Source organism: Ranitomeya variabilis, chromosome 2 (assembly GCF_051348905.1).
Source record: "Ranitomeya variabilis isolate aRanVar5 chromosome 2, aRanVar5.hap1, whole genome shotgun sequence".
Classification (NCBI taxonomy): domain Eukaryota; kingdom Metazoa; phylum Chordata; class Amphibia; order Anura; family Dendrobatidae; genus Ranitomeya; species Ranitomeya variabilis.
The window spans coordinates 808424915-808497003 of NC_135233.1; positions in this window are offsets into that span (position 1 = coordinate 808424915).

A 72089-nucleotide genomic window follows, 5' to 3' on the forward strand; every position below is an offset into this window, starting at 1 on the left:
GGTGTTGGCAGGTCACCCGGGAATTTTTGGCACCAGAGATCTGGTGGCCAGGTCCTTTTGGTGGCCTTCCTTGTCAAGGGATGTGCGGTCATTTGTGCAGTCCTGTGGGACTTGTGCTCGAGCTAAGCCTTGCTGTTCTCGTGCCAGCGGTTTGCTCTTGCCCTTGCCTGTCCCGAAGAGACCTTGGACACATATCTCCATGGATTTCATTTCTGATCTTCCGCTATCTCAGGGCATGTCCGTTATCTGGGTGATATGTGATCGCTTCTCCAAGATGGTCCATTTGGTTCCTTTGCCTAAGCTGCCTTCCTCTTCCGATCTGGTTCCTGTGTTTTTCCAGAACGTGGTTCGTTTGCACGGCATCCCTGAGAATATTGTGTCAGACAGAGGATCCCAGTTCGTTTCCAGGTTCTGGCGATCCTTTTGTAGTAGGATGGGCATTGATTTGTCGTTTTCGTCTGCTTTCCATCCTCAGACTAATGGACAGACGGAGCGAACCAATCAGACTTTGGAGGCTTATTTGAGGTGTTTTGTCTCTGCTGATCAGGACGATTGGGTGACATTCTTGCCATTGGCTGAGTTTGCCCTTAATAATCGGGCTAGTTCCGCCACCTTGGTTTCGCCTTTTTTCTGCAACTCTGGTTTCCATCCTCGCTTTTCTTCGGGTCATGTGGAGCCTTCTGACTGTCCTGGGGTGGATTCTGTGGTGGATAGGTTGCAGCAGATCTGGAATCATGTGGTGGACAACTTGAAGTTGTCACAGGAGAAGGCTCAGCGCTTTGCCAACCGCCGTCGCGGTGTGGGTCCCCGACTACGCGTTGGGGATTTGGTATGGCTTTCTTCCCGCTTTGTTCCTATGAAGGTCTCCTCTCCCAAATTTAAACCTCGTTTTATTGGGCCTTACAAGATATTGGAAATCCTTAATCCTGTATCTTTTCGTCTGGATCTTCCTGTGTCGTTTGCTATTCACAATGTATTTCATAGGTCCTTGTTGCGGCGGTACATTGTGCCTGTAGTTCCTTCTGCTGAGCCTCCTGCTCCGGTGTTGGTTGAGGGCGAGTTGGAGTACGTGGTGGAGAAGATCTTGGATTCTCGCCTCTCCAGGCGGAGGCTTCAGTACCTGGTCAAGTGGAAGGGCTATGGTCAGGAGGATAATTCCTGGGTGGTCGCCTCTGATGTTCATGCGGCCGATTTAGTTCGTGCCTTTCATGCCGCTCATCCTGATCGCCCTGGTGGTCGTGGTGAGGGTTCGGTGACCCCTCACTAAGGGGGGGGTACTGTTGTGAATTTGCTTTTTGCTCCCTCTAGTGGTTACTAGTTTTTTGACTCTGGTTTTTCTGTCATTCCTTTTATCCGCACCTGGGTCGTTAGTTAGGGGTGTTGCTATATAAGCTCCCTGGACCTTCAGTTCAATGCCTCGCAACGTAGTTATCAGAGCTAGTCTGCTGTGCTCTTGTCTACTGATCCTGGTTCCAGTTATATCAGCTAAGTCTGCCTTTTGCTTTTTGCTATTTGTTTTGGTTTTGTATTTTTGTCCAGCTTGTTCCTAATCTATATCCTGACCTTTGCTGGAAGCTCTAGGGGGGCTGGTGTTCTCCCCCCGGACCGTTAGACGGTTCGGGGGTTCTTGAATTTCCAGTGTGGATTTTGATAGGGTTTTTGTTGACCATATAAGTTACCTTTCTTTATTCTGCTATCAGTAAGCGGGCCTCTCTGTGCTAAACCTGGTTCATTTCTGTGTTTGTCATTTCCTCTTACCTCACCGTCATTATTTGTGGGGGGCTTCTATCCAGCTTTGGGGTCCCCTTCTCTGGAGGCAAGAAAGGTCTTTGTTTTCCTCTACTAGGGGTAGCTAGATTCTCCGGCTGGCGCGTGTCATCTAGAATCAACGTAGGAATGATCCCCGGCTACTTCTAGTGTTGGCGTTAGGAGTAGATATATGGTCAACCCAGTTACCACTGCCCTATGAGCTGGATTTTTGTATTCTGCAGACTTCCACGTTCCTCTGAGACCCTCGCCATTGGGGTCATAACATATGTATGTGCCTTCTTCTTGCTTCACCGTTAATATTTGTTGGGGGCTTCTATATCTTTGGGGATTATTTCTCTGGAGGCAAGCGAGGTCTTTCTTTCTCTTTAGGGGTAGCTAGTTCCTCAGGCTGGCTCGAGACATCTAAGAATTTTTTAGGCACGTTCATCGGCTACCTCTAGTTGTTTTGGATAGGTTCAGATTTGCGATCAGTCCAGTTATCATCTCCCTAGAGCTCGTCCTTAGTTTAATCACTTGCTGATCTATTTGTGATCCTCCGCCACTTGGGATCATAACAGTACAGCCGGCCAGTAAAGTGTTAATTGCATGGCAGAAGCAGGAGAAAAGAAGCCTTGAGAAATTTTTTTTTTTTGTTGCCGTGTGTCTAGCTGCTGTTGCTGCTTCTCTCCTCCTCTTAATCTTGGTGTGGCTCTGAGTTCAGCTGCTGACATGGATGTCCAGAGCTTGGCTTCCAGTCTGGATCATCTTGCTGCTAGGGTTCAAAGTATTCAGGATTTTGTTGTTCACAGTCCTATGTCAGAGCCTAGAATACCTATTCCGGAGTTGTTTTCTGGAGATAGATCTAGGTTCCTGAATTTTAGGAACAATTGTAAGTTGTTTCTTTCTTTGAAACCTCATTCCTCTGGTGATGCCGTTCAGCAAGTTAAGATTATCATTTCCTTTTTGCGTGGTGACCCCCAAGATTGGGCCTTCGCATTGGCGCCAGGGGATCCTGCATTGCTTAGTGTAGATGCGTTTTTTCTAGCCCTTGGATTGCTCTATGAGGAACCTAATCTTGAGAACCAGGCTGAAAAAACGTTATTGGCCCTCTCGCAGGGGCAAGATGAAGCAGAGATGTACTGCCAGAAATTTCGGAAATGGTCGGTGCTTACTCAGTGGAATGAGTGTGCCCTGACTGCAAATTTCAGAGAAGGTCTTTCTGAAGCCATTAAGAATGTCATGGTGGGGTTCCCTACGCCTGCAGGTCTGAATGAGTCAATGACTCTGGCCATTCAGATTGATCGGCGTTTGCGGGAGCGCAAACCTGTGCACCATTTGGCGGTGTCTTCTGAACAGACACCTGAATCTATGCAATGTGACAGAATTCTGACCAGAAGTGAACGGCAAAATTATAGATGGCAAAATGGGTTGTGCTTTTACTGTGGTGACTCAGCTCATGTTATCTCAGCATGCTCTAAGCGCAAAAAACGGTTGATAAATCTGTCACCATTGGTACTTTACAGCCTAAGTTCATTTTGTCTGTTACCCTGATTTGTTCCCTGTCATCTTACCCGGTTAATGCTTTTGTAGATTCAGGTGCCGCCCTGAGTCTGATGGATTGGTCATTTGCCAGGCGCTGTGGTTTTGATTTGGAGCCTTTAAAATTCCCTATTCCACTAAGGGGAATTGATTCTACACCATTGGCTACGAATAGACCTCAGTACTGGACACAAGTGACCATGTGCATGACTCCTGTTCATCGGGAGGTGATTCGCTTTCTTGTGCTGCATAATTTGCATGATGTCGTCGTGTTGGGTCTACCATGGTTGCAGACTCATAATCCAGTCCTGGATTGGAAAGCTATGTCGGTGTCAAGTTGGGGTTGTCAGGGAATTCATGGTGACGCTCCTGTGGTGTCAATTGCTTCGTCTACTCCTTCTGAAGTCCCTTCGTTTTTGTCAGACTACCAGGATGTATTTGAGGAGCCCAAACTCAATTCTCTACCTCCTCATAGGGACTGTGATTGTGCTATAAATTTGATTCCTGGTAGTAAGTTTCCTAAGGGACGACTTTTCAATTTATCTGTGCCGGAGCATGCTGCCATGCGGAGTTATATAAAGGAGTCTATAGAGAAGGGACATATTCGCCCGTCCTCATCCCCTCTTGGTGCAGGATTCTTTTTTGTGGCTAAAAAGGATGGTTCCCTGAGACCTTGTATTGATTATCGCCTTTTGAATAAAATCACGGTCAAATTTCAGTATCCTTTGCCATTGTTAACTGATTTGTTTGCTCGCATTAGGGGGTCTAGTTGGTTCACCAAGATAGATCTTCGTGGTGCGTATAACCTTGTGCGTATAAAACAGGGTGATGAATGGAAAACTGCATTTAATACGCCTGAAGGCCATTTTGAGTACTTGGTGATGCCTTTTGGACTTTCTAATGCTCCTTCAGTCTTTCAGTCCTTTATGCATGACATCTTCCGTAAATATCTGGATAAGTTTATGATTGTGTATCTGGATGATATTCTGTTTTTTTCGGATGATTGGGAGTCTCATGTTAAGCAGGTCAGGATGGTCTTTCAGGTCCTACGTGACAATGCTTTATTTGTGAAGGGCTCAAAATGTCTTTTTGGAGTCCAGAAGATTTCTTTTTTGGGTTTCATTTTTTCTCCTTCTACTATTGAGATGGACCCAGTCAAGGTTCAGGCTATTCATGACTGGACGCAGCCTACATCTGTTAAGAGTCTTCAGAAGTTCTTGGGTTTTGCTAATTTTTACCGTCGCTTCATAGCTAATTTTTCTGGCGTTGTTAAGCCTTTGACGGATTTGACCAAGAAGGGTTCTGATGTGACTAATTGGTCTTCTGCGGCTGTGGAGGCCTTTCGGGAGCTGAAGCGTCGGTTTTCTTCGGCTCCGGTCTTATGTCAGCCAGATGTCTCACTTCCCTTCCAGGTGGAGATTGATGCTTCCGAGATTGGAGCGGGGGCTGTTTTGTCGCAGAGAAGCCCCGATGGCTCTGTGATGAAGCCATGTGCTTTCTTTTCAAGAAAGTTTTCGCCTGCCGAGCGGAATTATGATGTCGGTAATCGGGAGCTGTTGGCTATGAAGTGGGCATTTGAGGAGTGGCGACATTGGCTCGAGGGAGCTAAACATCGTGTGGTGGTCTTGACTGACCACAAGAATTTGATTTATCTCGAGTCGGCCAAGCGGCTGAATCCCAGACAGGCTCGTTGGTCGTTGTTTTTCTCTCATTTTGATTTCATGGTCTCGTACCTGCCGGGTTCGAAGAATGTGAAAGCTGATGCTCTTTCTAGGAGTTTTGTGCCTGACTCTCCTGGAGATTCAGAGCCGGCTGGTATCCTTAGAGAAGGGGTGATTTTGTCTGCCATCTCCCCAGATTTGCGACGTGTGCTGCAAGAGTTTCAGGTGGATAGACCTGACCGCTGTCCACCGGAGAGACTGTTTGTCCCGGATAGATGGACCAACAGAGTCATCTCCGAGGTTCATTCTTCGGTGTTGGCGGGCCATCCTGGAATATTTGGTACCAGAGACTTGGTGGCCAGGTCTTTTTGGTGGCCTTCCTTGTCAAGGGATGTGCGTTCCTTTGTGCAGTCTTGTGGAATTTGTGCTCGGGCGAAGCCTTGCTGTTCTCGTGCCAGTGGTTTGCTGTTACCTTTGCCTGTCTCAAAGAGGCCTTGGACGCACATTTCCATGGATTTTATTTCAGATCTCCCTGTCTCTCAGAGAATGTCTGTCATCTGGGTGGTGTGTGATCGTTTTTCTAAGATGGTCCATTTGGTGCCCTTGCCTAAGTTGCCTTCCTACTCCGAGTTGGTTCCACTGTTTTTTCAAAATGTGGTTCGTTTGCACGGGATTCCTGAGAACATTGTTTCTGACAGAGGATCCCAGTTTGTGTCTAGATTTTGGTGGACCTTTTGTGCTAAGTTGGGCATTGAATTGTCTTTTTCGTCGGCCTTCCATCCTCAGACGAATGGCCAAACCGAGCGAACTAATCAGACCTTGGAGACTTATTTAAGATGTTTCGTTTCTGCTGACCAGGACGACTGGGTTACTTTTCTACCCTTGGCCGAGTTTGCCCTTAATAATCGGGCTAGTTTTGCTACTTTGGTTTCTCCTTTTTTTTGTAATTCGGGGTTTCATCCTCGTTTTTCCTCGGGTCAGGTGGAGCCTTCTGACTGTCCTGGAGTGGATGTTGTGGTGGATAGGTTGCATCAGATTTGGAATCATGTGGTGGACAATTTGAAGTTGTCACAAGAGAAGGCTCAGCTCTTTGCCAACCGCCGTCGCTGTGTGGGTCCCCGACTTCGCGTTGGGGACTTGGTGTGGTTGTCTTCTCGCTTCGTTCCTATGAAGGTCTCCCCTCCTAAGTTCAAGCCTCGGTTTATCGGTCCTTATAAGATTCTGGAAGTCCTTGGCCCTGTGTCATTCCGTCTGGACCTCTCGGCATCATTTGCTATTCATAATGTTACATATAGTTACATAGTTATTAAGGTTGAAGGAAGACTGTAAGTCCATCTAGTTCAACCCATAGCCTAACCTAACATGCCCTAACATGTTGATCCAGGGGAAGGCAAAAAAAACCCATGTGGCAAAGAGTAACTCCACCATGGGGAAAAAAAATTCCTTCCCGACTCCACATACGGCAATCAGACTAGTTCCCTGGATCAACGCCTTATCAAGCAATCTAGTGTATATACCCTGTAACATTATACTTTTCCAGAAAGGTATCCAGTCCCCTCTTAAATTTAATTAATGAATCACTCATTACAACATCATACGGCAGAGAGTTCCATAGTCTCACTGCTCTTACAGTAAAGAATCCGCGTCTGTTATTATGCTTAAACCTTCTTTCCTCCAGACGTAGAGGATGCCCCCTTGTCCCTGTCTCAGGTCTATGATTAAAAAGATCATCAGAAAGGTCTTTGTACTGTCCCCTCATATATTTATACATTAACATAAGATCACCCCTTAGTCTTCGTTTTTCCAAACTAAATAGCCCCAAGTGTAATAACCTATCTTGGTATTGCAGACCCCTCAGTCCTCTAATAACCTTGGTCGCTCTTCTCTGCACCCTCTCCAGTTCAGCTATGTCTTTCTTATACACCGGAGACCAGAACTGTGCACAGTATTCTAAGTGTGGTCGAACTAGTGACTTGTATAGAGGTAAAATTATGTTCTCCTCATGAGCATCTATGCCTCTTTTAATACATCCCATTATTTTATTTGCCTTTGTAGCAGCTGCCTGACACTGGCCACTGAATATGAGTTTGTCATCCACCCATACACCCAGGTCTTTTTCATTGACGGTTTTGCCCAGAGTTTTAGAATTAAGCACATAGTTATACATCTTATTACTTCTACCCAAGTGCATGACCTTACATTTATCCCCATTAAAGCTCATTTGCCATTTATCAGCCCAAGCTTCTAGTTTACATAAATCATCCTGTAATATAAAATTGTCCTCCCCTGTATTGATTACCCTGCAGAGTTTAGTGTCATCTGCAAATATTGAAATTCTTCTCTGAATGCCCCCTACAAGGTCATTAATAAATATGTTAAAAAGAAGAGGGCCCAATACTGACCCCTGTGGTACCCCACTGCTAACCGTGACCCAGTCCGAGTGTGCTCCATTAATAACCACCCTTTGTTTCCTATCCCTGAGCCAGCTCTCAACCCACTTACACATATTTTCCCCTATCCCCATTACTCTCATTTTATGTAACAACCTTTTGTGTGGCACCGTATCAAAAGCTTTGGAAAAGTCCATATATACTACGTCCACTGGGTTCCCATGGTCCAGTCCGGAACTTACCTCTTCATAGAAGCTGATCAAATTAGTCTGACATGAACGGTCCCTAGTAAACCCGTGCTGATACTGGGTCATGAGGTTATTCCTCTTCAGATACTCCAGCATAGCATCCCTTAGAATGCCCTCCAGGATTTTACCCACAGTAGAGGTTAAACTTACTGGCCTATAATTACCGAGTTCAGTTTTTGCCCCTTTTTTGAATATTGGCACCACATTTGCTATACGCCAGTCCTGTGGTACAGACCCTGTTATTATGGAGTCTTTAAAGATTAAAAATAATGGTCTATCAATGACTGTACTTAGTTCCTGCAGTACTCGGGGGTGTATCCCATCCGGGCCCGGAGATTTGTCAATTTTAGTTATTTTTAGACGCCGCTGTACTTCCTGCTGGGTTAAGCAGGTGACATTTAATGGGGAATTATTATCACTAGTCATATTGGCTGCCATGGGATTTTCTTTTGTAAATACTGATGAAAAAAAGTCATTTAGCATATTGGCTTTTTCCTCATCCTCATCCACCATTTCACCCAGACTATTTTTAAGGGGGCCAACACTGTCATTTTTTAGTTTCTTACTATTTATATAGTTAAAGAATATTTTGGGATTATTTTTACTCTCTCTGGCAATGAGTCTCTCTGTCTCAATCTTTGCTGCCTTGATTTGCTTTTTACAGAATGTATTTAATTTTCTGTATTTATTTAATGCCTCCTCACTACTTACTTCCTTTAATTCTCTAAATGCTTTCTTTTTGTCCCTTATTGCGCCCCTTACAGCTCTATTTAGCCATATTGGTTTCCTCCTATTTCTAGTATGTTTATTCCCATACGGTATATACTGTGCACAGGTCCTATCCAGGATGCCAATAAACGTCTCCCATTTTCTTTGTGTATTTTTGTGTCTCAGGATATCGTCCCAGTTAATTGCACCAAGATCCTCTCTCATCCGTTGGAAATTTGCCCTCCTGAAGTTTAGTGTCCTTGTCACCCCCCTTCTACCCATCTTATTAAAGGTTACATGAAAACTTATTATTTTGTGATCACTATTCCCCAAGTGACTCCCAACCCTTATATTTGATATGCGGTCTGGCCTGTTGGTTAATATTAGGTCTAGCAGTGCCCCCCTTCTTGTTGGGTCCTGAACCAGTTGTGAAAGGTAATTGTCTCTCATAGTTGTCAAAAACCGATTACCTTTGCTGGAACTGCAGGTTTCTGTTCCCCAATCTATTTCAGGGTAGTTGAAGTCCCCCATAATAATGACTTCTCCTTGAGTCGCAGCTTCATCTATTTGCTTTACGAGGATATTCTCCATTGCTTCCATTAGTTTTGGAGATTTATAACAAACCCCTATCAGTAATTTATTATTTTTTCCCCCTCCCCTTATCTCCACCCACAGAGACTCTACATTTTCATTAGATTCACCTATATTATCACGCAGGATGGGTTTTAAGGTCGATTTTACATACAGACACACCCCACCCCCTCGCTTATCTGTACGGTCATTTCTGAAAAGGCTATAGCCCTGCAAGTTAACAGCCCAGTCATGGCTCTCATCCAGCCACGTCTCAGATATCCCCACCATGTCATAATTATGCTCCAACAACATTAGTTCTAATTCATCCATTTTGTTGGCGAGGCTTCTGGCATTAGTATACATGCACTTGATGTTACTCTCTGTACCTCTATTCTTTCTTAAATTACTAACTGTTCTAACTCCACCCCCCATGCCTCTGCCACCCCCAACTTCCTTATTTGTGCCCAGGTCTCTATCTGCACTATCTTCCCCTCCTATAAAATGAATACCCTCCCCCCCAATCCCTAGTTTAAACACTCCTCCAACCTTCTAACCATTTTCTCCCCCAGCACAGCTGCACCTTCCCCATTGAGGTGCAGCCCGTCCCTAGCGTAGAGCCTGTAGCCAACTGAGAAGTCGGCCCAGTTCTGCAGGAACCCAAACCCCTCCTTCCTACACCAATTCTTGAGCCACTTATTAACCTCCCTAATCTCCCGTTGCCTCTCTGGCGTGGCACGTGGTACAGGCAGTATTTCGGAAAATACCACGTTGGAGGTCCTTGCTTTCAGCTTGCAGCCTAATTCCCTGAAATCATCTTTAAGGACCTTCCACCTACCTCTAACTTTGTCATTTGTGCCAATGTGCACCATGACCGCTGGGTCCTCACCAGCCCCTCCCAGTAATCTGTCCACCCGATCAGCGATGTGTCGGACTCGAGCGCCAGGTAGGCAGCACACCGTCCGACGATCCCTGTCTTTGTGACAGATTGCCCTATCTGTTCCCCTAATAATTGAGTCCCCCACTACCAGCACCTGTCTGGCCTGCCCTGCTCTCCTTTTTCCCTCCTTACTGGAGCAGTCACTCCTCCGGCTTTCAGAGGACATGCCTGGCTGCAGCAGTGCTACCCCTGCACTGGCACCCCCCTCATCTGCCAACTTAGCAAACTTATTGGGGTGTGCCAGATCAGGACTAGCCTCCCTGGCACTCTTCCCTCTACCCCGCCTTCTATCTGTCACCCAGCTAACTGCCACACTGTCCTGCAGCTCCATCCTACCATCCCCCTCCTCATCTATCCCATTGAGCGTCTGCTCTGTGAGCAGAAGACTCCTCTCCATATTGTCTATGGATCTCAGTGTTGCCAGCTGCACATTTAGATCCAGTATCTGGGTTTCCAAATGCACAATGTGCTCACATCTCGCACAGCAGTATGCACCCTCGACCGGCTGGTCAAGGACTGCATACATGTGGCAAGATGTACACTGGATGGCATTAACAATTGTGGAGCACATTTCCTAATGGGGATTGCACCACACAGAAACGTTAATTAAAAATAAATACAAAGTATTAATTAAACCCAAAAAAAAAAACAAAAATAAAACAGAAGCAATTCCTCCCTTGGAAACTCCCTGATTCCAAAGTCACTGAATCACAAGTCACACACTTACCGCCGTTCACACTTACGCTCAGGTCACACTCAGCTCGCTCACACTCGCTGTGCTGAAGATTTATAGATTTTTTTTTTTTCTCTCTATCTCCCCTCAACAGCAATCCACCTTGCTGTTCAGATGCACTTCCAAAAAGGATGTTCCATCGCTCGTTGTTGCGGAGGTATGTGGTACCTGTGGTTCCTCCGGTTGAGCCTCCTGCCCCGGTGCTGGTTGAGGGAGAATTGGAATACGTGGTGGAGAAGATCTTGGATTCTCGTGTTTCTAGACGGAGGCTCCAGTATTTGGTCAAGTGGAAGGGCTATGGTCAGGAGAATAATTCTTGGGTTGTCGCCTCTGATGTTCATGCGGCCGATTTGGTTCGTGCCTTCCATGTCGCTCATCCTGATCGCCCTGGGGGTTTTCATGAGGGTTCGGTGACCCCTCCTTAAGGGGGGGGTACTGTTGTGAACTCTGTTTTCGGGCTCCCTCTTGTGGTCACTGGTGGTATGGTGTGACTTTTGCTTTGGGCTCCCCCTGGTGGCTTTGTTTGTTATCCTGCTGGTCTCTGGCTATCAGCTGGTTCGTTATCCTCTGGGAGGTTCCTATATAGCTCTGTTTTACTTCCACTTGTGGCCGGCTGTCGATGTAATCAGTGCTACTCAGATTCCTTCTGACTACCTTGCTCCCAGTCCATCCAGGATAAGCTAAGTTTTGTTTGCTCTTTTTTTGATCAGCAGTGTTTATCATGTTTTCTGTTCCAGCTTGCTAAAATGTAATTCCCTCGCTTGCTGGTTGCTCTAGTGGGCTGAGTTTCTCCCCACACACCGTTAGTTGGTGTGTGGGTTCTTGAAATCTCAGGATGGATATTTTGTAAGGGTTTTTTATTGATCGCATAGACCCCTGCTCTATTTTCTGCTTTCTAGTACTAGTGGGCCTCTTTTGCTGAATCTGATTTCATCCCTATGTATGTGCCTTCTTCTTGCTTCACCGTTAATATTTGTTGGGGGCTTCTATATCTTTGGGGATTATTTCTCTGGAGGCAAGCGAGGTCTTTCTTTCTCTTTAGGGGTAGCTAGTTCCTCAGGCTGGCTCGAGACATCTAAGAATTTTTTAGGCACGTTCACCGGCTACCTCTAGTTGTTTTGGATAGGTTCAGATTTGCGATCAGTCCAGTTACCATCTCCCTAGAGCTCGTCCTTAGTTTAATCACTTGCTGATCTATTTGTGATCCTCCGCCACTTGGGATCATAACAGGTGGGGCAGGCAATCGGGGGCGATCGGGAGGAGTCGGCCCTGGCCCCCGCTGATAGCGGCAACGGCCCACTCCTGGCACTGGCCCCTCTGGCATTTGCCAGAAGTGCCCGATGGCCAGTCTGGCCCTGGTCTCATGCTACCACAAGTATGAAAGCACAACCAACATTCAAAAGTGACCAAAACATCAGCCAGAAAGCATTGGTACTGGGATGTGATCTGTGGTCCCCACCTGCAGAACCACTCCTTTATTGAGTGTGTCTTGATAACTGCCAATAATTTCCATCTGTTGTCTATTCCATTTGCACAACAGCATGTGAAATTGATTGTCAAACAGTGTTGCTTCCTAAGTGGACAGTTTGATTTACTTGGAGTTATATTCTGTTGTTTTAGTGTTCCCTTTATTTTTTTGAGCAGTGTATATAGACAGTATATATATTTTCAAGAATATTTGAGGCCATGGATCCATTATATGATCATTTTACAAGCCGGTGAGAAAATATGTCCATACGGATGCCATATGGATGTCACACGGATACTTTGATGAGAAAAAAATTGCATTCTCGCATTGCACACGGATGACATATGGATCACTGTTGGGGAACATTTCTGCGAATCCTGGCCTTGAAAAATGGACCATTTTTATATGTTGTGTGTGACTCCAGCCTAAGGGTTTGTCATAAATAAGTCAGTCGCTTGCGCATGGGTTAATACAGTATATATGTTAGGGGTCGAGTTCCCTCCTCTGCACAGGGGGAATCTCGGTCCATCTCCGCTGCGGTCTCCCATTCTTCTCCTGCCGCAGTGGAGCCTGCTCTGTTCCTATTATTGCCCTGCAATCAAGTCATATGCACCAAAAGAAGACTTTGAATCCAGGTACTGGATGGCCACAGGAAAATCCACTTCACATTATTCATTTTGTACTCCCATACTGTTTTCTTATGTAATAACTGCAAGGCCTGCCCTGCTATCAAGTCATATGCACTCCCACAAGGCTTTGAACCCAGGTACTGGATGGCCACAGGAAAACCCACTTCACACTCTTCAGTTGGTCCTGCCATACAGTTTCCTTATGCATTGAATGCAAGGGCCACTTTGACCCAAATTAGCATGCACCCCAATCCTCCCTTGGAAGAAACAAGGAGGAGGGCCTCAAAAAAAACTGTCCCATTACAAAGGAGTGGGTCTCCAAGACTTGTAATGCCCATATACTAAGTGTATGGGCTGACAAACATTTTCCCATGGGGGGGTACATTTAAAAAAAAAATTGCTGACAGGCATCATAAACACCCTTGGAAAAACTAGAGTGGCTGTAGCAGCACAGAACACGCTAACCCTGGTGATCTAGTGGCAGTGGATGATGAGATGTGGAGGAAGGCCTCATTAAAAAATAGGCCCAATTTAAAGGAGCGGGTCTCCTAGACTTGTAATGCCCATACACTAAGTGCATGGGCTGACAAACATTTCCCCATGGGGGTACATTTAAAAAAATTTTTTTATGGGAATCTTAGACACCCTTGCCAAATAATTGACTGGCTGTAGCAGCATAGAACACGTTCACCCTGGTGTTCTAGTGGCGGTGGATGATGAGTCGTGGAGGAAGGCCTCATTAAAAAATAGGCCCAATTTAAAGGAGAGTGTCTCCTAGACATATTGGTCTGATCCAACAGACACATGCTTTCCATATTTTGGACCATTAATTGTGGAAGAATTGGCAGCTGAATATGACTTGAGATATACAGTATGTATATGTACCATATTATATCATGGACCAGCCTCCCCAATTTGTTTTGGATTTCTTCCCCCTCCCCCTCGATCCTCTTCATCTATTTAAAAAAAAAAAAAAAACATGTTTAGTCTGGGGCAGCTTGCTGAAGGAGACTTCTAGGCTTTTTTTAAATTTTTTTTTTACTTTTTTGTATTTTGCTTAATGACTTAATTAAGGTTCAGTATGCATTACACAGTGTGATAGTCAATCAATATTCTCAAGTGGTTCTGTGTAACCTTACTATAATTTATTATCTATTTCTTTATTATTTTTATTAATTCTATTATATATTTTTTTATTTTTTCCATTTTTTTCATTTTCTGTTTTTTCCTTTTTGTTCTTCTTTCCTTATTTAATAATTTATGTGTTATGAGTTTCTACACTACTTTTTCATACTTTTCACCCTTCTTAATTATTTTTTTTTTTGCCGTGCTGTGCTTCTATGTATTGGAATCACCGCCGATGCATATTAGCCTCTTGTTTGGCATTTTTGATGTACTGTATATGCGCTATTTCTGTGCGATCCCTTCTCCTTTTTATGTTTAGTCCATATATCATTCAGTATATTTATATCTATGTATAATCTTAACATAATCGCTCACACCCACCTCTTTAATGTTGATAAACTTGCAGATATTCAATACCTACAAATATGATGCACAACCAAAAATCTTCAAAAAAGTATATTGTTTATTATTACACAATAATCACAACATTAAAATAAGTACAAGTACAATAAATACATGCATCAAGTTGACAATAAATTTAATCAGTAAGATATAATCAGTACCTCTATTATTTTACTGTGCACAAAGAAACAGACAATAATTAAATATATAGAAAAGGCTAGTATGCACAAACTACTCACATCTCCAATTTCATCATTTAAAATACATATGCTAAATAAATACTTAAGATAAAGTGAGCGCTGTGCATAAATAATAAATTACCCCAAGAAGATAAATAGACAGAATGGTAAGTAATTAATATAAAAATGGGGGATATCAAATACAAAATAGCCTAGTCACTACGATGCACACCGTATCAGTGCATCAGGTATGATTATCCTGCGGTAATACATTGCCATAGTTCTCCCTCGTCAAAGCTGAAGCGAAACGCGCGTCGGGCCGTGCGGGTCTACCATCGGGTATGTACAACTATGGCAATGTATTACCGCAGGATAATCATACCTGATGCACTGATAATAATTACTTACCATTCTGTCTATTTATCTTCTTGGGGTAATTTATTAGTATTTATTTAGCATATATATTTTAAATGATGAAATTGGAGATGTGAGTCGTTTGTGCATACTAGCCTTTTCTATATATTTAATTATTGTCTGTTTTTTTGTGCATAGTAAAATAATAGAGGTACTGATTATATCTTACTGATTAAAATTTATTGCCAACTTGATGCATGTATTTATTGCCCATACCCTTATATGGCACCTTGCACTCTATTGCCACCTGGTAGTCTGTTCCCTTATTTTAATGTTGTGATTTGTTATGACCCCAATGGCGAGGGTCTCAGAGGAACAAGTAAGTCTGCGAAGTACAAAAATCCAGCTCATAGGGCAGTGGTAACTGGGTTGACCATATATCTACTCCTAACGCCAACACTAGAAGTAGCCGGGGAACATGCCTACGTTGGTCGCTAGATGTCTCGCGCCAGCCGGAGGACTAACTACCCCTAGAAGAGGAAAACAAAGACCTCTCTTGCCTCCAGAGAATAGACCCCAAAAGTTGGATACAAGCCCCCCACAAATAATAACGGTGAGGTAAGAGGAAATGACAAACACAGAGATGAACTAGGTTTAGCAAAGAGAGGCCCACTTACTAATAGCAGAATGTAGTAAGATAACTTATATGGTCAACAAAAACCCTATCAAAAATCCACACTGGAAATTCAAGAACCCCCGAACCGTCTAACGGCCCGGGGGGAGAACTCCAGCCTCCCTAGAGCTTCCAGCAAGGTTAGGATACAGATTATGTACAAGCTGGACAAAAATGCAAACAAAAACAAATAGCAAAAAGCAAGAAAGCAGACTTAGCTTAATCTAGCAGGAACCAGGATCAGTAGACAAGAGCACAACAGATTAGCTCTGATTACAACGTTGCCAGGCATTGAACTGAAGGTCCAGGGAGCTTATATAGCAACACCCCTGACCTAACGACCCAGGTGAGCATACAAGGGATGGCAGACATTCCCAGAGTCAAATCACTAGTAACCACTAGAGGGAGCCAAAAAGGTAAATTCACAACAGTACCCCCCCCTTAGTGAGGGGTCACCGAACCCTCACCAAGACCACCAGGGCGATCAGGATGAGCGGTGTGAAAGGCACGAACCAAATCGGCCGCATGCACATCAGAGGCGACCACCCAGGAATTATCCTCCTGACCATAGCCCTTCCACTTGACCAGGTACTGAAGCCTCCGCCTGGAGAGACGAGAATCTAAGATCTTCTCCACCACGTACTCCAACTCGCCCTCAACCAACACCGGAGCAGGAGGCTCAGCAGAAGGGACCACAGGCACAACGTACCGCCGCAACAAGGACCTATGAAATACGTTGTGAATGGCAAACGACACCGGAAGATCCAGGCGAAAGGATACAGGATTAAGGATTTCCAATATCTTGTAAGGACCAATGAAGCGAGGATTAAATTTGGGAGAGGAGACCTTCATAGGAACAAATCGAGAAGACAGCCATACCAAATCCCCAACGCGAAGTCGGGGACCCACACCGCGGCGGCGGTTGGCAAAACGCTGAGCCTTCTCCTGTGACAACTTCAAGTTGTCCACCACATGACTCCAGATCCGCTGCAACCTATCCACCACAGAATCCACCCCAGGACAGTCAGAAGGCTCCACATGTCCCGAGGAAAAACGAGGATGGAAACCAGAGTTGCAGAAAAATGGCGAAACCAAGGTGGCGGAACTAGCCCGATTATTAAGGGCAAATTCAGCCAACGGCAAGAAGGTCACCCAATCATCCTGATCAGAAGAGACAAAACACCTCAAATAAGCCTCCAGAGTCTGATTAGTTTGCTCCGTTTGTCCGTTAGTCTGGGGATGAAAAGCGGACGAAAACGACAAATCAATGCCCATCCTACCACAAAAGGATCGCCAGAACCTGGAAACAAACTGGGATCCTCTGTCCGACACAATATTCTCAGGAATGCCGTGCAAACGAACCACGTTCTGGAAGAACACAGGAACCAGATCAGAAGAGGAGGGCAGCTTAGGCAAAGGAACCAAATGGACCATCTTGGAGAAACGATCACATATCACCCAGATGACAGACATGCCCTGAGACACTGGAAGATCAGAAATGAAATCCATAGAGATGTGTGTCCAAGGTCTCTTCGGGACAGGCAAGGGCAAGAGCAACCCGCAAATGACTCTGCTGGTCCATTTAGCAGGCACAAACAATCTGTCAGATGGACAAGAGTCAGGCCTACCAGCCTGAAATCTCTGCAACACACGCCGCAGATCAGGAGAAATAGCTGACAAGATAACTCCTTCCTTAAGAATAACCACAGGTTCAGCGACTCCAGGAGCATCAGGCACAAAGCTCCTAGACAGAGCATCGGCCTTCACATTCTTAGAACCTGGTAAATACGAGACCACAAAGTCAAAACGGGAGAAAAACAATGACCAGCGGGCCTGTCTAGGATTCAGGCGTTTAGCAGACTCGAGATACATCAGATTTTTGTGATCAGTCAAGACCACCACACGATGCTTAGCACCCTGGAGCCAATGACGCCACTCCTCAAATGCCCACTTCATGGCCAACAACTCCCGATTGCCCACATCATAATTTCGCTCTACCGGCGAAAACTTCCTGGAGAAAAAGGCACAAGGTCTCATAACAGAGCAACCAGGGCCTCTCTGCGACAAAACGGCCCCTGCCCCAATCTCCGAAGCATCCACCTCCACCTGAAAGGGAAGTGAGGTGTCAGGTTGGCACAAAACAGGCGCCGAAGTAAACCGGCGTTTCAACTCCTGGAAAGCCTCCACGGCAGCAGGAGCCCAGTTAGCTACATCAGAGCCTTTCTTGGTCATATCCGTCAATGGTTTAACAACGCTAGAAAAATTTGCGATAAAACGACGGTAGAAGTTAGCAAAACCCAAGAACTTCTGAAGACTCTTAACTGACGAGGGTTGAGTCCAATCATGAATAGCTCGGACCTTGACTGGGTCCATCTCCACAGCAGAAGGGGAAAAAATGAACCCCAAAAAGGGAACCCTCTGTACACCAAAGAGACACTTTGAGCCTTTAACAAACAAAGAATTTTCACGCAAAATCTTAAAAACCATCCTGACGTGCTCCACATGTGAGTCCCAATCATCAGAAAAAACCAGAATATCATCCAGATAAACAATCAAAAATTTATCCAGATACTTCCGGAAAATGTCATGCATGAAGGACTGAAAAACTGAAGGTGCATTAGAGAGCCCAAATGGCATCACCAAGTACTCAAAATGACCTTCGGGCGTATTGAATGCGGTTTTCCATTCATCGCCTTGCTTAATGCGCACAAGGTTGTACGCACCACGAAGGTCTATCTTGGTGAACCACTTGGCACCTTTAATCCGGGCAAACAAGTCTGACAACAGCGGCAAAGGATACTGAAATTTGACAGTGATCTTGTTTAAAAGCCGATAGTCAATACAAGGCCTCAAAGATCCGTCCTTTTTGGCCACAAAAAAGAATCCCGCACCAAGAGGGGAAGAAGAAGGACGGATATGCCCCTTCTCAAGAGACTCCTTGATATATGAACGCATCGCGGTATGTTCAGGTACCGACAAATTAAACAGTCTCCCCTTAGGAAACGTACTGCCAGGAATCAAATCTATTGCACAGTCACATTCCCTATGAGGAGGCAGTGCACTGGACTTAGACTCGCTGAAGACATCCTGATAATCAGACAAATACGCCGGAACTTCCGAAGGCGTAGAAGAAGCAATAGACAAGGGCAGGGAATCTCCATGAATTCCATGGCAGCCCCAACTTGACACCGACATTGCCTTCCAGTCCAAGACTGGATTATGGGTCTGTAACCATGGCAAACCCAAAACAACCAAATCATGCATCTTATGCAGAACAAGAAAACGTATCACCTCCCGATGTTCGGGAGTCATGCACATGGTAACCTGTGTCCAAAACTGCGGTTTATTTTTTGCCAAAGGCGTAGCATCAATACCCCTAAGAGGGATAGGATTTTCTAATGGCTCCAGAACAAAACCGCAGCGCTTGGCAAATGACAGATCCATCAGACTCAGGGCAGCACCTGAGTCTACAAACGCCATGACAGGGTACGATGACAGTGAGCAAATCAAAGTTACAGATAGAATAAATTTAGGTTGCAAATTACCAATGGCGACAGGACTAACAACCCTAGTAAGACGTTTAGAGCATGCTGAGATAACATGTGTAGAATCACCACAGTAGTAACACAAGCCATTCTGGCGTCTATGAATTTTCCGCTCATTTCTAGTCTAGATTCTATCACATTGCATTAAATCAGGTGCCTGTTCAGACAACACCATGAGGGAATTTGCGGTTTTGCGCTCCCGCAACCGCCGGTCGATTTGAATTGCCAGGGCCATGGAATCATTCAGACCTGTGGGAATGGGAAAACCCACCATCACATTCTTAATGGCTTCAGAAAGGCCATTTCTGAAATTTGCAGCCAATGCACACTCGTTCCACTGGGTCAGCACGGACCATTTCCGAAATTTTTGGCAATACACTTCAGCCTCGTCCTGGCCCTGAGACATAGCCAGCAAGGCTTTTTCTGCCTGAATCTCAAGATTGGGTTCCTCATAAAGCAAACCGAGCGCCAGAAAAAACGCATCAATATCAGCCAATGCCGGATCTCCTGGCGCCAGCGAGAAGGCCCAATCCTGAGGGTCGCCCCGTAAAAAAGAAATAACAATTTTCACTTGCTGAGCGGAGTCTCCAGATGAACAGGGTCTCAGGGACAAAAACAATTTACAATTATTCCTGAAATTTCTAAATTTAAATCGGTCTCCGGAAAACAGTTCAGGAATCGGTATCTTAGGTTCTGACATAGGATTTCTGATAACATAATCTTGTATGCCCTGCACACGAGCAGTAAGCTGGTCCACACCTGTAATCAAGGTCTGGACATTCATGTCTGCAGCAAACACAAGCCACTCAGAGGTAAAGGGGAAAAGAAAAAAAAAATGAGAAAGAGAAAAAAAAAAACTCAGAATTTTCTTTCTTATAATCCCGCTTCTGCAATGCATTTAACATTTAATACTGGCCTGGCAAACTGTTATGACCCCAATGGCGAGGGTCTCAGAGGAACAAGTAAGTCTGCGAAGTACAAAAATCCAGCTCATAGGGCAGTGGTAACTGGGTTGACCATATATCTACTCCTAACGCCAACACTAGAAGTAGCCGGGGAACATGCCTACGTTGGTCGCTAGATGTCTCGCGCCAGCCGGAGGACTAACTACCCCTAGAAGAGGAAAACAAAGACCTCTCTTGCCTCCAGAGAATAGACCCCAAAAGTTGGATACAAGCCCCCCACAAATAATAACGGTGAGGTAAGAGGAAATGACAAACACAGAGATGAACTAGGTTTAGCAAAGAGAGGCCCACTTACTAATAGCAGAATGTAGTAAGATAACTTATATGGTCAACAAAAACCCTATCAAAAATCCACACTGGAAATTCAAGAACCCCCGAACCGTCTAACGGCCCGGGGGGAGAACTCCAGCCTCCCTAGAGCTTCCAGCAAGGTTAGGATACAGATTATGTACAAGCTGGACAAAAATGCAAACAAAAACAAATAGCAAAAAGCAAGAAAGCAGACTTAGCTTAATCTAGCAGGAACCAGGATCAGTAGACAAGAGCACAACAGATTAGCTCTGATTACAACGTTGCCAGGCATTGAACTGAAGGTCCAGGGAGCTTATATAGCAACACCCCTGACCTAATGACCCAGGTGAGCATACAAGGGATGGCAGACATTCCCAGAGTCAAATCACTAGTAACCACTAGAGGGAGCCAAAAAGGTAAATTCACAACAGTGATTATTGTGTAATAATAAACTATATACTTTTTTGAAGATTTTTGGTTGTGCATCATATTTGTAGGTATTGAGTATTCTGATAGATACACGACTGTATATATATTTATCTGCTTGGTATATAAACTTGCAGATATACTGCGCATGCGCAAATAAATGCACAATGTGCTTGCATTTTACATTCTGTTTGTTTTCAGTGTTGTTAGGCGACGGCGCACGCGCTTTTTGCTTTTTGTTTCAGGCCTGCGCTGTTAGACTTATTTCACAGTACGACTACGCACGTGCAACGTGGCACTCTCTGCGCATGTGCAGTTGAATTTTCAATTGACTTTATTGACTACTGACAAGATGGCTGCTACTATGTGCTCTCTGTTTGCTTTATTGCCGACTGGCTCTTTCTTCCAGGTGACTAATTTACTTATTGATATTTTTGTATACAATATACCTCACAATCCTGGGACACATCAAGCTACTTTCCCTGATGAAGACGCATTCAGTGCAGCGATACGTGTGGGTTTCTATCCCACACTCTCTCCCCTCTCAGCTTTTGGGCTCCATTCAGGACTTAAGGATTCCTGCATCTTTTGGTCTGAGTATTTGGATTTTTTTCTCCTTTCCTTTTCTTATTATCAGAAAAGGAATTCTAACTCTCATTTCCATTCCTGATATGGTACTGTGAGCAAGCATGTTTTTTTCATATGTTATTTTCACCGTGCTATAGACATTCTTAGCAATATATTGCCATTTATTTTCTTTGTGAGCCATATTATATCATTATGCTGTGAGGGGTTGTTTTGTGAGTTGTCATTGCCTCTATAACAAGGCCTGACTAGAATGTGTATCCTTGGTGGTTTTTAAATTGTTTTAACACTGTCATTGCTGTGCCCTGGTCAAATTGTTTGAATTGTGTAATTTTTGGATAATAAAGTTTATTTTTTTACTAGTTATGGGTGTTCCCATTTTGTGGGCATGTTCTCTTTTTTCCTTTTCTCCCTGTGTAATGCCGGGATGGCACAGCAGGAGAAATAGTGGTGGCTGGGGACTGAGTACCTTGGGAGGGCCACCGCCATCAGGTTGCAGAAAGATTCCATCTCCACGAGCCTAAAAGTCAACATTTCCAGGGCAAGCAGATGAGAAATGTGTGAATTTAGTACTGTGGCCTGTGGGGGGTTGGCTGCATATTTCCGCTTGCGTTCCAATGACTGGGGTATGGACAACTGAAGGCTGAATTGAGACAAGGATATGGACGTGCTTCATGATGGTGCTATTTTAATGTGGGCAACGGCAGGTGCACGCAGGAGGCATCTTCGCATGCACCGTGGACAGGGGATTGGCTTACATGCACAACAGTGGAATAAGCAGTGGTGTCACCCACAGACACTGTTCCTGGAGCCTGGTTTTGGGTCCACAAAGTCAGGTGCTTTGCTGCCATGTGCCTGATCATGCTGGTGGTGGTATGGCAGGTAGTTTTGCTACCCCTGCTGATGCTGGCATGACAGGTGTTGCAAATGGCCTGTTTAGGGTTATCGGCAGAGTCTTTAAAAAGTAACCAGACTCGGGAAGACCTAACAGTTGTACTGGCAACTTCCGTCATGTTGGTCTGATGGGGAACGGTTGCCCACCTTCTGTCTGCAGCCACCACACTGCTTTTTCCTGCCTGAAGGGGTGCTACCCCTACCTCCCCCTGTGTGCAGCTGTCCTTGCTCTGCATGTCCTCCTGCCAGGTTAGATCAGTTGCTATATCATCCACCACCTCATCTTCCACTTCCACACCCTGGTCCTCCTCCTGACTTTCTGGCATTTGTGTCTCATCATCATCCACCTCTTGTAACCGTGGCTGCTCAAATATTTGGCCATCACTACATGGAATCTCATCTTGCCCCGCTTCAAGTGGACCGGGTGAGAGGCCCGAAATCTATAAATGGAAAAGTGCACAGCTCTTCGAATTGTCCGAGTGTGGGATCAGTTGTCTCAAGGCACTCAGCATGGTGGGAGGAAGGAGGATCAGGGTGAGCAATATGGGGTCCAGGTTCACGGCTACTCAGACTTGACGGTGTGGAAGACAGGGTGCAGGTGGCCAAGGAAATGGAAATATTATCCGCTATCCAACCAACAACCTTTTCACACTGCTCTGGCTTCAATACTGCTGTCTTGCTGCGGTCCCCTAGGACTTCGGACACTAAGGTCCAGCAAGAAGATGTGGGTGTATTTTGTGGCCCAATTTCAGCTTGCCCACAGCCTCAACCTGCACTATCATGCCCACTTCCTGGCCCTTGCCTCGCGCCTTGCCCATTGTAAATGGACTAGAATATTTTAAATGATCACTACAAATGGCAAATTGGGAGCGAACTTGTATGCGATACATGTGCGGGAAAACTACACTTTAAACTATCTGGACTGTAGTTAAAAATGTTTTTTTAGTTATCAAATTGGTGTCAATAAGAAGGGAAACAAACAGCAAAAACAGTAGACTATGTAGGCCTAAAATGGCCAAATTTTTAACACAGATAGATGAAGCGTGCCACGGAAATACAACACTGTCAAATATGTGGCCTGCATTTCTTTCAATGCAAAATAGTGCAATTTGAATAACGGCCTAAAATACCCAAACTTGGAGCATGCAAATATATGAGGTCTGTCACAGAATTAACACACTGCCAAATATGTTGGCCTGTATTTTTTTTCAATGCAAAATAGTGCTGTATATAAGTAGAGTATCAGACAGGAAAAAAACTGGAATAACGGCCTAAAATGCCTAAACTTGTAGCACGCAGATATATAAGGCCTGTCACGGAAATACCACACTGCCAAATATGTGGCCTGTGTTTTTTCAATGCAAAATAGTGCTGTACATACAGTTGTATGAAAAAGTTTGGGCACCCCTATTAATCTTAAGCTTAATGTTTTATAAAAATTGTTTTTTTTTGCAACAGCTATTTCAGTTTCATATATCTAATAACTGTTGGACACAGTAATGTTTCTGCCTTGAAATGAGGTTTATTGTACTAACAGAAAATGTGCAATCTGCATTCAAACAAAATTTGACAGGTGCATAAGTATGGGCACCTCACCAGAAAAGTGACATTAATATTTAGTAGATTCTCCTTTTTCAAAAATAACAGCTGTCACGGGGAGACTAGGTGGGTGAGAGCTAATAACCCGGGCCCCTGCAATTTCCCTCAGACTAGGAAAATGCTGACTGACCCTCTACCTGAAGTTTACACTGATGGTGTGCATGTCCAGGCCTCGAACCTCACCCTGCCTCCTGTTACAACCCTAAGCTGAAAACCTCGGCCCTCCACCCAACGATTCTCCAACAACCAGCTCTCCACTCCAGACCGAGATAACAACGCAAGACAGAAGCTATAATCGGCGACGCCCAATGATCCGGAGAACTATATAAAGGCCATGAGCATGGCCCAGCTTCCAATCCGAGGATCAGATAAATTAACCCTGGAACAGCTGGACAAAACCTAGCCGACGCCAATGAGCAAATAGTGGTCAAAAGCGGAATTACCGCTGTCTGTCGAACGACCTGGTCTGAACAGCGTCCGACATGACAGTACCACGCCTTCTATGAGGGACCCCAGGGCCCTCACGGCTTATAGGACCCGGCTTGTCTGGATGGCGACGATGAAAAAACCTGACCAGCCGATCCGCATGAATATCCAAGGCTGGTACCCAGGACCTCTCCTCAGGCCCATAACCACGCCAGTGTACCAAGTACTGTAAAGTACGACGCACTACACGAGAGTCAACCACCTTGGAGACTTCAAACTCCAAATTACCATCCACCAAGACTGGAGGTGGCATAGGTGCCGCGTCCACAGAACCCACCACCTTCTTTAGAAGAGACCTGTGGAACACGTTGTGTATCTTATACACTGTAGGGAGCTCCAATCGGTACGCTACTGGGTTAATGATGGCGGTGACCCTAAATGGACCAATAAACCGTGGACCCAATTTAAGGGATGGTATTTTGAGTCTTATGTTTTTTGTGGATAACCACACCCAGTCATCCACACTCAGGTCCGGACCTGGCACACGCCTACTGTCAGCCACACGTTTGTACCTAGCACCCACACTCAACAGGCGCTGTTTAACTCTCCTCCAGACTGATGATAATTGTGCTCCTACCTGATCCTCCTCCGGAATGCCGGAAGAGCCCCTCTGACTCAAGGTACAAAATTGAGGATGCAGCCCATAAACACAAAAAAACGGAGACTCCCCAGATGACTCCTGGCGGTGATTATTGATGGCAAACTCAGCCAAAGGAGGAAAGGTAGACCACTCCTCCTGGTTATCAGAGACAAAGCAGCGTAAGTACTGTTCCAAATTTTGGTTCATATGCTCAGTCTGACCATTTGACTGAGGATGGAACGCCGAAGAATGAGACAACTTGATCCCCAGCCATGAGCAAAATGCTCTCCAAAATTTTGCCACAAACTGAGACCCCCTATCAGACATGATGTCAGACGGAACCCCATGAAGTCTGATCACCTCCTGCACAAATACCTGAGCCAGAGTCTTAGCGTTAGGCAACGAAGGCAAAGGCACAAAGTACGACATTTTTGAAAAACGATCAACAATCACCAAGATGACCGTGTTCCCAGCTGATGAGGGCAAATCAGTGATGAAATCCATGGAGATTTCCGTCCATGGCTTACTAGGTACTTCAAGAGGAAGTAGTGTGCCAACAGGATGGGAGCGGGGCGTCTTAGCCCTAGCGCACGTGGTACAAGCTGACACATATGAGACCACATCCTGTCAGATCTTGGGCCACCAAAACCGACGTGACACCAACTCCAAGGTACCTCTAACGCCTGGGTGGCCAGCCAGGACAGCATCATGATGCTCCGCCAAAACCTTTAGGCGGAGATGAAGCGGTACAAAAGATTTGTTGATGGGAAGCTCAGATGGTACCTCCTCCTGAGCCTCGGCAATCTCAGCCTCAACCTCGGTAGTGAGAGCCGAAACCACAACACCCTTTTGGAGGATGGGTACTGGATCCTCCCAAGGTTCACCCCCCAGAAAACACCTGGACAGAGCATCCGCCTTAGTGTTTTTAGACCCCGGTCTGTAAGTGACAACAAAATTGAACCACGTGAAAAACAATGCCCAGCGAGCCTGCCTGGGGGACAGACGCTTGGCTGACTCCAAATACAGCAGATTCTTATGATCGGTAATAACAGTTACCTGATGTACCGACCCCTCCAAGAAGTGTCGCCATTCCTCAAAGGCCAACTTGATTGCCAACAACTCCCTGTTGCCGATATCGTAGTTACGTTCGGCGGACGACAGTTTCTTGGAGAAATAGGCGCACGGACACAAACCACTCAAAGATGAGCCTTGAGATAGTACCGCCCCCACACCAACCTCAGACGCATGGACTTCCACAACAAAGGGTTTTGATACGTCTGGCTGCACAAGAATGGGGGCTGAAACAAAACTGTTCTTAAGAAATTCAAATGCGCGCACAGCAGCCTCAGGCCAAACAGAGAAATTGGTACCCTTTTTAGTCATGTCAGTTAGCGGTTTAGCAATGATGGAAAAATCCTTGATAAATTTCCTATAGTAGTTAGAAAACCCAAGGAACCGCTGAAGTGCTTTCAGGTTATCAGGACGTTCCCAATGCAGCACTGCTTGCACCTTAGCGGCGTCCATTTTAAAACCAGAAGCAGACACAATATAATTCAAGAAAGGCAACTCTTGAACAGAAAATACACATTTCTCAAGTTTAGCATACAGCTTATTCTCTCTGAGAAGCTGTAACACCTGCCTGACATGATCTAAATGAGCATCACGGTCGCAAGAATATATGAGGATGTCATCTAGGTACACGATAACGAATTTCCCCAAAACATGCGAGAACACATCATTGATGAAATGTTGGAACACTGCAGATGCGTTAGTCAACCCAAAGGGCATCACAAAATTTTCAAAATGACCCTCAGGGGTATTAAAAGCCATCTTCCACTCATCACCTTGACGGACTCTTATGAGGTTGTACGCCCCCCTGAGGTCAAGCTTGGTAAACCACTTAGCACCCACCACCTGGTTGAACAAATCTGGTATCAGTGGCATCGGGTATGGATCACGAACTGTAATCTGGTTCCACTCCCTGAAATCCAAACACGGGCATAATCCGCCATCTTTCTTCTTCACGAAGAAGAACCCTGCTACCACCGGGCGAGGATGACGGCCTGATGTGCCCTTTGCTCAAGCTTTCAGCAATATAATCTTTTAATGCTTGTCTCTCCGGACCAGAGATGTTAAACATCCTTGCTTTAGGCAACTTGACCCCTGGTTTAAACCTGATAGAACAGTCATAGGGACGATGTGGCGGCAACTCTGAGCAACCCTTTTCAGAGAACACATCCACAAAATCCAGAAGTGACTCCGGAACGCTTGAAGTCACCGCAGCCACACATGTAGCCAGGCAATTCTCCTGGCAGAACTCGCTCCACTGAATTATGTCCTGAGTTTTCCAGTCAATTAACGGGTTGTGCATGGACAACCAAGGAAAACCCAAAACCACCTGTGCAGGAAGATTCCTGAGCACCTTACATGTAACCCGCTCAGAATGTAGAACCCCAATGTGGAGTTTCACCTCAGCCACAAATTCAGTAATCTCCCCCTGAGAGAGAGGAGCAGCATTGATGGTGACCACACGGATAGGATGAGACAGTTTTTCAATCCTAAAACCTGCTGTGCGCGCAAACTTCTCATCAATGAGATTTGTGGCTGAACCACTATCCACAAAAACAGTAATTGGCAGCTCACTGCCAGCAATAAAAACCTTAGCAGGGAGCATGCATTGAGAAACCACCATGGAGGATATACATAAGCTCAGATTGGTCTCCTCCACACCATCTGAGCTTAGAAATTTTCCGCCGTTGCATTTTTCTTAGACAGCAGAGGACAGATGTTAATAAAATGACCAATTTTACCACAGTAAAAACAGGCTCCCTGCTTCCTGATCTCTGGGGCTCGACGCTTTACATGTGACACCCCTGTGATTTGCATAGGCTCCGTGGGCTCACCTGCAGCAACCTCATGTGAACCTAAACCTTCACCCACAGGTGGTGTCTCATGCTCCCCCTGACGCAGACGGCGATCAATGCGGACAACCAGATTCATAGCGGAATCTAGAGAAGCAGGAGTCTCGTACATCAGAAGGGCTTTTTTAACCCCTCCAGAAACCCCATGAATAAACTGACTCCGCAATGCTGGATCATTCCATTGGGTATCGATCACCCAGCGGCAGAATTCAGAACAGTAATCCTCTGCTACTCGCTCCCCCTGGCGAATGGAGCGTATCTTAGATTCTGCCAGAGCCATTCTGTTAGGTTCATCATAGATTTTCCCAAGAGAAGAAAAAAAGCTCTCCACAGAGTCAAATGCAGCAGAATCGGATGGCAAAGAAAACGCCCATGCTTGGGGATCCCCGCTTAACAATGACAACACCAGGCCCAAACGCTGAGCCTCATTACCCGAGGAGATCGGGCGCATACGGAAATATAGTTTGCAAGCTTCACGAAAAGAAACAAATTTACTGCGTTCCCCAGCAAATCTTTCAGGCAAAGGAAATTTAGGCTCAGCAACTTTTTCTGTCGCTCTAGCTTGCACATTAGATACTGCTAGTCCCCATTGCTGTACTTCCCCCCTCAACTCCATGACCTGTAGGGACAGTGCCTCCAACTGGCGGGTTATGGAAGTCATGGGATCCATGACAAAACACAAAAAAAAAAAGAAACCCCCCTTTTTTTTTTTTTTTTTGTTGGGCCGCTTATACTGTCACGGGGAGACTAGGTGGGTGAGAGCTAATAACCCGGGCCCCTGCAAATTCCCTCAGACTAGGGAAATGCTGACTGACCCTCTACCTGAAGTTTACACTGATGGTGTGCATGTCCAGGCCTCGAACCTCACCCTGCCTCCTGTTACAACCCTAAGCTGAAAACCTCGGCCCTCCACCCAGTGAATGTAATACACCAATACCCACAGTTAGCACAGACTAGGATAAAGGAAAATATACACCACGCCGCAGTCATTCAGGAATACACTAAAAATGTGCAGGGCAAAATAAACACAAATATAGGAAGGAGTAAATAAGACAAAGGAAAATGCACCACCAGCAACGATTCTCCAACAACCAGCTCTCCACTCCAGACCGAGATAACAACGCAAGACAGAAGCTATAATCGGCGATGCCCAATGATCCGGAGAACTATTTAAAGGCCATGAGCATGGCCCAGCTTCCAATCCGAGGATCAGATAAATTAACCCTGGAACAGCTGGACAAAACCTAGCCGACGCCAATGAGCAAATAGTGGTCAAAAGTGGAATTACCGCTGTCTGTCGAACGACCTGGTCTGAACAGCGTCCGACATGACAACAGCCTCTAGTCGCTTCCTGTAGCTTTTAATAAGTTCCTGGATCCTGGATGAAGGTATTTTTGACCATTTCTCTTTACAAAACAATTCCAGTTCAGTTACGTTTGATGGTCGCCGAGCATGGACAGCCCTCTTCAAATGATCCCACAGATGTTCAATGATATTCAGGTCTGGGGACTGGGATGGCCATTCCAGAACAGTGTAATTGTTCCTCTGCATGAATGCCTGAGTAGATTTGGAGCGGTGTTTTGGATCATTGTCTTGCTGAAAGATCCATCCCTTGCGTAACTTCAACTTTGTCACTGATTCATGAACATTATTGTCAAGAATCTGCTGATACTGAGAGGAATCCATGCGACCCTCAACTTTAACTAGATTCCCGGTGCCGGTATTGGCCACACAGCCCCAAAGCATGATGGAACCTCCACCAAATTTTACTGTGGGTAGCAAGTGTTTTTCTTGGAATGCTGTGTTTTTTTTGCCGCCATGCATAACACCTTTTTGTATGTCCAAACAACTCAATCTTGGTTTCATCAGTCCATAAGACCTTCTTCCAAAAAGAAATTGGCTTCTCCATATGTGCTTTTGCATACCTCAGCCGACTCTGTTTGTGGCGTGCTTGCAGAAACGGCTTCTTTCGCATCACTCTCCCATACAGCTTCTCCTTGTTCAAAGTGCGTTGTATAGTTGACCGATACACAGTGACACCATCTGCAGCAAGTTGATGCTGCAGCTCTCTGGAGGTGGTCTGAGGATTGTCCTTGACTGATCTCACCATTCTTCTTCTCTGCCTTTCTGATGTTTTTCTTGGCCTGCCACTTCTGGCCTTAACAAGAACTGTACCTGTGTTCTTCCATTTCCTTACTATGTTCCTCACAGTGGAAATTGACAGGTTAAATCTCTTAGGGTATGTGTCCACGTTCAGGATTGCATCAGGATTTGGTCAGGATTTTTCATCAGTATTTGTAAGCCAAAACCAGGACTGGAACAATTAGAGGAAAAGTATAACAGAAACATATGCACCACTTTTGCATTTATCACCCACTCCTGGTTTTGGCTTACAAATACTGATGAAAAATCCTGACCAAATCCTGATGCAATCCTGAACGTGGACACATACCCTAACACAGCTTTTTGTATCCTTCCCCTGAACAACTATGTTGAATAATCTTTGTTTTCAGATCATTTGACAGTTGTTTTGAGAAGCCCATGATGCCACTCTTCAGAGGAGATTCAAACAGGAGAACAACTTGCAAGTGGCCACTTTAAGTAGCTTTTCTCATGATTGCATACACCTGGCTATGAAGTTCAAAGCTCAATGAGGTTACAAAACCAAAAAAAGTGCTTTAGTAAGTCAGTAAAAAGTAGGTAGGAGTATTTAAAACAAGAAAATGATAAGGGTGCCCATACTTATGCACCTGTCAAATTTTGTTTGAATGCAGATTGCACATTTTCTGTTAGTACAATAAACCTCATTTCAAGGCAGAAACATTACTGTGTCCAACAGTTATTAGATATATGAAACTGAAATAGCTGTTGCAAAAAAACCAATTTTTATAAAACATTAAGCTTGATTAATAGGGGTGCCCAAACTTTTTCATATAACTGTAAGTAGAGTAACAGACAGGAAATAAACTGGACTAACGGCCTAAAATGCCCAAACTTGAAGCAAGCAGATATATGAGGCATGTCACGGAAATACCACACTGCCAAATATGTGGCCTGTATCTTTTTTTTCAATGCAAAATAGTGCTGTATATAAGTAGAGTAACAGACAGGAAACAAACTGGGCTAACGGCCTAAAGAAAAATAATTTTTTTTGTCTAAAATACAAAGGAAATGTGTCATCTTTAACTTCAGGCCTTTTATAGGTCATTTCATCTTCACCTTGCTTAACTATTCATATTAACAGTAATTTTAACTCAAACTTTTACATGCTACTGTAAATATACTTTGATGGAAAACTAATGTCAGATCTATTTATATGGATGGGAAAATAGGACATTCATTCAGATACATAAATAAAGTACAGCGTGTTTCACAGATTTCCACCAATTATCGCAGAGAGGTTATGTTTCTACAGTAAATGTTTTGGGATCCTGGAGTTTCAACAAAAAGTATCTCTCAGTATCAACCTGTGGATCAACACTTTTAGCACAATATTGCCCATGTCTATTGAAATCAAAAGATGTCCAAACCTAGGCAGGAGACTAGAAAATACCATTTATAGTAAAATTCTTAGTGAGATCTATTGTCAGACAATTTACATAGAGAAGATTTTCAAAATGTCCTACAGTGGTATGCATGTGGATCAGTATGTATTGTATGTCATACATGTTTCTTAATTTGAGATAAAAAGAATACCACATTTATGACCAAGTCTATTTCCATGCTAGCGTTTGTAAAGAGAAAGGGAGGGCACATGAATTTTGACTGTGGAAACAATAAAACTGTTTGAACATGGATTAGAATGAGATCGTGAAATTCTTGACTCTTTTAACAAGCCATTGCTATTACTGATTGTGTGACATCTAAAACTGTCTTCAGGTTATTTGAAATATATATTGAGTAGAGATGAGCAAATATATTAAAGTGGAATTTAATTCTATGTGATTATTACAAATATCCACATTAATCATAATGCACATTTTTTTTGTAATTTTTTTTGTAATTCGTTACAACTCAGATTTGACAGTTTTCTGCCATCTTTCAGAACAATAAAGGGTCTGAGGCAGTGACAGGTATTGTATGTGAGGGTCGCTATGTGTCCCCCAGGATGCGCATAGAAGTGTATTAAGACCGTGGAGTGTATTGCAGTAGCAGATATAGCTGTGGTTGCAATGCAGAATAGAAGTAAATGTGGTCTTGGACAAGCTATTTGCCCAAGGCAGATTTAAGAAAACCCGGCATGGGCTTTTACTTTTGGAGCGAACTACAGGATGGTAATGGTGCAGTTCACTCCCTCCAGGTCGTGTCTTACTAGTGGCCAATAACCACAGATACCGTTTAAAAACCCTGCAGCAAAGGGTTGGGTGTGTCAGTCTTGGTTTGGAAACTACAGAACAAATGTCTCTGCAAGGCTCAGCCTGTGTGAAGTATCATGGAGCCAAGTGAAGCCAAAAGGCCTGGCACCCCTCAGCGTTACGCAGTGGTGCAGTCACCCAAGGCAACCAGTCTCAGATACAAATTGTCTTGATTCACGGCCGCGATCTGGAGGATACCATTTTGTTTTCCGTTTGTAAGTACGTTGGACGTTAAAGACACTTTGTTTTGAACTTTCCTATTGTCACTGCCTATCTACCACACTGCACCAACCCTGCTGCACTACAAGGGCTATCAAAAGATTGAAAAATAAAAAATAAATACTAATACTTACCTTACAGCTTACCAGGGCCGGACTGGGACCAAAAAGCAGCCCTGGCACAAATAAAAACTCACCAGCCCACATATGAGTGTCGTAGAATCAAATCGTAAAGCACTGACAGGATGTGCCGACTTTTTTGCTTTATTTGTTAAACCAATCAAATGTGTTATACCACTTTACATATGTAACCTGCAGTGGCCATAGGGGGAATAGACATGAATTCAACACAGATAGCCTGCAGACTATTATCACACTGCAGAATATGCTAAAAAATACAGCACTGATCACACACATAACACACACTACAATTACCTCACACACATGTAACACATATACACTACAGATACCTCACACACAAGTAACACACTACAGATACCTCCCACACGTGTAACACACACTACAGATACCTCACACACGTAACACATACACACTAGATACCGCACACACATGTAACACACACTACAGTTACCTCACACACATGTAACACACACTAGATACCTCACACACATGTAACACACACTACAGATACCTCACACACATGTAACACACACTACAGATACCTCACACACATGTAACACACACTACAGATACCTCACACACATGTAACACACTACAGATACCTCACACACATGTAACACACTACAGATACCTCACACACATGTAACACACTACAGATACCTCACACACATGTAACACACACTACAGATACCTCACACACATGTAACACACACTACAGATACCTCACACACATGTAACACACACTACAGATACCGCACACATGTAACACACACTACAGATACCTCACACACATGTAACACACACTACAGATACCTCACACACATGTAACACACACTACAGATACCTCACACACATGTAACACACACTACAGATACCTCACACACATGTAACACACTACAGATACCTCACACACATGTAACACACTACAGATACCTCACACACATGTAACACACTACAGATACCTCACACACATGTAACACACACTACAGATACCTCACACACATGTAACACACTACAGATACCTCACACACATGTAACACACACTACAGATACCTCACACACATGTAACACACACTACAGATACCGCACACACAAGTAACACACACTACAGATACCGCACACATGTAACACACGCTACAGATACCTCACACACAAGTAACACACACTACAGATACCGCACACACAAGTAACACACACTACAGATACCGCACACACATGTAACACACACTACAATTACCTCACACACACATACACTAGATACCTCACACACATGTAACACATACACACTACAGATACCTCAGACACATGTAACACACACACACTACAGTTACCCCACACATGTAACGCACACACACTACAGATAACACACACACTCTGTGCTGCAGCAGAGGCTGATATACATGTGCATCTCCTTCTGCTCACAGCAAGCACTTTCCCAGCACCTCCCCCGCTCTCTCCTTCTCTGTCGGGGCTGTGGACCAGAGCAGGAGAAGATGTTATGGTGGGGAATTGAGCGGCTTCTCTATTGGTCCCTGGGAGCACACACAGGGAGATATTCCTGACCTTGCAGCTTGATTGCAGGCTCTCTCTCTCCCTCAGAGGCGCCCAGTGCAGGGGGACAGGAGCACTGGCCAATCAGCTCTTCTATCAATCTGATGCTCATTGGCCAGTGTTCTTCTCCAGCAGGCACGCCCCTTTTTTGAATGGCTGAACCCGGCGCAGCAAAGAAAAAAAATAAATCAGTGCATAGAAAAATGATTGCACCCCCTCATGCCCTGTCACCTCACTAGACAGGGAGAAGTGTGCAGTCTGATGTCCTGATCACAGGCTGCAGCGGGAGGCATGGCCGGAGCAGCACAGCACAGCGTGGCCCCTCATCCTGTTTGTATGTTACCTCCCTGCAGCGCTAGTGATCAGGACGTCAGACCGCCCACTTCCTCCTAATACGGCGCGATCAGTGTGCAAGGGAAGCAAATGCCGCCCGGCGTGCTGGCTGCTGAAGGGAACTCTGGAACGCCCACTGACAACGCGGAGGGGGCGATAGGTCTAGCGGCCCATTACAAGGACCGGCCCTTCTGGCATTTGCCAGAAATGCCCTATGGCCAGTCCGGCCCTGCAGCTTACCACTCCAACCCTCTGCTCGTTAAAGTCACCCGTCTGGTCCTTATTATTTCTTCTGAACACAACCACGAACTCTAAAATCCCCGATCCTCTCAATGCTAGGCTGGGACTTCTGACTCCAATGAGACCAGGATTGATCTGTGTATGCATGTGCAAGGTTAAGGTGCACATCAGGCTGTTGTGATTTTCTGCGTGCTTGCACATTATGCTCATGAGCCTCTCATGCTAGACAGGGACTTCCAGGAGGGTTCTGCGCATATGTGTACAAGGTCATAGCACATGTAATATCATGACATCATGATCTTTCGCATGCATGCACTGAACCCTTTTGAGTGCCATGCTGGAAGCCTTGGCCTAGCGAGAAGCAACTGACAGTTTCAGTGAGTTAATAGGAAGAATCAAGAAGGACCAGACAGATGAAAGTGAAAAATGGAGGGCCAGATAAGTGGTAAAATGAGTGTAACGACTTTTTACATTTTTTACATTTTATGTTTCTTATGCTCTTAAGTCTGGAGAGACCTTATAGCATAATGGGCTACATTCAATTTGCAGAAAAAAAACTTCTACCTATGCCAATAAAATTTCACAGGAAAGTACACACAAACAAGTGAATTAAAATTTTCCCTGACCTGGTCATCTGTAATATTGGCACCTTGTTGCCATTATGTGCAGTGTCACCCAGTATCAGATATACTTCAGCTCAGCTGCCTTTCAGTGGTGGCAACATGTGTGGTGTGTTGCATTGTGAAATTGTATCAAATAATTCTCAATATGGTCATGTTATGACCCTTGAACCAGTACAACAGTGATGCAAATGTAGAGATGTCTTGTTGCCCTAGCCTATTAGGGTATGTATTTGGAGCATTTGTTATAATGCCTCGCAATTTTTTTTTTTATAAAAACCTTGATGTACTTTGTAAATATTTGAGCCATACTGATGTTCAACAGGGACCAATAACTGAAAAAAAACATAAAATTGTCAGGGCTTAAAATGTTTATAATCCTGTTGCCTGCTGATACTAAAAGAAATTGGTCTCAGGATGTGGGAGTGCTTTTTAAAGTTGCAGACAATCAACTGGATTAGTGGAAAAAGAAGAGAAAACTGCAGATCCCAATTCCTTGTATAAAAACATCCAATCTTTATCCCCTTCATGACATATGATGTATATATACAGTGCCTTGCGAAAGTATTCAGCCCCCTGGAACTTTTTGACCTTTTCCCAGATATCATGCTTCAAACAAAAAGATACCAAAAGTAAATTTTTGGTGAAGAATAAACAGCAAGTGGAACACAATTGTGAAGTTGAACGAAATTTATTGGTTATTTTAAATTTTTGTGGAAATTCAAAAACTGAAAAGTGGAGCGTGCAATATTATTCAGCCCCTTTAACTTAATACTTTGTTGCGCCACCTTTTGCTGTGATTACAGCTGCAAGCCGCTTGGGGTATGTCTCTATCAGTTTTGTACATCGAGAGACTGAAATTCTTGCCCATTCTTCCTTGGGAAACAGCTCGAGCTCAGTGAGGTTTGATGGAGATCGTTTGAGAACACCAATTTACAGCTCTTTCCACAGATTCTCGATTGGATTGAGGTTTGGACTTTGACTTGGCCATTCTAATTCCTGGATATGTTAATTTGTAAACTATTCCATTGTAGATTTTGCTTTATGTTTGGGATCATTGTCTTGTTGGAAAACAAATCCCCATCCCAGTTTCAGGTCTTTTGCAGACTCCAACAGGTTTTCTTCAAGAATGGTCCTTTATTTGGCTCCATCCATCTTCCCATCAATTTTAACCCTCTTCCCTGTCCCTGCTGTGGAAAAGCAGGCCCAAACCATGATGCTGCCACCACCATGTTTGACAGTGGGGATGGTGTGTTCAGGGTGATGAGCTGTGTTGCCTTTACACCAAACATGTTATTTGGCATTGTTGTCAAAAAGTTCGATTTTTGTTTCATCTGACCAGTGCACCTTCTTCTACATGTTTGTTGTGTCTCCCAGGTGGCTTGTTGCAAACTTTAAACAATACTTTTTCACTTTTTATGGATATCTTTGAGAATTAGCTTTCTTCTTGCCACTTTTCCATAAAGGTCAGATTTGTGCAGTGTACGACTGATTGTTGTCCTATGGACAGACTGTCCCACCTCAGCTGTAGATCTCTGCAGTTCATCCAGAGTGATCATGGGCATCGGCTGCATTGCTGATCAGTCTTCTCCTTGTTTGAGATGAAAATTTAGAGGGACGGCCAGGTCTCGGTAGATTTGCAGTGGTATGATACTCCTTCCATTTCAATATGATCGCTTGCACAGTGCTCCTTGGGATGTTTAAAGTTTTGGAAATCATTTTGTATCAAAATCCAGCTTTAAACTTCTCCACAACAGTATCATGGACCTGCCTGTTGTGTTCCTTGGTCTTCATGATGCTCTCTGTGCTTCCAACAGAACCCTGAGACTATCACAGATTAGGTGCATTTATACGGAGACTTGATTACACACAGGTGGATTATATTTATCATCATTAGGCATTTAGGACAACATTGGATCATTCAGAGATCCGCAATGAACTTCTGGAGTGAGTTTTCTGCACTGAAAGTAAAGGGGCCAAATAATATTGCACGCCCCACTTTTCAGTTTTTGAATTTCCACAAAAATTTAAAATAACCAATAAATTTTGTTCAACTTCACAATTGTGTTCCACTTGTTGCTGATTCTTCACCAAAAAATTACATTTGGTATCTTTATGTTTGAAGCATGATATGTGGGAAAAGGTTGAAAAGTTCCAGGGGGCCGACTACTTTCGCAAGGGGGTGGATGTCATATGTCATGTCTTCGCCTTGATGAGGGCTTCAGCGCCGAGCTCGCATCTTTTCTGGCACATGACAGCTGATTTCATCAACTGACATGTGCTCTTAACAGCCACAGGTGAAATTGCGATCAACCCGCGGCTGTTAACATGTTAAATGTTGCTGTCCTCTCTCAACTGGAATGTAGGTGGATTTATCGTTTGAGCACTCCTAGCCCCCAGGGACTCAGTGAAAATTTGGGATTTGCTGCATCTCTTTAATCAGGTAGCTTTTTAATGGGTTAGTGGGTTTTTTGTCTGTTTTATTGTACTTTAATCTGTTTTAGTTAATGATTGTAATAATATTTCCTTGTCATTTAGTTGTACACCCTTGACTTGCTGGCTGTGAGAGTAACACTTGGATGAGTAGGATTGGGTTTCTTCTTGGTGGTGGTCCTTAACCAGATGAGTGATCCACAGATTTTTATCCCATCATGTGGATTAGGCAGTTGGGGTTCCTATCCTGGGATGTACACCACTATTGCTTTTGATGGTTGACTACCATGATGTTTATTATGTCAAGTGGCTGAGGTTTGTTTCAATGATAAACATGATGTAGAGTTGGGAAAATAAGTATTTGATCCCTTGCTGATTTTGTAAGTTTGTCCACAGCCAATGACTTGAACAGTCTGTAATTTTAAGGGTAGGTTAATTTTAACACTGAGATTAAATAACAAAAATAAAATCCAAAAAATCACATTGTATAAATTATATAAATTTATTTGCATTTCACAGTGAGAAATAAGTATTTGATCCCTTTGGCACAGCAGTCAGACATTTTTTGTAGTTGATGATGAGGTTTGTGCACATGTCAGGAGGAATTTTCATCTCTAAATCATTAAGTCAGTATATTCGACTGACCCACCCTACATGTTTGGCACTTTATTTGTCACCAATGAACATCCTGGATTGCCAATCACAGTAATGCTGGCACCATCTCTGGTGTGTCATTACTGTGATTGGCTGGCCTTACAGCATCATAGGGGATATATTTAATCCCTGTCAGTTTGCACAAATTGCAGCCGGAAACAGCGTAGGGAGAGCATAGTTGAGCATAGGGTGAGTGAAAAGAGGATATATGGAGATTGTTTGATTCCAAAATGCTCTTTTAAGAGCTCATGAGGGTGAAGATTAGTTCTTTGTTAGGTGGATATAGCGTAGGGAGAGATTTAATAAGAGGGAGAGTGAAAGGCAGGCACCTGGGTGTTATCACATCATCATTGCAAGTAAATGCTGGAGATCTCTGCTATTTTGCATTGTATTGTATAGTTTAGGATTAGGAAAAGACTGTGGGACTGAGGGATTAGAGAGACATAGGTAGGCGACTGGCACAAAACCTGCTGAGCTATATAAGTGTCAATATTTACCAGTAATTTCCCTGAGTCTCCTCCGTCCCCCAGCACCTCCTCCCTCCCCACTTATCTCTGCTGAAGACTTTGCCTCATTCTTCAAGCAGAAGATTGATAACATCAGAGACAGTTTTGGTCAACAAGCCCCAGAGCTCTTCCTCCCAACTTCCCTACCCTCCACCTCCAAAACCAACTACTCCACCATTACAGAAGATCAACTCGCCACTCTACTCTCAAGATCGCATATCACCACCTGTGCACTTGACCCGCTCCCATCCCACCTCATCCCAAACCTCACCACAATCTTCATCCCAACCCTAACCCATCTCTTCAACCTATCACTAACAACTGGTGTTTTCCCCTCAAGCTTTAAACATGCCTCCATCACACCTATCTCCAAAAAGCCCTCTCTTGACCCATCCTCTGTATCTAGCTATCGCCCTATATCACTTCTCCCCTATGCCTCAAAACTACTGGAACAACACGTCTACCTGGAACTGTGTCATGATCTCTGCAGGCAGAGATCATAGCAAGCCTATAGAGGGACAAGCTCTCGGAAGATGGAACTATACTGACCATGAACTAAGCCTGCCGCGCAACTAGAAATAGCCAGGTAGCATTTCCTATTTATCGCTAGATGCCCAGCTCTGGCCTAAGACCTAAATAGCTAGCAGAGGGAAATATAAGACCTGGCTCACCTCTAGAGAAATATTCCAAAGAAGACAGTAGCCCCCCACATATAATGACGGTGAGTTCAGATGAAACAACAAACGCAGCAGGAAAATAGTCTTAGCAAATTTGAGGTCCGCTTACTAGATAGCAGAAGACAGATAGTATACTTTCATGGTCAGCAGAAAAACACTAACAAAACACCATCCAGAGATTACCTTAAACTCTGGCATTAACTCATAACGCCAGAGTAGCAATCCCTGATCAACGAGAGCTTTCCAGACACAGTAACAAAACTTCAGCTGTGAACTGGAACAAATAGGCAAAACAAAACATGGACAAAAGTCCAACTTATCTAGTAGTTGTCTAGAAGCAGGAACAAGCACTGAGAGGCATCAGATAACATTGTTGACCGGCAAGAAACCACCAGAGAAATGAGCTTAAATAGCGACACCCACTACTGATGGAATCAGGTGAAACAGGAAAGAGGATGACAAGTCCAATTCCACAAGCGGCCACCGGGGGAGCCCAGAATCCAAATTCACAACAGTACCCCCCCCTCAAGGAGGGGGCACCGAACCCTCACCAGATCCACCAGGGCGACCAGGATGAGCCCTATGGAAGGCACGAACAAGATCAGAAGCATGAACATCAGATGCATTGACCCAAGAATTATCCTCCTGGCCGTAACCCTTCCAGTTGACCAGATACTGGAGTTTCCGTCTGGAAACACGAGAGTCCAAAATTTTCTCCACAACGTACTCCAACTCACCCTCAACCAACACCGGAGCAGGAGGCTCAACTGAAGGTACAACAGGTACCTCATACCTGCGCAATAACGACCGATGAAAAACGTTATGAATGGAAAAGGACGCAGGGAGGTCCAAACGGAAAGAAACAGGATTAAGAATCTCCAATATTCTATAAGGGCCGATGAACCGAGGTTTAAACTTAGGAGAAGAGACCCTCATAGGGACAAAACGAGAAGACAACCACACTAAATCTCCAACACAAAGCCGAGAACCAACACGACGATGACGGTTGGCAAAACGCTGAGTCTTCTCCTGGGACAACTTCAAATTGTCCATAACCTGCCCCCAGATGTAATGCAATCTCTCCACCACCGCATCCACTCCAGGACAATCCGAGGATTCCACCTGACCGGAGGAAAATCGAGGGTGAAACCCCGAATTACAGAAAAACGGGGACACCAAGGTGGAAGAACTGGCCCGATTATTGAGGGCGAACTCTGCCAATGGCAAAAAAGCAACCCAATCATCCTGGTCAGCAGAGACAAAACACCTCAGATATGTCTCAAGGGTCTGATTAGTCCGCTCGGTCTGGCCATTAGTCTGAGGGTGAAAAGCAGATGAAAAAGACAAATCTATGCCCATCCTAGCACAGAATGCCCGCCAAAATCTAGACACAAATTGGGTACCTCTGTCAGAAACAATATTCTCAGGAATACCGTGCAATCGGACAACATTCTGAAAAAACAGAGGAACCAACTCAGAAGAAGAAGGCAACTTGGGCAGAGGAACCAAATGGACCATTTTAGAGAAACGGTCACAGACCACCCAGATGACAGACATCTTCTGGGAAACAGGCAGATCTGAAATAAAATCCATCGAGATGTGTGTCCAAGGCCTCTTAGGAATAGGCAAGGGCAACAGCAGTCCGCTAGCCCGAGAACTACAAGACTTGGCCCGAGCACAAACGTCACATGACTGCACAAAGACTCGCACATCTCGTGACAGAGAAGGCCACCAGAAGGATCTTGCCACCAAATCCCTGGTACCAAAAATTCCGGGATGACCTGCCAATGCAGAAGAATGTACCTCAGAGATGACTCTGCTGGTCCAATCATCCGGAACAAACAGTCTATCAGGCGGACAACGATCCGGTCTATCCGCCTGAAACTCTTGCAAGGACCGCCGCAGATCAGGAGAAACGGCCGACAAAATTACTCCCTCCCTAAGGATACCTGTGGGTTCAGAATTACCAGGAGAGTCCGGGTCAAAACTCCTAGAAAGGGCATCTGCCTTAACATTCTTAGAACCCGGTAGGTATGACACCACAAAATTAAAGCGAGAAAAAAATAAAGACCAGCGCGCCTGTCTAGGATTCAGGCGTCTGGCAGTCTCAAGATAAATCAAATTTTTGTGGTCAGTCAATACCACCACCTGATGCCTAGCCCCCTCGAGCCAATGGCGCCACTCCTCAAACGCCCACTTCATGGCCAAAAGCTCCCGATTCCCAACATCATAATTCCGCTCTGCGGGCGAAAATTTGCGAGAAAAGAAGGCACAAGGCCTAATGACGGAGCAGTCGGAACCTTTCTGCGACAACACTGCCCCAGCTCCGATCTCCGAAGCGTCAACCTCAACCTGAAAAGGCAGATTCACATCAGGCTGACGCAACACAGGGGCAGAGGCAAAACGGCGCTTAAGCTCCTGAAAGGCCTCTACAGCATGAGGGGACCAATTAGCAACATCAGCGCCTTGTCTGGTCAAATCAGTCAGTGGTTTAACGACATCCGAAAAACCAGCAATAAATCGGCGGTAAAAGTTGGCAAAGCCCAAAAATCTCTGAAGACCCTTAAGAGAGGAGGGCTGAGTCCAGTCACAAATAGCTTGCACCTTGACGGGATCCATCTCAATGGAAGAGGGAGAAAAAATATACCCCAAAAAGGAAATTTTCTGGACCCCAAAAACGCACTTAGACCCCTTCACACATAAAGAATTAGACCGCAGAACCTGAAAAACTCTCCTGACCTGCTGGACATGAGAGTCCCAGTCATCAGAAAAAAATCAGAATATCATCCAGATATATTATCATAAATTTATCCAGAAAATCGCGGAAAATATCATGCATAAAAGACTGGAAAACTGAAGGGGCATTAGAAAGACCAAAAGGCATGACCAAATACTCAAAGTGGCCCTCGGGCGTATTAAATGCGGTCTTCCACTCATCCCCCTGCCTGATCCGCACCAAATTATACGCCCCACGAAGATCAATTTTAGAGAACCACTTAGCACCCTCTATTCGAGCAAACAAATCAGTAAGCAATGGCAATGGGTATTGATACTTAACAGTGATCTTATTCAGAAGCCGATAATCAATACATGGTCTCAAAGAGCCGTCTTTTTTTGAGACAAAGAAAAACCCAGCTCCCAAGGGAGAAGAAGATGGACGAATATGTCCCTTTTCCAAAGACTCCTTTATATATTCCCGCATAGCAGCATGTTCCGGCACAGACAAATTAAACAAACGACCCTTTGGATATTTACAACCCGGTATCAAATCTATGGCACAATCGCACTCACGGTGCGGAGGTAACGACCCAAGCTTGGGTTCGTCAAAGACGTCTTGATAATCAGAGAGGAACTCAGGGACTTCAGAGGGAATGGACGACGAAATAGAAACCAAAGGTACGTCCCCATGAATACCCTTACATCCCCAGCTCAACACAGACATTGCTCTCCAGTCCAAGACTGGGTTGTGAGACTGCAACCATGGCAATCCCAGTACCAAATCGTCATGTAAATTATACAGCACCAGGAAACGAATAATCTCCTGGTGATCCGGATTGATACGCATGGTTACTTGTGTCCAGTATTGTGGTTTATTATTAGCCAATGGGGTGGAGTCAATCCCCTTCAGAGGAATAAGAGTCTCCAAAGGCTCTAAATCAAAACCACAACGATTGGCAAAGGACCAATCCATAAGACTAAGAGCGGCGCCAGAGTCAACATAGGCGTCCGTGGCAATGGATGACAAAGAGCAAATCAGGGTTACAGACAAAATAAACTTAGACTGAATGGTGCCAATGGAAACAGACTTATCAAGCTTCTTTGTACGCCTAGAGCATGCCGATATAACATGAGTAGAATCCCCACAATAGAAACACAATCCATTCTTCCGTCTAAAATTCTGTCGCTCGCTCCTGGACAGAATTCTATCACACTGCATACTTTCTGGCGTCTTTTCCATAGACACCGCCAGATGGTGCACCGGTTTGCGCTCCCGCAGACGCCTATCAATCTGAATAGCCATTGTCATGGACTCATTCAGACCTGCAGGCAAAGGGAACCCCACCATAACATCCTTAACGGCATCAGAGAGACCTTCTCTGAAAGTTGCCGCCAAGGCGCACTCATTCCACTGAGTAAGCACAGACCATTTACGGAATTTTTGGCAGAAAACTTCAGCTTCGTCTTGCCCCTGAGATAGTGCCATCAAAGTTTTTTCTGCCTGAAGTTCCAAATGAGGTTCCTCATAAAGCAAGCCCAAGGCCAGAAAAAACGCATCCACATCGCGTAACGCAGGATCCCCTGCTGGCAATGAGAAGGCCCAATCTTGAGGGTCACCCCTGAGCAAGGAAATCACAATCCTAACCTGCTGAGCAGGGTCTCCAGCTGAACGAGACTTCAGGGACAAATAAAGCTTACAATTATTTCGGAAATTCTGGAAGCTAGCTCTATTCCCTGTGAAGAACTCCGGCAAAGGAATTCTCGGCTCAGATACCGGAGCATGTACCACAAAATCTTGTAAATTTTGTACTTTCGTGATGAGATTATTCAAACCCGTAGTTACACTCTGGAGATCCATTATTGTCAGGTGCACACAGAGCATACAGAGATTAGGAGGAGAGAGAGAAAAAAGACTGCAGCAAGGCAGACTGGAGGAAAAAAAAAAAAAAAAAAAATTCCAGCAGACTTCTTATAACTCTCCTTTCTCAACCTGGGTCTTTAACACTTTATGTCCGGTCAAACTGTCATGATCTCTGCAGGCAGAGATCATAGCAAGCCTATAGAGGGACAAGCTCTCGGAAGATGGAACTATACTGACCATGAACTAAGCCTGCCGCGCAACTAGAAATAGCCAGGTAGCATTTCCTATTTATCGCTAGATGCCCAGCTCTGGCCTAAGACCTAAATAGCTAGCAGAGGGAAATATAAGACCTGGCTCACCTCTAGAGAAATATTCCAAAGAAGACAGTAGCCCCCCACATATAATGACGGTGAGTTCAGATGAAACAACAAACGCAGCAGGAAAATAGTCTTAGCAAATTTGAGGTCCGCTTACTAGATAGCAGAAGACAGATAGTATACTTTCATGGTCAGCAGAAAAACACTAACAAAACACCATCCAGAGATTACCTTAAACTCTGGCATTAACTCATAACGCCAGAGTAGCAATCCCTGATCAACGAGAGCTTTCCAGACACAGTAACAAAACTTCAGCTGTGAACTGGAACAAATAGGCAAAACAAAACATGGACAAAAGTCCAACTTATCTAGTAGTTGTCTAGAAGCAGGAACAAGCACTGAGAGGCATCAGATAACATTGTTGACCGGCAAGAAACCACCAGAGAAATGAGCTTAAATAGCGACACCCACTACTGATGGAATCAGGTGAAACAGGAAAGAGGATGACAAGTCCAATTCCACAAGCGGCCACCGGGGGAGCCCAGAATCCAAATTCACAACAGAACTGTCCTCCCATCTCTCTTCTTGCTCCCTCTTTGACCGCTTACAATCTGGCTTCCGGTCACACCATTCCACTGAAACTGCCCTAACTAAGGTCACCAATGACCTCTTAACCGCCAAGAGCAAGCGACACTACTCTGTTCTCCTCCTCCTCGACCTGTCGGCTGCCTTTGACACAGTGGACCATTCCCTATTATTACAGACCCTCTCATCCCTTGGCATCACAGACTTGGCCCTATCCTGGATCTCATCATACCTAACAGACCGGACATTCAGCGTCTCCCACTCACACACCACCTCCTCACCTCGCCCCCTATCTGTCGGAGTCCCACAAGGTTCAGTCCTAGGGCCCCTGCTCTTCTCCATTTACACCTTTGGCCTGGGACAGCTCATAGAATCTCATGGCTTTCAGTATCACCTCTATGCTGATGACACACAGATCTACATCTCTGGACCAGATATCACCTCCCTACTAACCAGAATCCCTCAATGTCTGTCCACTATTTCATCCTTCTTCTCCGCTAGATTTCTCAAACTTAACATGGACAAAACAGAATTCATCATCTTTCCCCCATCTCATGTGACCCCCCCAACGAACCTATCCATTACAGTAAATGGCTGCCCACTCTCCCCAGTCCCACAAGCTCGCTGCCTCGGGGTTATCCTTGACGCTGATCTCTCCTTCAAACCACATATCCAAGCCCTTTCCACTTCCTGCCGACTTCAACTCAAAAATATTGCACGAATCCGTTCATTCCTCAACCAAGAATCTGCAAAAACCCTAGTCCATGCCCTCATCATCTCTCGCCTTGACTACTGCAACCTCCTGCTCTGTGGCCTCCCCTCAAACACTCTCGCACCCCTCCAATCTATTCTAAACTCTGCTGCCCGACTAATCCACCTGTCCCCCCGCTATTCTCCGGCCTCTCCCCTCTGTCAATCCCTTCACTGGCTCCCCATTGCCCAGAGACTCCAGTACAAAACCCTAACCATGACGTACAAAGCCATCCACAACCTGTCTCCTCCTTACATCTGTGACCTCATCTCCCGGTACTTTCCTACACGCAACCTCCGATCCTCACAAGATCTCCTTCTCTACTCCCCTCTTATCTCCTCTTCCCACAATCGTATACAAGATTTCTCTCGCGTATCACCCCTACTCTGGAACCCTCTACCACAACACATCAGACTCTCGCCCACCATCGAAACCTTCAAAAAGAATCTGAAGACCCACCTCTTCCGACAAGCCTACAACCTGCAGTAACCACCGATCGACCAAACCGCTGCATGACCAGCTCTACCCTCACCTACTGTATTCTCACCCATCCCTTGTAGATTGTGAGCCTTCGCGGGCAGGGTCCTCTCTCCTACTGTACCAGTTATGACTTGTATTGTTCAAGATTATTATACTTGTTTTTATTATGTATACCCCTCCTCACTTGTAAAGCGCCATGGAATATATGGCGCTATAACAATAAATAATAATAATAATAATAATAATAATAATGGTGTATCTCATAAAGGCGATCTAAAAAAATCCCCCAAAATGTCTATTGGTTAAACAAATAGCGTATCTATATCTATCAGTTGTGCGACTGGTGCAATCTGGGCATAGATAAGCAAACATCACAATTTACCAGTGGCATTAATTTTCATTAGTCCACTGTTGCAGTGTGTCAGCAAGGCGATATAAGAAAATACTAATTTTCTATTGGTTTATTAAATAGCATACCTATATCTAGAAGTTGTGCAACTGGTGCGATCCGGACAGAGATAAGCAAACATCAGAATTTATCAGTGGCAATAATTTTCATTAGTCCTCCGTTGCAGTGTGTCAACAAGGTGATATAAAAAAATAGAAATTTTATATTGGTTTAATAAATAGCGTATCTTTATGTAGTAGTTGTGCGACTGGCACAAATCCTGCTGGGCTGAGATACACAAATGTGACTATTTTCCTGTAATTTTTGTGAGTTTGCTGCTGACGTGTGTAATAAAGCTGATATCTGAAAAGGAATAACCACACATTGCTAGCTACATTTGTACATAACACTTCTGTGAGGGTACTTGTGAAAAATAAAGCCAGGATTTTTTTTTCATAAGCATAACGCATTCAATATGAGAACGGGTGACATTAAGGAATGTAAATGTGGTGGTGCCTGCCCTGGCCATCTGACAGATCAGAAGGTATCTCGTTCTAGCTTCCTGTCAAAATTTGGTCAGCACATCATACCAGTGATGAAACCAGAAAAGTGCAAGGATGTTGTGGGTCAAGTCTCAGTAGGTTTCCATTTCAACTTGTGGGAACTGAGACTTTTCACGACCTCTTGGTGGTGGCAGCCCCATGGTACTCGATTCCCAGCCACCACTATTTTTTCTGGTGTGCCAATCCCATATTTCATAAGCATGTGTTTCACAATATCAGCTGTGCTCTGGCCAGAGCAGTCACAAGGAAGATCAACCTAACCACAGACACGTGGACAAGTTCTTGTCTACAAGGATGCTACATTTCCCTGATGGCACACTGGGTTAACTGGTGGAGTCTGGGACAGAGTCAGACATTCGGACATCACACATCTTACCCACACCAACCAAGAATAGTGGGCCCAAATTCCATCAGTATGTCAGTTTACTCATATTCCAGCTCCTTTCTCTCCTCCTCATCCTCAGCAGAACTAGCCTCCAAATCACTCCTTAGATTGGAGCTCATCTGTTTAGATGATAAAGCTCACAATGCAGCCGAACTGTTGAAAGGGATAAAAGACCAGACCGATCAGCGGCTCAGCGCTGAACCTCCGATCAGCGCTGAACCTCCAACCAGGTCTGGTTGTGTGCGATAATGGGCATAACTTGGTAGCAGCTTTAAAGCTCAGCAAGCTGATACACGTTCCATGAATAGCCCACGTGCAGACAAGTGTAGCTCATATATACCAGAGCTAAAGGAGTATATTAAATCAGTTTTATTTTTTCTACTCAGCCACAATTATTTCATGTTTAATGGAAAGTGTTTTTTACAAATTAGTGGAGTGGCAATGGGTATCAGATTCTCGCCATGCGTGGCAAATTTGGTCACGGCTTGGTGGGAAGAATGTTTCATCTATACTGACAAAAATCCCTTTTTTCTGTCTATGAAATCATACTGTATGCTAGATACACAGTATAATAATTATAGGGGATAACTCAGGAGACTCTTTGCATGGAACAAGACAACTACAGGACACAGTTTTATAAGTGGTAAAGTCTATATTATCACACGGTGATTCAAACAGGTGCAGAGAGAAACTCAAGTCCACAACACTTGGTGTAAATATTAAACGCAGCTTAGCAGTCATAGGAAACTTCAGAGGAAAATGCAATCACGCAGAAAGTCTATGAAGCACAGTTATTCTTGAGGATACTTGGCACGAATAAGTCCTTGCTTAGTCCAAAACACAGATAGATATGCTTATAAGGCAGTTCAAATAATATCTTAGCACAACCAGGGAGGCCTGGTTAATAGTCTCAGGTTTAACCCCTTCACCCCCAAGGGTGGTTTGCACGTTAATGACCGGGCCAATTTTTACAATTCTGACCACTGTCCCTTTATGAGGTTATAACTCTGGAACGCTTCAACGGATCTTGGCGATTCTGACACTGTTTTCTCGTGACATATTGTACTTCATGATAGTGGTAAAATTTCTTCGATATAACTTGCGTTTATTTGTGAAAAAAATGAATATTTGGCGAAAATTTTGAAAATTTCGCAATTTTCCAAATTTGAATTTTTATGCCCTTAAATCACAGACATATGTCACGCAAAATACTTAATAAGTAACATTTCCCACATGTCTACTTTACATCAGCACAATTTTGGAACCAAAATTTTTTTTTGTGACGGAGTTATAAGGGTTAAAAGTTGACCAGCAATTTCTCATTTTTACAACACCATTTTTTTTTAGGGACCACATCTCATTTGAAGTCATTTTGAGGGGTCTATATGATAGAAAATACCCAAGTGTGACACCATTCTAAAAACTGCACCCCTCAAGGTACTCAAAACCACTTTCAAGAAGTTTATTAACCCTTCAGGTGTTTCACAGGAATTTTTGGAATGTTTAAATAAAAATGAACATTTAACTTTTTTTCACACAAAATTTATTTCAGCTCCAATTTGTTTTATTTTACCAAGGGTAACAGGAGAAAATAGACCCCAAAATTTGTTGTACAATTTGTCCTGAGTACGCTGATACCCAATATGTGGGGGTAAACCACTGTTTGGGCGCATGGCAGAGCTTGGAAGGGAAGGAGCGCCATTTGACTTTTCAATGCAAAATTGACTGGAATTGAGATGGGACGCCATGTTGCATTTGGAGAGCCCCTGATGTGCCTAAACATTGAAACCCCCCACAAGTGACACCATTTTGGAAAGTAGACCCCCTAAGGAACTTATGTAGATGTGTGGTGAGCACTTTGACCCAACAAGTGCTTCACAGAAGTTTATAATGCAGAGCCGTAAAAATAAAAAATCATATTTTTTCACAAAAATGATCTTTTCGCCCCCAATTTTTTATTTTACCAAGGGTAAGAGAAGAAATTGGACCCCAAAAATTGTTGTGCAATTTGTCCTGAGTACGCTGATACTCCATATGTGGGTGTAAACCATTGTTTGGGCGCAGGGCAGAGCTTGGAAGGGAAGGAGCGCCATTTGACTTTTCAATGCAAAATTGACTGGAATTGAGATGGGACGCCATGTTGCGTTTGGAGAGCCCCTGATATGGCTAAACATTGAAACCCCCCACAAGTGACACCATTTTGGAAAGTAGACCCCTTAAGGAACTTATCTAGATGTGTGTTGAGCACTTTGACCCAACAAGTGCTTCACAGAAGTTTATAATGCAGAGCCGTAAAAATAAAAAATCATATTTTTTCACAAAAATGATCTTTTCGCCCCCATTTTTTTATTTCCCCAAGGGTAAGAGAAGAAATTAGACCCCAAAAGTTGTTGTGCAATTTGTCCTGAGTACGACGATACCCCATATGTGGGGGTAAACCACTGTTTGGGCGCATAGCAGAGCTCGGAAGGGAAGGAGCGCTATTTTACTTTTCAATGCAAAATTGACTGGAATTAAGATGGGATGCCATGTTGCGTTTCGAGAGCCCTTGATGTGCCTAAACATTAAAAACCCCCACAAGTGACACCATTTTGGAAAGTAGACCCCCTAAGGAACTTATCTAGATGTGTTTTGAGAGCTTTGAACCCCCAAGTGTTTCACTACAGTTTATAACGCAGAGCCGTGAAAATAAAAATTCTTTTTTTTCCACAAAAATGATTTTTTAGCCCCCAGTTTTGTATTTTCACAAGGGTATCAGGATAAATTGGACCCCAAAAGTTGTTGTCCAATTTGTCCTGAGTACGGTGATACCCCATATGTGGGGGGGAACCACTGTTTGGGCGCATGACAGAGCTTGGAAGGGAAGGAGCGCCATTTGGAATGCAGACTTAAATGGATTGGTCTGCAGCCGTCACGTTGCATTTGCAGAGCCCCTGATGTACTCAAACAGTACAAACCCCCCACAAGTGACCCCATATTGGAACCTAGACCCCCAAGGAACTTATCTAGATGTGTTGTGAGAACTTTGAACCCCCAAGTGTTTCACTACAGTTTATAACGCAGAGCCATGAAAATAAAAATTCTTTTTTTTTTCACAAAAATGATTTTTTAGCCCCTAGTTTTGTATTTTCACAAGGGTATCAGGATAAATTGGACCCCAAAAGTTGTTGTCCAATTTGTCCTGAGTACGCTGATACCCCATATGTGGGGGGGAACCACTGTTTGGGCGCATGACAGAGCTCGGAAGGGAAGGAGCGCCATTTGGAATGCAGACTTAAATGGATTGGTCTGCAGGCGTCACGTTGCATTTGCAGAGCCCCTGATGTACCCAAACAGTACAAACCCCCACAAGTGACCCCATATTGGAAACTAGACCCCCCAAGGAACTTATCTAGATGTGTTGTGAGAACTTTGAACCCCCAAGTGTTTCACTACAGTTTATAACGCAGAGCCGTGAAAATAAAAAATCTTTTTTTCCCACAAAACTTATTTTTTGGCCCCCAGTTTTGTATTTTCCCAAGGGTAGCAGGAGAAATTGAACCCCAAAAGATGATGTCCAATTTGTCCTGAGTACGCTGATACCCCATATGTTGGGGTAAACCCCTGTTTGGGCACACGGGAGAGCTCTGAAGGGAAGGAGCACTGTTTTCCTTTTTCAACGCAGAATTGGCTGGAATTCAGATCGGATGCCATGTCCCGTTTGGAGAGCCCCTGATGTGCCTAACCAGTGGAAACCCCCCAATTATAACTGAAACCCTAATCCAAACACTCCCCTTACCCTAATCCCAACAGTAACCCTAACCACTCCTCTAACCCAGAAACACCCAACCCTATTCCCAACCGTAAATGTAATCCAAACCCTAACCGTATCTTTAGCCCCAACCCTAACTGTAGCCCCAACCCTAGCCCCAACCCTAGCCCTAACCCTAGCCCTAACCCTAGCAATAACCCTAGCCCTATCACTAGCCCTAACACTAGCCGTAACACTAGCCCTAACCCTAACCCTAGCCCTAACCCTAGCCCCAACCCTAGCCCTAACCCTAACCCTAACCCTAGCCCCAACCCTAGCCCTAACCCTAGCCCTAACCCTAACCCTAGCCCCAACCCTAACCCTAACCCTAGCCCTAACCCTAGCCCCAACCCTAGCCCTAACCCTAGCCCTAACCCTTGCCCTCACCCTAACCCTAACCCTAACCCTAGCCCTAACTCTAGTCCTAAATCTAGCCCTAACCCTAATGGGAAAATGGAAATAAATACATTTTTTTTTTTCCCTAACTAAGGGGGTGATGAAGGGGGGTTTGATTTACTTTTGTAGCGGGGTTTTTAGCGGATTTTTATGATTGGCAGCCGTCACACACTGAAAGACGCTTTTCATTGCAAAAAATATTTTTTGCATTACCACATTTTGAGAGCTATAATTTTTCCATATTTGAGTCCACAGAGTCATGTGAGATCTTGTTTTTTGCGGGACGAGTTGACGTTTTTATTGGTAACATTTTCAGACACGTGACATTTTTTGATCGCTTTTTATTCCGATTTTTGTGAGGCAGAGTGATCAAAAACCAGCTATTCATGAATTTCTTTTGGGGGAGGCGTTTATACCGTTCTGCGTTTGGTAAAATTGATAAAGCAGTTTTATTCGTCGCGTCAGTACGATTACAGCGATATCTCATTTATATCATTTTTTTTATGTTTTGGCGCTTTTATACGATAAAAACTATTTTATAGAAAAAATAATTATTTTGGTATCGCTTTATTCTCAGGACTATAACTTTTTTATTTTTTTGCTGATGATGCTGTGTGGTGGCTCCTTTTTTTGGGGACAAGATGACGTTTTCAGCGGTACCATGGTTATTTATATCAGTCTTTTTGATCGCGTGTTATTCCACTTTTTGTTTGGCGGTATGATAATAAAGCGTTGTTTTTTGCCTCGTTTTTTATTTTTTTCTTACGTTGTTTACTGAAGGGGTTAACTAGTGGGGCAGTTTTATAGGTTGGGTCGTTACGGACGCGGTTATACTAAATATGTGTACTTTTATTGTTTGTTTTTTTTTTTTTCATTTAGCTAAAGAAATGTATTTATGGGAATAATAAATATATTTTTTTTTAATTTATTTAGGATTTTATTATTTATTTTTTTTTACACACGTGGAGAATTTTTTTTTTACTTTTTTACTTTGTCCCAGGGGGGGACATTACAGATCGTTGATCTGACAGTGTGCACAGCACTCTGTCAGATCGACAATCTGCTGTGCAGGGCTGCAGGCTTACCAGCGCCTGCTCTGAGCAGGCACTCGGTAAGCCACCTCCCTCCCTGCAGGACCCGGATGCCGCGGCCATCTTGGATCCGGGACCTGCGGCGAGGAGGGAGGTAGGAGACCCTCGGAGCAACGCGATCACATCACGTTGCTCCGGGGGTCTCAGGGAAGCCCGCAGGGAGCCCCCTCCCTGCGCGATGCTTCCCTATACCGCCGGTACACCTCGATCATGTTTGATCGCGGTGTGCCGGGGGTTAATGTTCCGGTGGCGGTCCGTGACCGCTCCTGGCACATAGTGCCGGATGTCAGCTGCGATATGCAGCTGACACCCGGCCGCGATCGGCTGCGCTCCCCACGTGAGCGCGGCCGATCGCGTATGACGTACTATCCCGTCGGTGGTCATACGGGCCCACCCCACCTCGACGGGATAGTACGTCAGATGTCAGAAAGGGGTTAAGCAGAGCAGCAACAGCTTACATGTCCAGCAAATGCAGATGGAAACAAACACAAGCAGCCAGATGGAGGATTACTGGAAACCGATGTATGCAGCAGAAACTCAGAGATGAGTAACAGGATCTCCACAAAGGTTCACAGGAGCAGGTGCAGGTGCAGGTGCAAAGCCAGGGAGTCATCAGGAGCTGGATGCAAGGCAGAATACTCTAGCACAGACTGAAGGCTGGGGTGGAGTTATATAGCAGGAAGACACAGTGCACATGAGACCAAAGATGCCATCTTGGAAAAGGGCAGTAATGCACAAAAGGTAATCAAAATGTTCAGAGTCCTGACATTACTCCCTCCTCAGAAGCGGCCTCAGGACGGTCCTGGACCTGGTTTCTCAGGGAATCTTTGATGAAAACGAGAGATCTTCTGTTGGGCATTGATGTTTTCCACTGGTTCCCGAGAGTCTTCCTCAGGGGGATATCCCTGCCATCTTATAAGATATTGGAGCCGATTCCTGTGAATCCTGGAATCAATAATTTCCTCCACCACAAATTGTTTTTGCCCATCAATCACCACAGGCTGCGGAGGTGGCACCACACATCCCTGGAAGGTATTAGGAGATACAGGCTTTAGCAAAGATACATGAAAAACTGGGTGTACCTTCATAGTCCTAGGCAGCTTCAGACGGCAGGCCACAGAGCTCACAACACCGTTGATCTTGAAAGGGCCAATGAATCTCTGTCCAAGTTTTTGTGATGGAACGTTTAACTTCAGATTCTTAGTTGATAACCACACAGAATCTCCTACCTTGAGCATGGGTGCAGGTTTACGGAATCTATCAGCCGATCTCTTATAACGTTCTTGAGCCGTAGTCAGGGATTCCTTCAGAACCTCCAGATTTTGCCTCATCTCAGTCAGCCTTTCCTCAACTGCTGGAACCTGAGAATTAATCAGAGACCTAGGTAAGATACATGGATGATAACCCAGATTGGCAAAGAAAGGAGTGAACTTAGTGGAGGCGCTCTGAGAATTGTTGTATGAAAATTTGGCTAACGGCAGTAATTCCAACCAATCATCTTGGAGATAGCTAACATAGCATCTTAGATGTTGTTCCACCGTCTGGTTGGTGCGCTCAGTCTGACCATTTGTCTGGGGATGGTAAGCGGAAGAGAGACAGACATTAATATTGAGTGCAGAGCAAAACCCCTTCCAGAATCTTGAAGTGAACTGTACACCACGGTCAGAGATTATCTCATCCGGGACCCCATGCAGCCGGAAGACATTCTGAATAACCAAGTTCACTGTATCCTTAGCTGAGGGGAGGCCGGTGCATGAAACAAAATGAGCGGCTTTAGTCAGGCGATCAACTACCACCATGATTGTACTACCATGATCATATTCATGCCCCCCAATGTAGGCAGCTTCACAATAAAGTCCATTGATATAGACCCCCAAGGTTGGGACAGAACAGGTAATGGTTGCAGGAGACCCGTAGGTGCCACACGAGGAGTCTTGTAACGAGCACATACATCGCAAGAGAGAACATAATCCTTAGTATCCTTCAGGCAAGTTGGCCACCAGAAAAATCGGCTTAGGAACTCTTGTGTCTTCTGTACCCCCCTGTGACCAGCCAACTTGGAGTCATGTACCAACTTGAGGATCTGCAGACGGACAGCCTCAGGGACATAGATACGTCGATCACTGAACCACATGCCACCCTTAAAGACAAGATTAATATCCACAGGTGGGTTGGCCAGAAATACATCACGGTCATAGGCCTCCCTGCACTCTTTCCACAAGTCCTGATCATGGATAACTCCGAGGAAATTGGCATCAGATAGGCATGGTCTTGGACGGGGCTCCAGGTATGGAATCCGCAGCATGGATTCGGGATAAAGCATCAGCCTTCCCATTACAAGAACCTGGACGGTACGAGATAACAAAATTAAATTGATTTAAAAATAAATTCCAACGAGCCTGACGAGGAGAAAGACATCTAGCGGATCTGAGAAACTCTAAATTGCGATGGTCAGTAAGCACTACGATCTGTTGTGCAGCTCCTTGCAGATGATGCCTCCATTCCTTGAAAGCCGCAATAATAGCCAGCAATTCCTTGTCTCCCACATCGTAATTCTTCTCTGCTGAGGTTAGTCTATGGGAAAAGAAAGCACAAGGATGTAGCAGACCCTTCTCTCCAGTTCTTTGGGAGAGAATAGCCCCCAAGGCATTATCAGAAGCGTCCACCTCCACAATGAAAGAAAGTGTTGGATCTGGGTGTATCAACAGCGGTGCTGAGGTGAAACAGATCTTAAGCCGATCAAAAGCTTCTTGAGCCTGTGATGACCACTTAAAGGGCTTTTCCTTCTTTGTCAAGGAAGTAATGGGACGGACAATATCAGAAAAATTTCGAATAAAACGTCTGTAGAAATTTGCAAAACCAATATAACGTTGCACCTCCTTAACGTTCTTGGGTACCGGCCAGTCAAGGATAGCCTAAATCTTACCAGATTTCATGTTCAGCCCCTGGGGAGAGATGATATAACCTAAGAACTGTATCTCAGAATTATGGAACTCGCATTTCTAAGCTTGATATACAGATGGTTCTCTTTCAGACGTCTTAAAACAGTCTTGACATGTTCTTCATGTTCCTGTAGAGAGTCAGAAAAGATTAGAATATCGTCCAAATAGATCACCACAAACTGGTCCAACAAATCTCTGAAAATTAGTTATAGTTATTAAGGTTGAAGGAAGACTGTAAGTCCATCTAGTTCAACCCATAGCCTAACCTAACATGCCCTAACATGTTGATCCAGGGGAAGGCAAAAAAACCCCATGTGGCAAAGAGTATCTCCACCATGGGGAAAAAAATTCCTTCCCGACTCCACATACGGCAATCAGACTAGTTCCCTGGATCAACGCCTTATCAAGGAATCTAGTGTATATACCCTGTAACATTATACTTTTCCAGAAAGGTATCCAGTCCCCTCTTAAATTTAATTAATGAATCACTCATTACAGCATCATACGGCAGAGAGTTCCATAGTCTCACTGCTCTTACAGTAAAGAATCCGCGTCTGTTATTATGCTTAAACCTTCTTTCCTCCAGACGTAGAGGATGCCCCCTTGTCCCTGTCTCAGGTCTATGATTAAAAAGATCACCAGAAAGGTCTTTGTACTGTCCCCTCATATATTTATACATTAAAATAAGATCACCCCTTAGTCTTCGTTTTTCCAAACTAAATAGCCCCAAGTGTAATAACCTATCTTGGTATTGCAGACCCCCCAGTCCTCTAATAACCTTGGTCGCTCTTCTCTGCACCCGCTCCAGTTCAGCTATGTCTTTCTTATACACCGGAGACCAGAACTGTGCACAGTATTCTAAGTGTGGTCGAACTAGTGACTTGTATAGAGGTAAAATTATGTTCTCCTCATGAGCATCTATGCCTCTTTTAATACATCCCATTATTTTATTTGCCTTTGTAGCAGCTGCCTGACACTGGCCACTGAATATGAGTTTGTCATCCACCCATACACCCAGGTCTTTTTCATTGACGGTTTTGCCCAGAGTTTTAGAATTAAGCACATAGTTATACATCTTATTACTTCTACCCAAGTGCATGACCTTACATTTATCCCCATTAAAGCTCATTTGCCATTTATCAGCCCAAGCTTCTAGTTTACATAAATCATCCTGTAATATAAAATTGTCCTCCCCTGTATTGATTACCCTGCAGAGTTTAGTGTCATCTGCAAATATTGAAATTCTACTCTGAATGCCCCCTACAAGGTCATTAATAAATATGTTAAAAAGAAGAGGGCCCAATACTGACCCCTGTGGTACCCCACTGTTAACCGTGACCCAGTCCGAGTGTGCTCCATTAATAACCACCCTTTGTTTCCTATCCCTGAGCCAGCTCTCAACCCACTTACACATATTTTCCCCTATCCCCATTACTCTCATTTTATGTAACAACCTTTTGTGTGGCACCGTATCAAAAGCTTTGGAAAAGTCCATATATACTACGTCCACTGGGTTCCCTTGGTCCAGTCCGGAACTTGCCTCTTCATAGAAGCTGATCAAATTAGTCTGACATGAACGGTCCCTAGTAAACCCGTGCTGATACTGGGTCATGAGGTTATTCCTCTTCAGATACTCCAGCATAGCATCCCTTAGAATGCCCTCCAGGATTTTACCCACAGTAGAGGTTAAGCTTACTGGCCTATAATTACCGAGTTCAGTTTTTGCCCCTTTTTTGAATATTGGCACCACATTTGCTATACGCCAGTCCTGTGGTACAGACCCTGTTATTATGGAGTCTTTAAAGATTAAAAATAACGGTCTATCAATGACTGTACTTAGTTCCTGCAGTACTCGGGGGTGTATCCCATCCGGGCCCGGAGATTTATCAATTTTAGTTATTTTTAGACGCCGCTGTACTTCCTGCTGGGTTAAGCAGGTGACATTTAATGGGGAATTTTTATCACTAGTCATTTTGTCTGCCATGGGATTTTCTTTTGTAAATACTGATGAAAAAAAGTCATTTAGCATATTGGCTTTTTCCTCATCCTCATCCACCATTTCACCCAGACTATTTTTAAGGGGGCCAACACTGTCATTTTTTAGTTTCTTACTATTTATATAGTTAAAGAATATTTTGGGATTATTTTTACTCTCTCTGGCAATGAGTCTCTCTGTCTCAATCTTTGCTGCCTTGATTTGCTTTTTACAGAATTTATTTAATTTTCTGTATTTATTTAATGCCTCCTCACTACCTACTTCCTTTAATTCTCTAAATGCTTTCTTTTTGTCCCTTATTGCGCCCCTTACAGCTCTATTTAGCCATATTGGTTTCCTCCTATTTCTAGTATGTTTATTCCCATACGGTATATACTGTGCACAGGTCCTATCCAGGATGCGAATAAATGTCTCCCATTTTCTTTGTGTATTTTTGGGTCTCAGGATATCGTCCCAGTTAATTGCACCAAGATCCTCTCTCATCCGTTGGAAATTTGCCCTCCTGAAGTTTAGTGTCCTTGTCACCCCCCTACTACCCATCTTATTAAAGGTTACATGAAAACTTATTATTTTGTGATCACTATTCCCCAAGTGACCCCCAACCCTTATATTTGATATGCGGTCTGGCCTGTTGGTTAATATTAGGTCTAGCAGTGCCCCCCTCCTTGTTGGGTCCTGAACCAGTTGTGAAAGGTAATTGTCTCTCATAGTTGTCAAAAATCGATTACCTTTACTGGAACTGCAGGTTTCTGTTCCCCAATCTATTTCAGGGTAGTTGAAGTCCCCCATAATAATGACTTCTCCTTGAGTCGCAGCTTCATCTATTTGCTTTACGAGGATATTCTCCATTGCTTCCATTAGTTTTGGAGATTTATAACAAACCCCTATCAGTAATTTATTATTTTTTCCCCCTCCCCTTATCTCCACCCACAGAGACTCTACATTTTCATTAGATTCACCTATATTATCACGCAGGATGGGTTTTAAGGTCGATTTTACATACAGACACACCCCTCCCCCTCGCTTATCTGTACGGTCATTTCTGAACAGGCTATAGCCCTGCAAGTTAACAGCCCAGTCATGGCTCTCATCCAGCCACGTCTCAGATATCCCCACCATGTCATAATTATGCTCCAACAACATTAGTTCTAATTCATCCATTTTGTTGGCGAGGCTTCTGGCATTAGTATACATGCACTTGATGTTACTCTCTGTACCTCTATTCTTTCTTAAATTACTAACTGTTCTAACCCCACCCCCCATGCCACCACCACCCCCAACTTCCTTATTTGTGCCCAGGTCTCTATCTGCACTATCTTCCCCTCCTATAAAATGAATACCCTCCCCCCCATTCCCTAGTTTAAACACTCCTCCAACCTTCTAACCATTTTCTCCCCCAGCACAGCTGCACCTTCCCCATTGAGATGCAGCCCGTCCCTAGCGTAGAGCCTGTAGCCAACTGAGAAGTCGGCCCAGTTCTGCAGGAACCCAAACCCCTCCTTCCTACACCAATTCTTGAGCCACTTATTAACCTCCCTAATCTCCCGTTGCCTCTCTGGCGTGGCACGTGGTACAGGCAGTATTTCGGAAAATACCACGTTGGAGGTCCTTGCTTTCAGCTTGCAGCCTAATTCCCTGAAATCATCTTTAAGGACCTTCCACCTACCTCTAACTTTGTCATTTGTGCCAATGTGCACCATGACCGCTGGGTCCTCACCAGCCCCTCCCAGTAATCTGTCCACCCGATCAGCGATGTGTCGGACTCGAGCACCAGGTAGGCAGCACACCGTCCGACGATCCCTGTCTTTGTGACAGATTGCCCTATCTGTTCCCCTAATAATTGAGTCCCCCACTACCAGCACCTGTCTGGCCTGCCCTGCTCTCCTATTTCCCTACTTACTGGAGCAGTCACTCCTCCGGCTTTCAGAGGACATGCCTGGCTGCAGCAGTGCTACCCCTGTACTGGCACCCCCCTCATCTGCCAACTTAGCAAACTTATTGGGGTGTGCCAGATCAGGACTAGCCTCCCTGGCACTCTTCCCTCTACCCCGCCTTCTATCTGTCACCCAGCTAACTGCCACACTGTCCTGCAGCTCCATCCTACCATCCCCCTCCTCATCTATCCCATTGAGCGTCTGCTCTGTGAGCAGAAGACTCCTCTCCATATTGTCTATGGATCTCAGTGTTGCCAGCTGCACATTTAGATCCAGTATCTGGGTTTCCAAATGCACAATGTGCTCACATCTCGCACAGCAGTATGCACCCTCGACCGGCTGGTCAAGGACTGCATACATGTGGCAAGATGTACACTGGATGGCATTAACAATTGTGGAGCACATTTCCTAATGGGGATTGCAGCACACAGAAACGTTAATTAAAAATAAATACAAAGTATTAATTAAACCACAAAAAAAAAAAAAAAAACAGAAGCAATTCCTCCCTTGGAAACTCCCTGATTCCAAAGTCACCGAATCACAAGTCACACACTTACCGCCGTTCACACTTACGCTCAGGTCACACTCAGCTCGCTCACACTCGCTGTGCTGAAGATTTATAGATTTTTTTTTTTTTCTCTCTATCTCCCCTCAACAGCAATCCACCTTGCTGTTCAGATGCACTTCCAAAAAGGACTTGAGCCTCAAACAGCTGCCCCTTATATCCCCTTAATTATGAGCCCCCACCCTAAGTTAACTCCTTATGAATATAGCTACTCCCAATTCAGCAACTCGCACAAATTCACACAGGTATTTGTTAAAGGCCTTCCAAATACCTCCTCACTGAATCACAAGTCACACACTTACCGCCGTTCACACTTACGCTCAGGTCACACTCAGCTCGCTCACACTCGCTGTGCTGAAGATTTATAGATTTTTTTTTTCTCTCTATCTCCCCTCAGCAGCAATCCACCTTGCTGTTCAGATGCACTTCCAAAAAGGACTTGAGCCTCAAACAGCTGCCCCTTATATCCCCTTAATTATGAGCCTTATGAGCCCCCACCCTAAGTTAACTCCTTATGAATATAGCTACTCCCAATTCAGCAACTCGCACAAATTCATACAGGTATTTGTTAAAGGCCTTCCAAATACCTCCTCACTGAATCACAAGTCACACACTTACCGCCGTTCACACTTACGCTCAGGTCACACTCAGCTCGCTCACACTCGCTGTGCTGAAGATTTATAGATTTTTTTTTTTTCTCTCTATCTCCCCTCAACAGCAATCCACCTTGCTGTTCAGATGCACTTCCAAAAAAAGTCATTAGCAAGGTGTTGAAATGTTGCAGGGGCATTACAAAGCCCGAAGGGCATCACGAGATATTCAAAGTGTCCATACCGGCATCGTAATGCTGTCTTCCACTCACCCCCTGGATGAATACGCACCAAATTATAAGCCCCACGAAGATCCAGTTTAGAGAACACCTTAGCATGGCGGACTCTTTCCTGTAATTCGGGAATCAGAGACAAAGGGTAATGATTCCGTACAGTTACCTTATTGAGCTCTCGATAGTCCACACAGGGTCTCAGGGACCCATCCTTCTTCTTTACAAAAAATATAGGTGCCCCTGCTGGTGAAGAAGAAGGACGTATGAAGCCTTTGGCCAGATTTTCATCAATATACGCCTTTAAGGCTTGAAGCTCAGGTGCCGCCAAAGGATATAAGGAATAGCTGCCCCAGGAAGCAACTCAATGGGACAGTCATAATGCCTGTGTGGAGGAAGCTGATCTGCATTCTTCTTGTCACAGATGTCAGAGAACTCTTTATATGCTGAAGGTAAATTAAATACCTGTACCGGTGGTTCCATAGCTGTGGACTCGGGGACAGCTTCAGTTAATGGTGAGTTGACCCTTGTTGGAAAGATAATCTCCTTGGTCTCCCAGTTGATAGTTGGATTCTGAGAACGCAGCCAAGGGATGCCTAAAATCACAGGAAAATGAGGAGAAGAAATTAACAAGAAAGAGAGTTGCTCTTGATAATTAGGCTCCAACAAAATCTCAAGGGGTGCGGTCTCCTGATCCACAGGCCCAGAGATTAAAGGTGACCCATCCACTGTTTCCATGGTAATTGGAGAGGCTCTTTGCTGAATTTCAATACCATGTTCCTTGGCAAATGCGATATCCATAAAATTGCCACCTGCACCAGAGTCAATCATAGTTGCACTGGAAATCCACTGTCCTGTACACAGGATCTTAATTGGGAGAGAACAGTGAGAGTTCTTTTCATTTAGCTCCTTGGCTGGTGAAGTCATAGAAAGTGAATGGAATACAGTGTTTAAAGGCAGGCTACATTCAGAGATGTCAGATTCATCATCATAATTGCCATACTCCCCTACTGCAGCTAACACCTTGTTAGGCCGCTTGGGACACTTGGGACAGTTGCTTAGAAAGTGGTCAGACTGGCCACAGTAGAAACATAGACTTTCTCGAAGGTGATGCTCCCGGCGCTCATTACTCTCGCGCCTCTGAACAGAATCAATTTTCATGGGCACCTCCTCTCCCTCTAGAGATGCCTTACCTGCAGGCTCTTTGGAAGGAAGGGAAAAGTTAGAAATACGGTTATATGCAGCAAACTTCTCCTGCCTATGCTCAGTAAGGCGAATGTCAATGCGCACACAATGCTGTATAAATGTTTCTAGCTCTTGTGGTGATTCAGAGCGAGCTAATTCATCCTTTACAATGCTAGACAGACCCCTTTTAAAAATAGGTAATTGTGCATAACTGTCCCAATTAGAATCTACAGCTAATCTCCTGAATTCAGTAGCATACTCAATAACAGAAAGTTTAGCTTGGCGTAAAGACAATAAAGCAGATTCAGCGGTTGCACGGCGATTAGGATCATCAAACATTAATGCCATAGCGGCAAAAAAATCGTCCAAATTATTTAACCGCTGGTCACGAGACTCAATCATCGGATTCGCCCAGGTGAGCGCTCGTGCGGTCAGCAGCATTATTACACACAATACTTTGGATCTATCATTAGGAAAACGGTCAGCATGCACATCAAAATATAGCATACATTGATTCACAAAGCCACAAAATTTGTCGCGATCACCATTAAATCTGAATGGGGGCAACTTAGGTGGGCTAGCTGGTGGCGGTTGCCCAGATGGTAAAGTCGCTTGTGCAGCCATTTGCATACTTATGTCCTGAAAAGCCCGTCCATACTAGGACTCTATACCAGCAAGTTTGTTTTCCTGGGCTGCCATGCAGGTGCTTAAGTCCTGCAAAGTTTGTCCAAACACTTGTTGATTGTGTTCAAAGCTTCCAAACTTCTTTTGCAGACCTTCCACATCTTTCTGCAGTGATCTAATTATGGAGAACACCTGCTCTAGTCTGCTTTCTGCAGTCATTGTTCCAGCAGTCTCCTCTTTTGAGGCTAGAGTATCCTGTAATAATTATAGGGGATAACTCAGGAGACTCTTTGCATGGAATAAGACAACTACAGGACACAGTTTTATAAGTGGTAAAGTCTATATTATCACACGGTGATTCAAACAGGTGCAGAGAGAAACTCAAGTCCACAACACTTGGTGTAAATATTAAACGCAGCTTAGCAGTCTATAGGAAACTTCAGAGGAAAATGCAATCACGCAGAATGTCTATGAAGCACAGTTATTCTTGAGGATACTTGACACGAATAAGTCCTTGCTTAGTCCAAAACACAGATAGATATGCTTATAAGGCAGTTCAAATAATATCTTAGCACAACCAGGGAGGCCTGGTTAATAGTCTCAGGTTTAAGCAGAGCAGCAACAGCTTACATGTCCAGCAAATGCAGATGGAAACAAACACAAGCAGCCAGATGGAGGATTACTGGAAACCGATGTATGCAGCAGAAACTCAGAGCTGAGTAGCAGGATCTCCACACAGGTTCACAGGATCAGGTGCAGGTGCAAAGCCAGGGAGTCGTCAGGAGCTGGATGCAAGGCAGAATACTCTAGCACAGACTGAAGGCTGGGGTGGAGTTATATAGCAGGAAGACACAGTGCACATGAGACCAAAGACGCCATCTTGGAAAAGGGCAGTAATGCACAAAAAGTAATCAAAATGTTCAGAGTCCTGACATTACTCCCTCCTCAGAAGCGGCCTCAGGACGGTCCTGGACCTGGTTTCTCAGGGAATCTTTGATGAAAACGAGAGATCTTCTGTTGGGCATTGATGTTTTCCACTGGTTCCCGAGAGTCTTCCTCAGGGGGATATCCCTGCCATCTTATAAGATATTGGAGCCGATTCCTGTGAATCCTGGAATCCAAGGCTGGGGTGGAGTTATATAGCAGGAAGACACAGTGCACATGAGACCAAAGACGCCATCTTGGAAAAGGACAGTAATGCACAAAAAGTAATCAAAATGTTCAGAGTCCTGACACATAGATGGCCTAATATTTGTGTGGCAAGGTGAAAGTTCTGATATTTCCAACTTCATTCTATACCTAAATGATAATCAATTCAATTTTCGGTTCACTCATACAAACCATCCTAAAAAAAAATCACTTTTTTTAGATTTAGAATTAATTGTCCAAAGCAAAACCTATAGAAAATTCACCGCTGGAAATACCATTCTAGATGCACGCAGTTTACATCCCCCACATGTAATTAAAGGTATTCCTGTAGGAGAAATGATCAGGGCAAAAAGGAACTGTAACACCAGCGGAACTTTTGTTACTGAATCTAATCTTATAAGTAAACGTCTTTAACATAGATATTATCCACATTGGAGTGTGAAACGAGTGTCATGTCGGACGCTCTTCATACTAGGGCGTTCGACAGACAGCGGTAATTCCGCTTTTGTCCACTATGCGCTCAGTGGCGTCAGCTAGATTTTATCTAGCTGGTCCGGGGTTAATTTAGATGGTGCTCAGATTGGAAGCTGGGTCACGCCCACTGCCTTTAAATAGTTCTTCTGAACATTGGGCATCGCCGATTATAGCTTCTGTCTTGTGCTTGGTTATCTCGGTCTGGACTGGTGAGCTAGTAGTTGGAGTATCGAATCTGGTGGTGTATTTTCCCTTTGTCGTATTTTCTCCTTCCTATATTTGTATTGTTTTGCCCTGTGCATTTATAGTGTATTCCTGTGTGACTGCGGCGTGTTGCATATTTTTCTGTTATCCTTGTCTGCGCTTACTGTGGGTATTGGTGTGTGGTCTCTTCACTGGGTGGTGGGTGGTGGTTTCAGCCTAGGGTTGAAACAGGAGACAGGGTGGGGATGGAGGCCCAGACATGCACACCATCAGTGTAAACTCTGGGAGAGGGTCAGTCAGGGTTTCCCTAGTCTGAGGGAAATCGCAGGGGCCCGGGTTATTAGCTTTTGCCTACCTAGGTCTCCTGTGACATTATAATCGGCCAACATTATTTGAATTCCATGGATCCCATGAATTCCATAACCCACCAGTTGGAGGCGCTGTCCCTACAGGTCACTGAGTTGAGGGGGGCAGTGCAGCAACAAGGACTAGCAGTATCTAATGTGCAAGCCGGAGTGACAGGTAGAGTTGCTGAGCCTAAGTTTCCTTTGCCTGAAAAGTTTACTGGGGAACGCAGTAAATTTGTTACTTTTCATGAAGCTTGCAAACTGTATTTTTGGATGCACCTGATCTCCTCAGGTAATGAGGCTCAGTGTGTGGGCCTGGTTTTGTCATTATTAAATGGGGACCCCCAAGCATGGGCGTTTTCTTTGCCATCTGATTCTGCTATATTTAAGTCTGTGGAAAGTTATTTTTCCGCTCTTGGACACATTTACGATGATCCTGACAGAATGGCTTTAGCAGAATCTAAGATACACACTATTCACCAGGGGGAGCGTGTTGCAGAGGATTACTGTTCTGAATTTCGCCGCTGGGTGGTCGACACACACTGGAATGATCCCGCGCTGCGAAGTCAGTTTATTCATGGGGTTTCTGGAAGGGTTAAAAAAGCCCTTCTGATGTACGAGACTCCTGCTTCACTAGATTCCGCTATGAGTCTTGTTGTCCGCATTGATCGCCGTTTGCGTCAGGGGGAGCATGAGACACCGCCTATGGGAGAGGGTTTAGGTTCACGTGAGGTTGCTGCAGGTGAGCCCACGGAACCTATGCAAATCGCAGGGGTGTCACATGTTAAGCATCGAGCCCCTGTGCTCAGGAAGCAGGGAGCCTGTTTTTACTGCGGTAAAACTGGTCATTTTGTTAACATTTGTCCTCTGCTGTCTAAGAAAAACGCAACGGCGGAAAACTTCTAAGCTCAGAGGGTGTGGAGGAGGCCAATCTGAGCTTATGTATATCCTCCATGGTGGTTTCTCAATGCATGCTCCCTGCCAAAGTTAATGTCGCTGGCAGAGAGCTGTCAATCACTGTTTTTGTGGATAGTGGTTCTGCCACAAATCTCATTGATGAGGAGTTTGCACGCACTGCCGGCTTTAAGATCGAAAAACTGCCTCATCCTATCCGCGTGGTCACCATTAATGCTGCTCTTCTCCCACAGGGGGAGATTACTGAGTTTGTGGCTGAGGTGAAACTCCACATTGGGGTTCTTCATTTTGAGCAGGTTACATGTAAAGTGCTCAAGAGTCTTCCTGCACAGGTGGTTTTGGGGTTTCCATGGTTGTCTATGCACAACCCGGTTATTGATTGGAAAACTCAGGACATAATTCAGTGGAGCGAATTCTGCCAGGAGAATTGCTTGTCCACATGTGTCTCTGCTGTGACTTCAAGCGTTCCTGAGTCACTTCTGGATTTTGTTGATGTGTTCTCTGAGAAGGGTTGTTCAGAGTTGCCACCACATCGCCCCTTGACTGTACTATCAGGTTTAAACCAGGGGCCAAATTGCCTAAAGCTCGGATGTTTAACATCTCCGGTCCGGAGAGACAAGCGTTAAAGGTTTACATTGCTGAAAGTTTGAGCAAAGGGCACATCAGGCCTTCATCTTCGCCTGTGGCAGCAGGGTTCTTCTTCGTTAAGAAGAAAGATGGCTGACTACGCCCGTGTCTGGATTTCAAGGAGTTGAATCAGATTACGGTTCGTGATCCATACCCTATGCCATTGATACCGGATTTGTTCAACCAGGTGGCAGGTGCTAAGTGGTTTACCAAGCTTGACCTCAGAGGGGCGTACAACCTCATAAGAGTCCGTCAAGGTGGTGAGTGGAAGATGGCTTTTAATACCCCTTAGGGTCATTTTGAAAATTTGGTGATGCCATTTGGGTTGACTAACACTCCTGCAGTGTTTCAACATTTCATAAATGATGTGTTCTCGCATGTTTTGGGGAAATTCGTTATTGTGTACCTTGATGACATTCTCATATATTCTTACAACCGTGATACTCATTTGGATCATGTCAGGCAGGTGTTACAGCTTCTCAGAGAGAATAAGCTATATGCAAAACTTGAGAAATGTGTATTTTCAGCTCAAGAGTTGCCTTTCTTGGGTTATATTGTGTCTGCTTCTTGTTTTAAAATGGACGCCGCTAAGGTGCAAGCGGTGCTGCATTGGGAACAGCCTGATAACCTAAAGGCACTTCAGCAGTTCCTTGGGTTTTCTAACTACTATAGGAAGTTTATCAAGGATTTTTCTATCATTGCTAAACCGCTAACTGACATGACGAAAAAGGGCTCTTTTCACTGGGTGGTGGGTGGTGATTTAAGCCTAGGGTTGAAACAGGAGACAGGGTAAGGATGGAGGCCCAGACATGCACACCATCAGTTTAAACTCTGGGAGAGGGTCAGTCAGGGATTCCCTAGTCTGAGGGAAATCGCAGGGGCCCAGGTTATTAGCTTTTGCCTAGCTAGGTCTCCCGTGACAACGAGCCAATAAAATTGCAGATGGTAGGAACAGATTGGATTTAGTGGATTAAGTTAAATCTCCAATGTGTAAAAACAAAATGAATGCCACACCTACTTTAGTCCTGACATATAGTCCATATTTCAGTGCTATTTCAAACATAGTGCAAAGCAATCTTCACATCTTACATGATGATTCTATCATAGACTGCATTTTAAAAAAAAGGTATTAGAATAGTTCCTAGAAAAGCCAAAATATTAGGCAATTCATTCTCACCTAGTCTTTGTCACAATTCACACGTGTCTGTTTCCCGCACATGGTTGTCTTTGAAAGGATACTTTACTTGTGGTTACTGCTCTTGTAAAACTTGTAGAGTGTCTTTTAAAACTAATTATTTTTTCAATCATGAGCAAAGTAAAAAATTCCATATTAAAATTTCCTTAATTGCAACCGTAATCCTGTAATTTACATCATGGAGTGCACCGCATGCAATCTCAAGTATGTACCGTATTTTTCTGACCATAAGATGCACTTTTTTCCTCCAAATTTGGGAGAAAAGTGTGGGTGCATCTTATGGTACGGATGTAACATGGGGAGGGGGCAGCAGCGAGTGGGATTGCACTGGGAGGCAGGAGGCAGAAAAATGTCCCTGCCAGGCTTCAGGAATCAGCGCTGGGGAAACCACATGGTCCCGATCATTAAAGTGCAGTGAATATTCATTAGTTGCTTCCCCGCCCACCTGTCAGCTGAGCCGGTGAGCGGGGAGCAGCACATGAATACTCCTTCACAGGGACACACATGTCTCCCCAGCGCTGGATTCCTGCACCAGCTGGGGAGATCTGTGTATCTGGTGGAGGAGGGGGCAGCAGCAGGGGCCAGAGGGAAGACACAAGATCGCTGTGTACCTGCCTGCCAGGGCTGTGCTGAGTGTTCCAGCACAAGGACCTGTGTGATGTCAGGAGTGGGCGGGCTGGAGCATCACATGGCAGCACAGAGCCCTCCCTCTTCTGATGTCATCACAGGTCGTGCAGACACCACACTACAATCTGCAAGCTTCCTCCTGTGCTGTGGAGAGGCAACAAGAGGGAGCGCTCTGTGGTGTCATGGGACAGGATGCTCCAGCGTTTTACCTCACCATAGCTGGCTGGCTGCCACAATTAAAAAGTTAGTCTTTACAACACACAATAAAGCACTCTGCCACTCCTGTGGTAAACTATAACTCCCTGTATGCCATAGGATCTGCAGGACATGCTGGGAGTTATAATTTTCCCATGGGTTCTTAAAACAGCACTCCAGTGTTATTTTTCAGTGCTGGAGTGGTGCTTTAAATATAAGCCCTGTGCCCCCATTCTTATACTCATTTTCCAGCATCTTCATATAGTACTTAACAACCATCACACTGGTCCCGTGGCTTCCAACATAATAGCATACTATTATATATAATAACAACACACATAATAGTATGTTATTAAATATTTTACCACCTTTTTTGCTTCAAATATTTTTTTTCCCTATTTTCCACCTCTAAAACCTGGGTGCGTCTTATAGTCCGGTGCATCTTATAGTCCGAAAAATATGGTAAGTTCGACTATCCTTAATTTAAATCCAGGGTCAGAGAACATCCTTATGACTTAGAAGAATTCTCCAATAGAAATATTTCTAATATTTCTAAGCATTTTCTGAAATGCCATAATCGTGATATATCTAATTTACAGGCATATGCAGTTGAACATGTACCCAAACATATCAGCGGTGGTGACCATAAAGGTGGACTTCGTAATAAAGAAGCATTTTGGATTTTTTCTCTGAACACCTATTTTCCTTTGGGTCTGAATCTCAGGCGAGAAACTATAATACAATATTAGTTCATTATGGTTCATATAGCACCCTGAGGATAGGGAATATAAAAAGGAAAGCACCACGCAGGATCAAAGCACAATATTAAAAATATCACAAATAAAAGTGCAAAGCTGATGCACTCACCAAACTAAGGTTGAAGGAACAGCGTATTGGCCCTGGGAGAGTATCCCAAACCAAGGTCCTAGTTACTCGGTCTGCTTCATGGCTCCTGGTCAACAGGGCGATCCTCAGTCATCTGCAGATGAAAAGTAAAAAGAAACAGAAATCCAGTCTGGTGCCAGCACTCCCAAAAATTGTAACATGATAGATAGGCTAAATATTTAAATATATTGAAAAGATTTTTATTCTGAAATGTACCAAGTAAAAACAACGCGTTTCGGCTTAAAAAAAAGCCTTCATCAGGTAAAGCATACATCCATACTGAACCAATAACTATATCTTTGTAAACCCTTTTTAGGAATGGAAAGGGAGGGGTGTTTGTCATTAGCACCAATCCTTCACTTAATTTGCATACTCCTCTTAATTGGTTTAACTCTTTAGCACAGGTGGATAAAAGATATAATTCACTAAGGGTACCATCACACAGTGCCATTTTCATCGCTACGACGGCACGATTCGTGACGTTGCAGCGTCGTATAAGTATCGCTCCAGCGTCGTATACTGCTGTCACACGTTGCAATACACGGCGCTGGAGCGATAATTTCATGACATATTTGCGATGTAGAAGCCGTTGGTTACTGTGCGCACATCGTATACAACCTGTGTCACACAATGCAATCATGCCGCCACAGCGGGACACTAGACGACAAAAGAAAGTTTCAAACGATCTGCTACGACGTACGATTCTCAGCGGGGATCCGGATCGCAGTAGCGTGTCAGACACAGCGATATCGTAAATGCATCGCTGGAACGTCACGAATCGTGCCGTTGTAGCGATCAAAATTGCACTGTGTGACGGTACCCTAAGAGGAAAATGGAACTTAGATGTAAATGTGAACCGCATATCTTATAAAGTTATGCTGTAGGTGAAAGGTAACAATTCATTATAAAGCCAAAAAAAAAAACAACACAAGAAAAAAAAAAGCACACACACACAAAAAAAATTTTTATAACACCAAATCGTTATGTCAATAGGTATAGCATCTCTAAACTTCTCAATCACATCGTTCAAACCATTTGGGTACAGGGTTTGTAACCTAAATATCCAAAAAGATTCCTTCTTGTTTAATATTTGATTGCGATTAAGCACTCGAGAAGGTATAATTTCTACTGGTGTAACTGTTATTTGGAATTTTTTGTTGTGCTTTAATAGCATGTGCCGCGATAAGCTATGCTGGAGGAAATCGATTTTAGTATTATGACGGTGCCCATTCACTCTTGCTCTGACTGTGCTGCACGGCCAACATATTGGAGGCCGCAACAACACGTGATCACGTAAACAACATAGTCACTGTTGCAAGACAGATGTTGCTTAATCTGAAAGACCTCACCGGTACTATATGAAGTGATCGAGCAAGCTCCATGTTGTAAGATGTTGCATGTATAGCAATTCCTCAATCCACATTTGTAGTCGCCCAGAGATTAATTTTTAGAGACAGCTTTTGAAAACCCACAAGGATATCTGTCCGGTTTTTTAGGCTGCTGGGCGCTATTAAATTTCTTATGGTGCGACCCCTTTTAAAAGTAATACCAGGTTTTTTCGGCACCAAATTCTTTAAGATGGGGTCTTTAATTAAAAGGTACTAAAATTTTTCAAGGATGTCTGTTATTTTCTGATTACCATTAAAAGGGCTCATACTCACATGCGAGAAACTCGGATGAGTCTTGCACGTCAATACCTGGCACTGCACCCGGCATTCAGATCGGAGTGTGCGGGGCATAGCAATACATGCAATCGCATGCTCCGCTCCTGAGTGCCAGGTGCAGTGCCAGGCATTAACATGCGAGACTCACTTGAGTTTCTCGCATGTGAGTATGAGCCCTTAAACTGAGCCATGAAATTAAAATGCCAGGGATTTGTTATTATTGTTTGGTTCTTTCTTGAAGGACCACAAGATTCAGCTCTTCCATTGTTCAGATTGCACATAATCCCATTTTCTAGGGAAAAAAACTTTTCTCTGGTTATTCTGTGGTAGGCAATCAGAATGCGTTTTTATCAGATTCTTTGCATATGCACCTTGTACTAATTTTTTTGGATATTTGTTCTCAAGAAATCTAGCCTTGAGAATCTTTGATTGTTCCACATAGTCAGCCTCACTACTGCAATTCTTTCGAATGCGCAGAAATTGGCTATGTGGAATATTTTTCTTCCATTTGTAATAGTGTGCGCTACGGAAATCCCAAAAAACATTACTATCTACTTTTTTGAGAAAAAGTTTTTGTCACTATGCGGCTGTCTTTGTGGCTTACTTCAAGATCTAGAAAAGTGATTTTATTTTTATTTAAATCTGCAGTAAAAGTAATCCCCCATTCATTTGTGCTTAGTTTGTTAATTAATTTCCATGCTTGTTCTATAGACTCCTTCCATAGGATCACCAGATCATCTATATAGCGTTTATAAAGCAGAATTTTTTCTTTAAAAAAAGGCTTGGATAGTACAGATAGGGACTCAAATCGCTCCATGAAGAGATTAGCAAAACTTGGGGCAATCCGCGTCCCCATCGCGGTCCTGAGCCTCTGTAGATAGAATACATCCTGAAAAGAAAAAAAAATTTATTAAAATAAATTCCAAACCTTTTAGTAAAAACTCCCTCTGTGAGGATGGTATTCGGCTGTTTTCATGGAGATAAAAATCCACAGCTGCCAGTCCCAGGGTATCTTCAATGTTGGAATA